The sequence below is a fragment of the Pogona vitticeps genome, chromosome 9, assembly GCF_051106095.1.
Source record: "Pogona vitticeps strain Pit_001003342236 chromosome 9, PviZW2.1, whole genome shotgun sequence".
NCBI classification, from domain to species: domain Eukaryota; kingdom Metazoa; phylum Chordata; class Lepidosauria; order Squamata; family Agamidae; genus Pogona; species Pogona vitticeps.
In genome coordinates this window covers 380458-445495 of record NC_135791.1, presented here as the reverse complement: position 1 = coordinate 445495, position 65038 = coordinate 380458, and the positions used below count along the sequence as shown (strand labels likewise).

At 57.5% G+C, this 65038-nt stretch overlaps 6 protein-coding genes and 1 long non-coding RNA gene across 14 annotated transcripts; 2 read left to right on the top strand and 5 right to left on the bottom strand.

Annotated features, from left to right (window-relative positions):
- Window positions 1-5035: 5035 nt before the first annotated feature.
- Window positions 5036-11343, bottom strand: LOC144584282 (uncharacterized). The gene is made up of 2 exons (XR_013538431.1): window positions 11053-11343; window positions 5036-8426 (listed from the first exon to the last, which is right to left on the bottom strand). It is a non-coding gene; the product is annotated as an uncharacterized LOC144584282 (long non-coding RNA).
- An 11909-nt stretch (window positions 11344-23252) lies between these two features.
- Window positions 23253-33974, top strand: ZC3H12A (zinc finger CCCH-type containing 12A). Its single transcript, XM_072979593.2, has 6 exons — window positions 23253-23669; window positions 24229-24818; window positions 30283-30422; window positions 30864-31098; window positions 31276-31382; window positions 31520-33974. The coding sequence occupies exons 2-6, from the start codon at window positions 24238-24240 to the stop codon at window positions 32515-32517; spliced, it is 2061 nt and encodes a 686-aa protein (XP_072835694.2). The 5' UTR covers window positions 23253-23669; window positions 24229-24237; the 3' UTR covers window positions 32518-33974.
- Window positions 33975-36198: 2224 nt separating this feature from the next.
- LOC110082782 (uncharacterized) lies at window positions 36199-40504 on the bottom strand. Of its 5 annotated transcripts, none has more exons than XM_072979623.2 (7): window positions 40436-40504; window positions 38979-39104; window positions 38404-38460; window positions 37758-37857; window positions 36938-37116; window positions 36570-36682; window positions 36199-36341 (listed from the first exon to the last, which is right to left on the bottom strand). In XM_072979623.2, exons 2-7 carry the CDS (start codon window positions 39090-39092, stop codon window positions 36242-36244), a joined length of 663 nt encoding a protein of 220 aa, XP_072835724.2. In that variant the 5' UTR covers window positions 39093-39104; window positions 40436-40504; the 3' UTR covers window positions 36199-36241. The 5 variants fall into 5 exon arrangements, with proteins under 5 accessions (XP_072835724.2, XP_072835725.2, XP_072835726.2 ...); XM_072979624.2 differs by lacking the exon at window positions 40436-40504 and adding an exon at window positions 39759-40411; XM_072979625.2 differs by lacking the exon at window positions 37758-37857.
- Window positions 40505-40510: 6 nt separating this feature from the next.
- On the bottom strand, window positions 40511-45548 carry MEAF6 (MYST/Esa1 associated factor 6). 4 transcript variants are annotated; one of them, XR_012080993.2, is made up of 9 exons: window positions 45166-45548; window positions 44895-45010; window positions 44321-44408; window positions 43759-43804; window positions 43355-43544; window positions 42207-42236; window positions 41995-42053; window positions 41427-41460; window positions 40511-40905 (listed from the first exon to the last, which is right to left on the bottom strand). XR_012080993.2 is itself a non-coding variant. In XM_072979627.2 (8 exons), the coding sequence occupies exons 1-8, from the start codon at window positions 45268-45270 to the stop codon at window positions 40897-40899; spliced, it is 618 nt and encodes a 205-aa protein (XP_072835728.2). In that variant the 5' UTR covers window positions 45271-45548; the 3' UTR covers window positions 40511-40896. The 4 variants fall into 4 exon arrangements, 2 of the variants coding, with proteins under 2 accessions (XP_072835728.2, XP_072835729.2); XR_012080994.2 differs by lacking the exon at window positions 42207-42236 and having other exon boundaries at window positions 45166-45547; XM_072979627.2 differs by lacking the exon at window positions 41995-42053.
- Window positions 45549-46468: 920 nt separating this feature from the next.
- SNIP1 (Smad nuclear interacting protein 1) lies at window positions 46469-49944 on the bottom strand. The gene is made up of 4 exons (XM_020800551.3): window positions 49781-49944; window positions 49175-49277; window positions 47954-48537; window positions 46469-47503 (listed from the first exon to the last, which is right to left on the bottom strand). The coding sequence occupies exons 1-4, from the start codon at window positions 49873-49875 to the stop codon at window positions 47245-47247; spliced, it is 1041 nt and encodes a 346-aa protein (XP_020656210.3). The 5' UTR covers window positions 49876-49944; the 3' UTR covers window positions 46469-47244.
- A 129-nt stretch (window positions 49945-50073) lies between these two features.
- On the top strand, window positions 50074-53384 carry DNALI1 (dynein axonemal light intermediate chain 1). Its single transcript, XM_072980298.2, has 6 exons — window positions 50074-50345; window positions 50532-50683; window positions 50770-50939; window positions 51583-51761; window positions 52143-52307; window positions 53025-53384. The coding sequence occupies exons 1-6, from the start codon at window positions 50265-50267 to the stop codon at window positions 53058-53060; spliced, it is 783 nt and encodes a 260-aa protein (XP_072836399.1). The 5' UTR covers window positions 50074-50264; the 3' UTR covers window positions 53061-53384.
- Window positions 53385-53796: 412 nt separating this feature from the next.
- Window positions 53797-64229, bottom strand: GNL2 (G protein nucleolar 2). Its single transcript, XM_072980297.2, has 16 exons — window positions 64072-64229; window positions 63804-63888; window positions 62713-62807; window positions 62384-62523; window positions 60591-60775; window positions 60321-60387; window positions 59656-59814; window positions 58982-59095; window positions 57972-58100; window positions 57664-57768; window positions 57259-57417; window positions 56927-57034; window positions 55693-56150; window positions 55198-55277; window positions 54743-54849; window positions 53797-54075 (listed from the first exon to the last, which is right to left on the bottom strand). The coding sequence occupies exons 1-16, from the start codon at window positions 64133-64135 to the stop codon at window positions 53923-53925; spliced, it is 2208 nt and encodes a 735-aa protein (XP_072836398.2). The 5' UTR covers window positions 64136-64229; the 3' UTR covers window positions 53797-53922.
- Window positions 64230-65038: the final 809 nt, after the last annotated feature.

Sequence of the window (65038 nt, the reverse complement as noted above, 5' to 3'; positions counted from 1 at the left end):
GTTATTGATTACAGATTTTCATAATAGCTTCTGATATGGGATTTGAGACACTATTAATTTTGTTCTTTCTGCTCTCTAATGAAGGCAGTTGCTGCGATGCCCTCTATAATCACTGCCCTCATATCTGAACCAGGCAGGCTTCATAGTCACAGCCAAGACTATCACCCTTTGCTTTTTGCTCTTTTTTTTTTTACAGTATACTTATGTATTTCTACTTGAATTGCCTTCATTATTTTTTCCTGCCTTTTTCTTTTCTTCTTTTTTCTGTATGAATAAAAAACCTGACCCATTCTTTTGCCAGTTTCTGACACTCAATTAAAAAAAATTGGGCTTAGAATATACATTTAGGAAAGTGTAAATCTCTTGATCAATAACCAAGAGTTTTAATTTCCATACATCTGCTGAACACAATTTTTTCTTCTCTTTCTATATATAAATGCTTACAATAGAATAAGCACTCTTTTACTGCAATTAATTTTCTTCCCAGAAAATATCTGTAGGTCTTGAATTACATGTGCAATCTTTGTCAATGGTTTTTAAATGAATGTCAGGGTATTTACTGAGCCCCGTGGGGGTTCCAGGAGGGGGAGGGTCAGTTGATGTGGCCTCTCTCCAACCCACTGAAAACTCCGGGGCCTGCCTTGAGGTCAGACAACATCCACAAGGTGCCAATTCTGCTTCTCAGCAACACGGTTCATGAAAAAATGGCACGTTGTTGTTGTCGTCAGTTTTGCCAGTACATAATCTTTTGGGACTATTTTTCTTTTAGCTTTTTTTTCACCTGTTTGGGAACAAAGCATAGATATAACTAGTGGCAGACACTTGGTTTCCTCTGCAAAACGACATGGGAGTTTCGGGTGTGGATTTTTCCTGAATAAATTATATCAGCGGAGGCAAAACAATATCTGAACACAGACATGGTAAGTGACTGAAATTTGATTTGTGTGTGTGTGTGTGTAATGGTGGCTGCTGTATGAATCCACTAAATGAATTAATATCATATATGCCTATTGGTTAGTAAGAAAGAAAGAAAGAAGAGATAAAGTCACCAGCCAGAGACTGATCTGGGGTTACTTTTTTAAAAGAATGGGTGCATGTTTATAGTTTTAGACAGATAACTTAGCTGTTCAGTTTATCTTCCAAGTACCCCCTTTCACTAGCATGACAATTAGTTGCAGATGTTTGTTCATTAGCTGTGAAGAATGTACTTGATCAGGGAATTTATGTCTGCAAATAATTACTACCCTAAATCATTGCTATTGCTTTATTACTCGGGGGGGGGAGGCTTGACCTCAGTTCTCTGGTGCAGAATCGGCTGGCCTTTCTGTTTCCAGCAGGATTGCAGAAAAGCAGGGGAAGGCGCCCATCACCTCTTCTTGTGCAAAGCTTGTTTTTCTTTTCAGCACAGATTTTTCTCTCTGTGTGTGCGTGGTTTTTTGTTTTGTTTTTGTTTTGTTTTTTTGGGTAAAGCTAATTGGGACTTAATACTCATTCAAGACCAAGCCACCAGAAAATATTTTCACACGCAAGGATGCAACTCAGAGTAATGCACGGTAGCTGTGAAGTTCCATTTCCCCCAGATGTTCTGAGGATGCAGAGAGACCACGGCAGCCAGTCGAGGGGGAGGGGGCTATTAGTTCACAGCACTGTGGCTGCTAATCAGAACGTGCCCGTCCTTTAGATGTGCAACCCCTGGATCCACTCCACCCCCTCATCGCAGAGTGCGTGCAGCATTTGCTCGAAAGCACGCCGTCCTGCTTGGCAGAAGCTGGAAGGAGGTGCCTGTGGGGGCTTCGGTTGCCTTTCCAGAAAAATGTCAAGCCCCACTTCCAAGGACGCTCACTCACTCATCCATCGTCTTCTAGCAGGTTCCATATGCTCACTCCCAGGGGTCCGTAAATAAGTGGGGGGGAGCGTCTTCAGACGCCCTCCATCACTAAAGAGGATCACCGAGAGGATCTCAGCAGAATGGAGAAAAGGGAAGGAGGCAGAAGGCCACAAGGCAGAAGAAAAGCTGCCGGGAGAGGGAAACGGTTTCCCCCAAAAAGGGTTCCCCCCCCCGTGCCCCGTGGCCCCAAAGGGGGATCCTTCCCTGTCCCTTCCTGGAGGGGGGGCCACTGGGAATCAAATTGGGATCCTCCAGCCTGAGGAGGCATCGCTGGGCCAGAGGGACAGAGCGTTTCCTGAGACTTTGCAACAAAAGGCAAAGGAACGCCTGAGCTGGCACCGCGCCTGAAGAAAGACAGAGTGAAAAACTCGGCTTCAGAGCAGTGCACTCCAATGCCTAATCCAATTGTGTTTGCCCTAATTTAATTTAAAAGAACTTTTATAACAGCTTTTGCAGTGTTGGGTGTGTGTGTGTGTTTTCCCTTCTTTCCTTCTACTCAAATCATGGCTCCCTTTATTCCCGTTCATTCTTTTTTTTTCTTTCTATTAATGCCTAAGTGCACGAAAGCCTCCTAAGGGGACCCCCCCCGCCACGCGCGCCCTCCAGAGCTTTCTGCAGCTCTTGGTCCTGCTACACGAAGCTCGGCCCAGAATATCTACTCCCAAGGGGGCTTCCTTTCAGGGTCTCTTTTTGAGTATGTCACTTACAAAAAAAGGGGGGAGAGAGAGGTATCAGGGGCCACTTTTTTCCCTTCTGTGATGAGCTGTCTTGCCAAAGCCATTTGTTCCTGAGTCACAGTAAGGTCTTGTTAGAAATGAACACGTGTCAATGGAGAGGGGGTTTCGGAGCAGAAGGAGATTCAGGTGACCCCAAAAAGCGAGCTGGTGCCCCTGCAGGGCAGGGCTCTATGAGAACCAACTGCGAAATGGGTATAGGTCCCAGGGGATTGACAGAACGGTGTTCTAACTAGGAAGTCCGTGGGTGGGAAAGGGCTCCCCATCCCGCCCCCTCCTTTCTGAAGGGGCCTGTTCAGTACCTGCTGGGTCAGGCAGGTGAAGAGCCCATCTACGGGGGATGTGCTTTGGATCTGGAATTTATCCAGAAAACAAAGCAAAAGAGGGATGTTTGGGCAGCCATTTGTGTTACAGAGGATCCGGGGGCGACAGACATCCTTGGAAGGTGCGCATCGCCTTGTCTTCCCTCTGGCCAACACATCCGGAGGTCCCTCCCCTGTTCTGCCCAGGAAGGGACCTTGTATGCCACCCTTTTAGCCACCTACTGTAGCAAGTAGGTGGCTAAAACACTGGAGGCATTCTAGAAAAACTTGGATAATCACCTGGCAGATATGTTTTGACATGGATTCCTGTGCTGAGCAGGGAGTTGGACTTGATGACCTTGCAGGCCCCTTCCAACTTCACTTTTCTATGATTTCTATGAATTGGACTGCAGCTCTCAAAACCTTCGGCCAAGCTCAAATTACTTTGCTGTCCTCCAGCCACCTCTCAAGGTCCCTAACCCACAGGGCCTTTGGGGGAAAGTGGCTAGACCACTGTTCCAGAATGCATGGGTCAATGTTTGAGGTACCAGCACTCCAAAATGAGTCAGGCTTACAAAACAGACATGAACAAAATGTATATCTTTGGGTAAATTATTCCAAAGGAAAAGCAATAGAATTCTTGCCCCAAACCCTTCTCCTGGAGTCAGCCTGGGGGGACTTCAGAGGCCAGACATCAACTCTCTTGGAAAGGCAGGATGGGGAGCAACTACCCGCTGGGGTTTCTTCTGCCATGTGAATGGCAGCACTGCCACCTGCCGGCCGCTTTCTGGAAGAGGCACCCTGGAAAGGAAGGGTTCCATGCTTTGATGATAACAGTTGGCAAGGATCTCAATGGCCAGCTGGGCCAGGGGCCTGTAGCTGCAGGACATCCACCCCTCGCTGTCCCAAGAGGGTGGCAGGGCAGCTCCTCTCTGCTTCACCCTCCCCTTGAAGGACAGCTTCAGCAGCACTTAGTCAAGGAGAGCCACCGGCTCTTCTACGGTCAGCTGGTGTCTTTCCATCAAGACATTTATCCTCACGATGACTCAAATGCTCTTTTCCTGTCATTCACCCTTTTGCCTTAGAGCAACCGAAAAGACATGTGCTCCGCCAGGTACCCATGCACTCTTCAATTATCTGACGAAGGCTGGCTCGTGAGTCACCTCTTTATTCTCCCTTCTAATGTTTATCTAGGACTCTGAGCTCTTGCAGCAGCTCAAGGAACCCTAAGAAGATGAATCTCTGCTGCCTCGACTAGACCTCAGCTGGAACACTGTGTCTTCCTTTGAGCATCACAGCTGAAGAAAGAGACCCAAAAGCAGGAACGTGTCCACACGGAAGCAGCCGGGGGGGGGGTCAAAGCAGTGGAGGGATCAGGGTGCATGTGTAGCCTGGAGAGAAGGAGAAGACTGGACCTTGCTATGATAACCATCTCAGCTCTGGGAAGGGCTGTCCCTTGGCTGATGGAGCAGGCTTGGGTTGTTTTGTGGGGGTTTTTTGGGGGGGGTATGTTTATGTTTTTTTTGTTTGTTTTTTGCTGCTCTAGGGGGTAGAACCCAAACTAATATACCCCTTTCCACAGCCAGCTGGCCTGAAGCAGTTTTGCCTCTGCTTCTAAGCATTTGGGACAACTTAAAGCAACGTGGTGGCACTGCGAGTTAAACTGCAGAAGCCTCTGTGCTGCAAGGTCAGAAGACCAGCCATCGTAAGATCGAATCCATGCAACCAAGTAAGCCCCCATCGCTTGTCCCAGCTCCTGACAACCTAGCCATTCGAAAGCATGCAAATGCAAGTAGATAAATAGGTGCCACCACAGTGGGAAGATCATGGCGTTCCATGTCTAGTTGCGCTGGCCATGTGACCACAGAAATGGTCTACGGACAAATGCTCGCTCTACGGCTTGGAAACGGGGATGAGCACTGCGCCCTAGAGTCGGACATGACTGGACAATTTGTCAAGGGGAACCTTTACCTTTACCTAAAGAGCCCACCTCATAATACCACATTTTCATCTCTTCTTTTTCAGTCCCCACCTCCACTCCAGTCCTCCTCCTGCTCCTTCACAAACTTCTGGTAAAGGGTGATCATTGTCATCCTTCTTCAGCCTACAAATGTGTGTGTGTGTGTGTGTGTGTGTGTGTGTGTGTGTGTGTGTGTGTGTGTGTGTGTGTGTGTTTGCACACACAGGCACAAATGCACACAATGATACTTGGAAAAGATATGCAAGCAGCCTAAAGTCTCTCCGGGGCGGGAGCCCTTTGGTTGGCTTTTCCTTGTGATCCGGAAGGGCCTTGTCTGACGTGGCACCTCACTCCTGGAGGAGCCCGGGACAAGGGTGGCACGCTAGTGTAAGATCCCTCTGGGTTAATTTGACACGTTCAGCATCCAAGAAGGTCAATAAGCTTATTCTTTTTTTAATAATAAAAACAGTGTTGAAGACCAATCTAGCAAATGTCTCTTTGCTAACTCGAGTGACTGAATCTAAATATCTCATTATCAGCAGTATAAATATACTATATGATGGGTTTTGCAATAATAATTAGCTAGACAATTAAGATAGAAGTGAGATGTTGCCGACTGTTTCCAGGCCCATTTTTAGTAGCAGAAATAGCCTTGGCACAAGGAATTCCAGGGCGTGTCTTCCCGAATGGGGAGGAGAGATTTGCTTTGAGCCTTAGTCTGTCCTGTGCGGGAGGGGCTCTCCTAGGCGCTGCTCCTCAGCCCCAAAATATGTTCAGCACCGTGGAAAGCTCCCGCAGGCTGTCCATGTGTGGCTTCATAGCCCCTTCTCTCCCCAAACCTCACCCAGCAGCCGCCACTGAGAGGGGGTCTAGAACCAAAATTTTCCCCATCCGTTAGATGGAATCCGTGCGGGTCACTTCTCCACCTCCCTTCGGGCTGTCGGGCCCCACTGCTTTGTCAATTTTTCTCATGGAGGAGGGAGTGACTACCTGGCCATGATGGCTATAGCCATCTTTCAGCAGTGGTGCCATGCTGTTCCTTTGAATGCCAGTTATTGGAGCAACAAGCAGTATGATCCTGGAGAGGTCAAGTCCCGCCTGTGGGATTCCTGGAGGCAGATGACCAGCAGCTTTTCTGGGAGACTGATCAGCCCAGCTTTTGGTCCTGGAGCATTCCTCTTTCCTTCTGCATCTGCATCTGCCACACGAGGGGTGCAGCCCCTGAACTACAAGGAGACTCTTTCAAAGGGGTGGCTGGCATTTGGACCTCCTTCCTCCAACGGCCCTTGGCAGCCGAACTCCCCTTCATTGGCAGATCCTCTGAGGGAGCAGCAGGAATTTCCCTGCCCCTGCATTTCACCTAAATGGCAGAAAGCATTTCACTTCCGAAGTCTCCAAACTACCTATTCATTTGAGCATCAGAAGAATTTTGAGACACCCCAGAGAGAGCCCTCCTGACAACCCAGATCATTAAAGGGACAGTGAGCAGCAGCAGGAGAACCAGGAAGGAAGGAAGGAAGGAAGGAAGGAAGGAAGGAAGGAAGGAAGGAAGGAAGGAAGGAAGGAAGGAAGGAAGGAAGGAAGGAAGGAAGGAAGGCAGGAAGGCAGGAAGGCAGGAAGGCAGGAAGGCAGGCAGGAAGGCAGGCAGGCAGGAAGGAAGGAAGGAAGGAAGGAAGGAAGAAGGAAGGAAGGAAGGAAGGAAGGAAGGAAGGAAGGAAGGAAGGAAGGAAGGAAGGAAGGAAGGAAGGAAGGAAGGAAGGAAGGAAGGAAGGAAGGAAGGAAGGAAGGAAGGCAGGCAGGCAGGCAGGCAGGCAGGCAGGAAGGCAGGAAGGCAGGAAGGCAGGAAGGCAGGAAGGCAGGCAGGCAGGCAGGCAGGCAGGCAGGCAGGAAGGAAGGAAGGAAGAAGGAAGGAAGGAAGGAAGGAAGGAAGGAAGGAAGGAAGGAAGGAAGGAAGGAAGGAAGGAAGGAAGGAAGGAAGGAAGGAAGGAAGGAAGGAAGGAAGGAAGGAAGGAAGGGCCATAGCCAGCGCTGCCTGAGGGATCCAGGCTGTGAGTGAACTTTTTCCTTTTCTTCCTTCCAAGGCAGCAACCCATCAGGGAACCAGATCTGCCCGGGTGGGGACAACCTGGGGGTTCCGGCTGCCCATGGTGCCACCTGCCCATGAGGTGAAGCTGGAAACCCTGGAGGAGCCACCCAGGATGAAGAAGAGGCTGTCAGCTCTATTACCGGCTGGCTGAGATTAAACCATTTCCCCCATTAAGGCACATTCTTTTAGATGGAATACGTGACGCCCTTGATCGCCCAGGCATTTTGCTCTCCAAAAGGCACACAGGCGCCATTCTGGAACTCGGCTGCCTTTATGACAAGCTGAATTTGCGAGATCTGTCTCAAGTCAATTTGGTTTAACAATGGAGTACAATTCTCCCTTTGATGAATGCCCGTTTCCCTTTAATCTATTACAAGCTGATGAGACTTAAAGGAAATGTTCATCTGTCAGAAAAGTGCTTTCTTCAGAAGCTGCTAAATTTTTGAATTCTTGGACCACTTACAGAATCATTTTCAGGGGATGATTGGGCAGCATCGCTGGCCCAAAGTGCTCTGAGCTGGCACATCTCTGCCAGGCTGTGTTGCGGCTGATCCCAATGGGTATTTTTTTCCAGATGGGGGGCCTTGCTTGTTCCTACAGTTTCCGTCGGGGGTTTCCAGCTTCCAGGGAGGAAGGGAGGTGCAAGCTGGCTGTTTGGATCCACTTGGAGTGACAGGCAAAGGGCCTCTCAGACCCACAATGGGTGCAACGGAGCAGGTCCTGCCCAGAGGTGTCACCTTCTGTCTCATGCCCGCGAAACTGTATTCCAAAGGCGCACAGCCTTTTGCCTGGGCTGGCTGCAAGCCAGGCAGCTCAGCGCAGGCACTCATTCCTGGCACTGGGCTGGGGAGACCCACCAGGATAGCTCAGGCCACCCATAGCTTGCCCAGGGGAGCACCAGAGGACAGGAGCATGCCCTGCCATCAGATGCTTGCTTCTCTCCGCTGGCTCGGTTGGGAGAGGCACCGGGGCAGGGCAGGTCAGCAGCATCCCAAACCTTGGGATTTCCACACAGACCTGGGAAGAAGGCTCAGATCCTTGCTGGATCCCAGAGATGGGCAGGTGAAAGTGGAGAAGTCGACACCACATGGCAGGGAGTGGCAGAGAGAAAGGTTTGTCCCTGCCCGGGACTGGAAGGGGCCGAGCCTTCAGACACAAACGCCGCACCCACCTGTTCTGCACACAAGTGTCAGGGAACGGTGGTGGGATCTGGATCTTGCCCGCTGGCTTCCTGAGTGTCCATAGGACCCTGGCAGTTCTCTCTAAATCCACCATTCATGCTGCTCTCCTTCCCTGTTGCTACACCATGAGGCCTGACCCAAGATAATGTCCGTCTCAGCTCAGGGAAGGTAAATGTGGAAGTCCTACATTCCCAGGTCCTCCTCAGTGGCCGTCCTTCACCGTCCTCTTTGAACCAAGAAGAATGTCGCCCGGGTCTTTGTACTACTTTTCTGCTCTAAGGAGAGAAAAGCAGCAGCTGAATGAATAGGAGGGAAGTCACGAAAGCCCTCCCACTCAGTGGAAAGATTACCATTACAAGCCATTAATTATGTCATTTAATTAGATAAGGAATATTCATATTTCATTAGTAGTTTCAGCAGATTTCAATTATGTTAGTTTCTAGCAGGCCTCTCTGGTACCTAATAAACAGCCACTTCGAATTTTGAGGAGTGGAAGAAATCTTTTGAAGTTAATTACCTTGAAATTAGCTTAATCACAATTAATTTGAACTTCTCTAAGGAATGGCAAAAGGATCACAGGGAATGCTGGACTGCAGCCTGCCCAGAACTCTGCTCCGTGCTGGTGGACATTGGGGGCCCACCCCTCCGCTGGTGTAACACCAGGGCACAGGGAAAGGTGTCACTTTTTCCATTTTCCTCCAGAGTGAGCCAGGATCCATCCCTTGGCACACCGTGAATCACGCCAGAGTGGCCTTTTCTACTGCCCAACCCACCACCAGCCGGGGCCTTCCTTAGATAGCCTAAAGCAAAAGATTTTAACGGAGATATCCTAAGGTGGAGGATGCCCGGGTGCAACAGGATCCCCCCACCCCCACCCTGCACCCCCAAACCCCGTCTCCTTGTTTGCTATCACAGAGTCCTGGCACCTGTTGGGAGAGGCTGAGCAGCTGCAGGAGCTTCTCAGATAAAAACACCCCCCCCACCCCCACCCCCCACCACCCCCCATTGCAGGAGACGCTCGCTCAGAGCTGTCAGCTGCCTCGCTGGAAGATTTCACTGTTGGGAAACAAGACTGCAAATGGAGTCCCCGGGGATGAGTTTCTGTTGGATAATTCTCTCCCCCCCCTCCCGCCTCCCGATTTCTGCTAAGATAGAAAGAGAAACAGGCAAATGCCTGTTTCAACCACTTTGCTTGAATCCGACTGCAAAGAAAATTGCTGTTGTGACAGATGCAAAGGCTCCCTTCTGTGTGCGATGTTGTTCATGTTGTTCGGGGCTGATGGCTTCTGCTCTTCCTTCTGCCAAATGCCAGCGATCAGGGCAAGGCAGGGGCTCACTGGGGGGGGGGGGTCTTCTTCCACTGAAGGCTTGCTGCTGCTGCCCAAGGCTGACTCTCCACCTGCCCCACCCCCTCCCTCGACTGTTTCCCGCAGGGGCCAAGACTCTAAAAGCATCCGACCTTCTTCCTCCCCGTTCGCCTGCCTCCTTGGCCCACCCAAGCAGGGGAGCGCAGGCCTGCTTCGACCTCATGCGCCGCCGCTGCTGCTGCTGCTGCTCCTACTGGGCCAAGACGGTCACAGAGCCATGCCAAGGGGGTGGGGAGGGAGGGACGGGGGGGGGAGAGGGAGAGCTTCCTTAACCCAAGTTAACCCACCCGCCCCTCTGGGTAAGGCTTGTGGCTGTGAGGAGCTCTCCAGCCCCTTCTGACGTTCCTTGGTGACCCCAAGAAGGGGCTTTTCCCCTGCTGGCAGCATCAAGGCGCTCTTGGACTGCCAGGCTGTGTGTGTGGGGAGGGGGGGAGGCTCTTTGTTCCATGGGAAGATTATCGCCACCCGCTAATTGTGAACCAAGGAGGAGCCCCAACGACAGCTAAGAGGCCCTTGACGGTGCCGCCACCAGCCGGCTGCCATCGTAAATAAGAGCAGAGGATGGAGGGAGGTGAAGGCAGGAGCCCTCCGAGAGCTCATTAGCAGGGAGATCTTGGCAGCGCTTCGCCTCCTGCTCTTTAAACTCAGCTCTCTTTGCAGCCCCCACTCCCACCCCCACCCCCACCCCCACACACTTCAAGCAGGCAAGGGGGGGGGGTGACGGTAAGGGATGCCGAATCACGATTTGGACCAAAATGGGGAATGGAGTAGAGCAGCCCCAGCTGAGGAAAGGAAATTTACATCTTGGGTTATGGGTGGGTGGGGGTGCGGGGGGGGGAGGAAGAAGCCCTTTCCCCACCACTTTCAGAGTAAGGGAGCAGAGTCTGCGAGAGGCCAGCAAGGTGTGGCTCCCTGTCAGCAGGTGGACTCAGCCCCGGGAAGGATAGCACCTCATGCCCGATGGGTGGCAGCTGGACCGCAGCGTGGAGGAGGAGGAGGAGGAGGCGTGAAGGCCTCGCCGTGGCATCGGCAACCCTCACCCAATCCGCAACCCAGGAAAGGAAAAGGAAAAAACCCTTCCCCCCCCCCCCGAGACAGCATAAGAAGGAAAAGGATGGGTGGAGGGGGGCTGGAAATCCCACCACCCGGGAGGAACAGACGCCATGACGCCTCAGGGAGCACCGGGCGCGTCCAGGGCACTGGCCGGGCCGGCCAAGCCGACCACGTCCCACGGCTTGTCAGGGAAAAGCTCCGCCAGGCCAGAGGAGAGGAGGTCTCCTTTCCTTCATCCTCGGGGTCCCGGAAAACGCTCCCCGGGCGTAAAGGGGGGCAGGGATGCCTTTGCTGAGGGAAAGGGGCTTGGTGGTGGTTGGCCTGGCTCTCAGGCCCTAGACCGCTCCCTGGACTTCCCCCGGCCTTCGCCCCCCACTGTGGCGCAGTGATGGACTAGGACTCTGGAGAGGTCTGGGTTCGAATCCCTGCTCAGCCATGGAAACTGTCTGGGAGCATGTGGAGCTGGGAACATCTCACTTACCTCAGAAGCCCTGTTAGGGTCGCTGTAAGTCAGTCCTAACTTGATGGGATCTGGAAAGAAAGAAAAAAAATCAAGATTATTCTCAGGGCAATGGCCAATGCCACCCTCGCAGGGAAGGCTGCTAGCCTCTCTCTCTCTCTTTCTCTCTCTCTCTCTCTCTCTCTCTCTCTCTCTCTCTCTCTCTCTCTCTCTCTCTCTCTCTCTCTCTCTCTCTCTCTCTGTGTGTGTGTGTGTGTGTGTGTGTGTGTGTGTGTGTGTGTGTGTGTGTGTGTGTGTGTGGTGTGTGTGTGTGTGTGGTGTGTGTGTGTGTGTGTGTGTGTGTGTGTGTGTGTGTGTGTTTGTCATCATCGGGCTTTCAAGTCTTCTCGGCCTCATCCAGGTTTTGCTTCTTTCCCGGCGCTTCCTGCTTTTCTGCACTGGGGCGTTTGATGGCTTTGAACTCTTCCAAGTAGAGAAGCACAAAACTTTCATTGCTATTGTTCTGGCATATGTTGCTCTGATGGCTGGGATCCAGCGCCGGAGGAACCATATGGCTGGGATTGGGCTGTGCTGCCTGCGTGCGTGCGTGTCTCTCAGAGAGAGCACGCACACAAATAAAGAGCAGCAGGAGCGAGCCGGGGAAAAAAAAATATGGTCCCTAATTAAATGCTCCCATTGCCGCTAAGAGCACTGAATTGCTAAGCCAGCAAGAGCTCATTGCCTTGGCGAGAGGGCTATTTATGTCTGTCTCTTGGAGAGAAAAGTGCGCAGCAGCCCTGCCCTGTTCTGGCACAAGGGCTGCTTCTCCCCTCTCACCCATCGTGCAGAGGTGCTATTATTGCTAATGGAAGATCCACGCTGCACGCAGAGAAGGACAAATAGCCCCTATAATAGCCTGCGAATCTCTCCTGTGATGGGAAACGAGTGGGTGAGCCTGCAGGGAGCCCCGGCTGCTCCGCGCTGGCTGGCTGGCTGGAAGTAATTTGTTCAGGCATCGAAGGCAGGAGTTGGACATGGCCCGTGGTGGTGGTGGTGGGTGGGGTGGGGGTTCTGCTGATTCCCCAGCAGAATGTGGCTCATTCTGGGGTGGTAGGGGCGAAGACCCAAAGCAGCCTCCCCACTCCTTCTGCTTTGCATGATTAACGACAGGGCCGCTAAACGAAGGAGCCCCTTGGGTTCTCTGAGGAGGAGCAGGTGGGCGAGGTGGAGGGGGGGCGCAGGGGCAGTTCCCATCTCCCTCTACCCTGCTGGGTCTCAAGTTGCCCATCATGTGAGTGGAGGGGGTCCGGTTTGTGTGTGTTGGGAACAGCCTTTGTTTCGGCTTCCACGGCAAGAGGCGCTCTGTGGGGGGGCCTTGACCCCAACACCTGGCACAGAATGGCCTCTGCTGCCGGGCTTGAAAGGGAAGGGGGGGGTTCCACTGGGGAAGCTGGCACCCTTCAGTAGGTCCCCAGGTAGGCAGGAGAAATAGCTGGAGGTCCAGGGAGATACTTGGCTTTGGCTGAAGAAGATGCACGTCTTGGCTGTGGGAGGCAGGAGACGATCGAGGGAAGGGCCCTCCTCGGTCATTCTTCCTTGACTCCCAATCTCTTCCGTCCTTTGCTCAACCTGGACGGATATTCTGCTAACCTCACCTCTTCCCTTCCCACGTTTGTTCTTCCTTTGTGACCCTGGCTGGGAGGACGAAGGGGAGGCACCTCTCCTTCCTTCCTTCCTTCCTTCCTTCCTTCCTTTCCTTCCTTCCTTCCTTCCTTCCTTCCTTCCTTCCTCCTACCCACCCATCCATCACCAACTCCTTCCTTCCTTCTTCCTTCCTTCCTTCCTTCCTTCCTTCCTTCCTTCCTTCCTTCCTTCCTTCCTTCCTTCCCTTCATTATCAACTCCCTTCCTGCCTTCCTGCCTTCCTGCCTTCCTGCCTTCCTTCCTTCCTTCCTTCCTTCCTTCCTTCCTTCCTTCCTTCCTTCCTTCCTTCCTTCATTATCAACTCCCTTCCTGCCTTCCTGCCTTCCTGCCTTCCTGCCTTCCTTCCCTTCATTATCAACTCCCTTCCTTCCTTCCTTCCTTCCTTCCTTCCTTCCTTCCTTCCTTCCTTCCTTCCTTCCTTCCTTCCTTCCTTCCTTCCTTCCTTCCTTCCTTCCTTCCTTCCTTCCTTCCTTCCTTCCTTCCTTCCCTTCATTATCAACTCCCTTCCTGCCTTCCTGCCTTCCTGCCTTCCTGCCTTCCTGCCTTCCTTCCCTTCATTATCAACTCCCTTCCTTTCCTTCCTTCCTTCCTTCCTTCCTTCCTTCCTTCCTTCCTTCCTTCCTTCCTTCCTTCCTTCCTTCCTTCCTTCCTTCCTTCCTTCCTTCCTTCCTTCCTTCCTTCCCTTCCCTTCCTTCCTTCCTTCCTTCCTTCCTCCCTCCCTCCCTTCCTTCCTTCCTTCCTTCCTTCCTTCCTTCCTTCCTTCCTTCCTCCCTCCCTCCCTCCCACCCTCCCTCCCTCCCTTCCTTCCTTCCTCCCTCCCTCTCTTCCTTCCTTCCTTCCTTCCTTCCTTCCTTCCTTCCTTCCTTCCTTCCTTCCTTCCTTCCTTCCTTCCTTCCTTCCTTCCTTCCTTCCTTCCTTCCTTCCCTTCATTATCAACTCCCTTCCTGCCTTCCTGCCTTCCTGCCTTCCTGCCTTCCTGCCTTCCTTCCCTTCATTATCACTCCCTTCCTTCCTTCCTTCCTTCCTTCCTTCCTTCCTTCCTTCCTTCCTTCCTTCCTTCCTTCCTTCCTTCCTCCTTCCTTCCTTCCTTCCTTCCTTCCTTCCTTCCTTCCTTCCTTCCTTCCTTCCTTCCTTCCTCCCTCCCTCCCTCCCTTCCTTCCTTCCTTCTTCCTTCCTTCCTTCCTTCCTTCCTTCCTTCCTCCTCCTCCCTCCCTCCCTCCCTCCCTCCCACCCTCCCTCCCTCCCTTCCTTCCTTCCTCCCTCCCTCTCTTCCTTCCTTCCTTCCTTCCTTCCTTCCTTCCTTCCTTCCTTCCTTCCTTCCTTCCTTCCTTCCTCCCTCCCTCCCTCCCTCCCTTCCTTCCTGAGAGGTGAGGGGAATCTCCGCCTTAACCAGGTTGAGGTCTTTCCCGTCTTGCCCAGCAATTTCTGAAATGGTCCTGAGTGAGAAGCTAGACCATCCCCCACCCCTACCCGCCCCCACCCCAAGTCCATTTTTGGCAGGAAAGGGGAAGAGATTCAAAACCTGAAACCAATCCGTTTAGGAAAACAGGAGGAGGGAAGCATCCTGGCTCGTCTGGGTCAGGGACTGGGCTCTTCCAATTGTGGACATTAGGAAGCCCCAATTGTGGACATTAGGAAGTGCCTAGCACCGGAGGAGTTTGCATGTCCTCAAACCGGGTTTCTATGGAGTTGGGATCAGCTTGTTGATTACATATAACAAGCACTAAACTGTTAAGGTTCGCTGTGCCTTGAGAAAAGCGACCAGATCCTCCTCCACCACCACCACCACCACCCCCACCCCCATGCTTTTAAAGCAAATGCCTCTGGAAACACATTGACTGACCTCCTTGGGCACGAATCGGTGCTTCCTTCTCCTCTCTGGGGAGCATCTCGATCAGGAGACCTGACGAGATACTATGCAGAGCCTCCCAGGCAGCTGCCCCCTGTGATCTCTCCTCGTCGTTGTCCTCGTCGTCTTCTATGAGGGGGAGTTCATTTGAGTTCATTTCTCTTTGGCTCTCGGGGGCTGGGGTGCCTTGTGCAAAAACCCGTCCGACCAGGAAGACAGGCAGAGAGGCAGGTCGGAGGCCAGCTCACCGTGAGGGCTGCAAATATCCGCTTGGCCTAGATGGAGGTGGGGGGGGTCAGTCCTCCACTGGTTTGAGTGCATGCACCGTCAGGGGGATCGGGGCCCTCCTGTCTCCTCCGTTTTTGTGTTGCACATATTGCCAGTGTTGTAAGCTACCCAGGGTGAGTCTGGGTCAAAAGGGTGGCATAGAAACCAAATAAGCCAACCAAGCAATGGGGCTCCTTTGGGTGGCCCCCTGCCTGGGTCATATGAAAGGCATGTGCTTCTGCCCTTGGGGCCCATGCAGTGGCCACCTCGGAGCCTGAAGCAGGTGGGTATCCTGAGCTGCAAGGTCTTGAGCCTGTCTGGACCACGAGAGAAGAACCCATTGATGGAGCACCCCAATGGCGGCAGAAGGTCTGGAGCCAAGAGGTCCAGATTTGGCCTCTTACAGGCCCCTAATCCCACTGCCTATAGCCAAAGATGATAGCTTAACCCCCAGCTGCAAAACGGCAATGCTAATCCTCATCTCCCAGGACATGGTCAGGCAGACGGTGCGTGGCTGAGAGGCATCCCAGTAATCCTTTCGGAGCCTCCATTTCCCCAAGAGCTTGGCCGCCAAACCCAGGAAGCCAGCATGCGTTGCCAACCCAGATTCAGCAGTGGCTTCTCTGCACTGGGGTACGCTTTTCCCTCGTTCTCTCGATGGGGACGGCTTCCTACCACTGGGCTACCTACCTTGGCATGGCCTGGCACCTACTCAGCCTGCATGAAACTCCTTGGCCTTCAAGGCACCTCACCACTATTTGCTGCTTTGTCTGCAACAGATAATAGGGCTGCCCCCTTGAAATGCCTCCATTTTTCCTGATTGCCGAGAACCAGCTAAGGAGGAAAAAGGCAGATTAGTTGCCCAAAGCTTTCCAGCCTCCTCACATGGAAACACTCTTAAAATCTCAGTCTGGTTAATCATTCAGCCCTGAGTGCCAGGAGGGCAAAATGGATGGAGTGCCAGAAAGGAGACTCAGAGTCAAATCCCCACTCTGCCATGGAAACTTAGTGTGTGTGGAGGGTGGCGATGGTCAGCTGCTCGGTGAACATCTCATCCCCTCCAAGCCCTTCCAAGGACATCAGAAGAAACTGGACAGCAGCTCAGGGCCATGGCCAGAGGGACCGTCCCCGGGGACACAAAGAGATGTGCCTGAACAGGGCCTCCTCAGAGGCCAGGCAGAGACCCACCCTCGCCTCCTTCCCTTCCTCTGCCCCATGGCAACTTCTCTCCCTGGAGAGGGCTGGTCTGATCCAGCTGCAAAGAATCCCATCTGGGGGAGAGGGAGGAGGCCTTTCCTCCTGAAACATGAGAGCAGAAGAGAAAAGGACGGCCACCAGCACGGTGGCCTTCTGACCTCCAAGCAGGGATCTCCTCTGCCCACCCCCCACCCCCACCCCCGCTGGCTTGGAGTCCCGTGGCTTTCACGCAGGTAAGCTGACCCCAGAGTCAGGGGCTGGAATATTGTACTTCCCAGTGCGTTGCTGTGATGTGCCGTCAAATCAGGACCCACTTACGGCGGCCCTAAGAGGGCTTTCAAAGTAAACTAAGTGAGATCTTGAAGGGGTGCCTTTCCCAGTTCTGCACCCCAGAGGGCTTGCACGGCCGAGCAGGGATTTGAACCCAGACCCCTCCTGAGTGCCAGTCTACCCGCTATTAACTACACCGTCCTGGGTATTCCTTGTTTTCAGTTTAGGAGTGCCTTCTAGTTCCCTGGTGGGAAATGGTTTCCCTTTCAGTGACCACAAAAGTTTAGCCACAGGGCAGGGTGGGAGGGCAAGCTCTTAGCCCCCCACCCATCCACACACACACACCCCTTGCCCCCCCGGCACCTCCTCCCTTTCCTTCTGTGAGATACACACACGGCTCTCTTCCCAAGTGCCCACTGCTGCTTGGTGCCCCTTCTGGCCTTGCAGGATGAAATCCTGGCACACTGGCATGTCCTCTCCACCCCACCCCCCCGCACGCACAAGGCCCCCTCCTGGCTTATTGCACAGCCTTTCCCTCCACTCACCCTGGCAAGGCCATTGGTATTCTGCACACAGTTAGGGACTCCAAAGATAAAATATGAGGGGGCAGGAGGAAGAGAAGTGGCTTAAAAGAGAGGCCTTCAATAAAGTGTTTTTAGATGTGCAAATAGAATGAGCTTATTTCTTTCTCTCTTTTTCCCCACAAAGTGGGAGGGGGGATGGCAAGGATGCCCCCCACCCCCCTCTGCTTCTCTCCCTGTCCCAGATGGATGTCCCTGACCTTCAGCAATGCCCTTTGGAGGAGTGGGGGGGGGAATATCTCCCTCCTTCCCTCTCTCTCCCCTTTTCGTCATCCATTCACTGGGCTGCCAAATGTCCAAAGCGATGTGATGGCACAGGGAGGACCATGGCCCTGCCAGGAGGGTTTCCCTGAGAGACCCTGGAGAAGAAAAGGGTGGCCAAAAAGGGCAGGTGGGCTGTGCCATCCGTCCTACAGCCATGCCACAGGGCAGGGCGGTGCCTCCAGGTGGACAGGCACCAAGCACTTGGCTTGGGGAACTATAGCAGCCTGGGGATTATGAGCATTGTAGTGCCCAACAAGAAACATCCCTACTCAGGGGGCACCTTTCCAGGCTGCTCAGGGAGCACAGGGTCCTCAGCACTCCTGAACCCTTGAAATAAGGGCACTTTGCTAATTTCTACAAACCACCCTCCCCCTTCCTCCTTTCACCGGCTTAGACCACAAGCCCTGCCTGCGAAACCGGCACAGGCATGATTGGCCGGGCTGGGGGGGGGGGGCGGCTCGCTTTGTAAAGCCAGCACTGCAAGGGATGCCTCCACGTCCCCCCCTCCCATCCCGTCCCCTCCTCCTCTCCACCCCATCTCCCACCCACCCACTTTCTCTCCAGGCCTCCTTGTGTTTATATTTTGCTAGACACTGAATGTCAGCTCCTGCTAAATGCTTTTTTCCTCATCTTTGTGCCTTCCATGAAACCTTTAAAAAAGGGAAAGGGACACACATTCTATTTTAATTTTAAAAGGCTACTTGTTTGCTTTATATTGAAATTACCCCGTCTGCTTTGGCCCACGGAAGCAGCTGCAGTCCGGCTTCAGTATTCTTTTTTCTTTTTAAGAAAAACGTCTTTGTGGTGATAAAAAGCTGTGGTAGATAAAGAATTCAAGGGGACAGGAAAAAGTCCCTTCCGTAAAAAGGAGAAGCCATGTGTGTCAAGGAAAAGGTGGGGAAGGAAAAGAGAACCACCCAAGTTTTGCCTGTTATTATTTCAAACTTGGGTTTTCAGAGCCAGCCTGAGAGTGGGGATCATGTTTCAGAAAAGGACTCGGGAGGTCTCGGTCCAGATCCCTATTCAGCCACTTCAGAAACCCACTGGGGCAGAGGCAAGGGTTAGAAAGAAAGAAAGGGGGGGGGAGAGAGACGCCAGTCCTTTAATAGCTCAAATATCTCAAAATCCTGTTAATGCTAGCATTAGCTGGAAAAGAAACAGACTGCAAATGGCTGCAGAGAGTTTATTTCCAAACTGGCGTCAAAGGGGCAGGTGGGATTCAGCACAAGAAAAGGAAAGTAGGGAAACCTATGTAGGTCCCTGTTGCAAATCGTGTCCTTTTTTCCCAAAAGTTAGAATTCTCTTCTTCAAGGGGGTGGGGGACTCTGACCGTCCACTGGTCCGGATGGCGGTAGATCATGTCCAGTTGGGCAAGAATGGCAGTGGGGCACTTTGGCCCTGACATGCCATTGGCAGGCTTCCCATGAGGGCATTCAGCTGGCCATGATGCCAAGCAAATGCAGGATTAGGCCCTCTCCTGCGTGCCTGTCACCCCCCCTCTCCCCCCCCCTTCTTCCTAGCTATCGCTTGTAGATCCATTTCAGTGGAGTTTCAACACTATCCTGAAGCCGGTTGAGAGATTACTTAGCTTTGCTGGGGTTCTCCTCTCCCGCGCTCATTTTAAAAAGCCATTTGATTCTTGCTACAGAAAGAATCCCCCTTCACGGATTGCTGCCTTGTCGTGGCGAAGGGGCTTGAGTAACTCAGAGAAGCTATGGGCTATGCCGCGCAGGGACACCCAAGACGGACAGGACATAGTGGAGACTTGCGACTAAACACAATCCACCTGGAGTAGGAATTGGCAGTGCCACTCCAGTATCTTTGCCAAGAATGCCCCATGATCAGAAGCAAAAGGCTAAAAGATATGATGCTGGAAGATGGGCCCCTCAGGTCGGAAGGCGTCCAATATACTACTGAGGAAGAGCAGAGGACAAGCACAAGTAGCTCCAGAGCTAATGAAGTGGTTGGGTCAAAGCCGAAAGGACGCTCAGCTGTGGATGCGCCTGGGAGTGAAAGGAAAGTCCGATGCTGCAAAGAAAAATACTAAGATGGTTGGACAGTGTCATCGAAGCAACCAACATGAATTTGACACAGCTCCGGGAGGCAGTGGAAGATAGGAGGGCCTGGCATGCTCTGGTCCATGGGGTCACGAAGAGTCGGACACGACAAAAAGACTAAACGACAACGACAGAAAGAATCAAAAAGACTCAACATGGCCCCGAAGTCCTGAGGATGGATTAGGGTTTTGGTCTGCTTGTTTTTCCAAAGTACGTGAAATCCACAGCTCCTGGACTGTTTTGCTCCCAGAGAGTTTCATGAGGGGCCATTCACTTCATTCTGGTTCTGAAGGGGGTCTTTTTGGCAAAGGGGTGCCCAAGGGCCAAACCCCAAGCAGGCACTTGATGGTTCTGAGTTTTAGCTAGGAAGTGGAGGCGCCTCTTTCTATCCCTGGAGGGAGTGAAGGGCTGGTGGGAGCTCCTCTTTGTCCTGCTTTGCTGGCGAGTGTGTGTCGGGGAGCAGAAGGGGTGTTTGGGGGGAGAAGGGGTGCTCCTGCAGTGGTGGTGGCGAAAGATGAAAGAGTTGGGGGGGAACAAAGCAGAAATGGCCTCCCCGCTGCTCCCTTGCCCTTGACCTCCCCCCAACTCATAACCCTCCCCAGCCTCCCTTCTCCCTCCAAAGCTTCCCCCCCTCCTTTGGGCCCACCCAGTCCTGGTCCCCAGCTCCTCCTTTCGAGATCCAGGCTTCTCCTGCCTCCCCGTCCTCTTGCCCCCTGACTTTGGGAAAGGGACGGTCCAGCCAATGGCTGCAATCTTGCTGTGACCTCTGGGCAATTCAGCCAACCTCTGGTTGACACCATGCCCTTGAAGATCTGTTGCAAGGTAGACAGCGAGAAAAGCATCCAGCTGTTGAAACCCCTGGCTTGCTAGCTTTGGCAGCATCAGCAGGGGAAAGCAGAAAAAGGAAGCGTGGCCAGGCAGAGCCGCCTTCTGGCTCTTCTCATCACTGCATGAAGACAGGAGGAAAAACAAGCACCACCGTCATGCTGCTCCTTTGGGGGGAATCGAACAGATTGATTTGTAGATTATAATGCACCTTTTCAGACAATTGCAGAGAAATATTCAGCTACAGATTTATACAAACTGTGTACAGTATTTAGTGTGGACTTTTACATACAGACATCCATTCACTTCACTGCAAGCCCTTCCACATGAACCCAAGTGACACCGTCCTAAAAACAAGACAAAATCTTGTCTATGAAAAACAAGGGCTGTGTTAGCTTTTAATGATTGCTGTCCCTTAGACATATATTTTTCCCCAGGGAGATCTGTTTTCTCTTCCTGCCTTTTGTGCAACCCATTTGATCAGTGTGCAGAAACAGATTTCTGATTTCATTTCTGATGCCCTGTCTCATTCAACCCAAACTGGCAACGAGACCCAGCCTGCTATTCAAAATTCCCCTTTGGCTGTTTGTGCACCTCTGTACAAGTCACAAGCAGTCCTGCATTTGGTATTCCAGTGCAAAGTCCCAGTTGGGCATATTGTGTGTGCCCCTTCTGAATGAAAGCCTTCTGGGTGGTGAGATGCCTAAGATGGCTTGCCAGCGTGGTACGCCCCGACGAACATCCATGAGGGAGAGAGATCTACATCCCGTGCTTCCGAAAGGCAGCTGTCTCAAAAGAGGGATGAAGTGCAGACCTGTAACTTCATCCTGGCTTGGAAATTGCAAGCCTATGTCCTGGTCAGGAAGCCTGGCACCTAATGACTGGAAGTGGCACTGAAAGGGGTTCAAACACACTGGCAGAGTTGCATTAATTTAAAAACTCACCCATGCATTTAAACACAAACACACTCCATGGACATACACCCCTAAGGCTTCCTGAGTATGCCTACCAAGTTTAGGTTTCCTGTTCTTGGAGCCATGGCTCTGAAAGACACACACTTTCATTATTATTATTATTATTATTTAAACGTTCTGCATATGCTTCCTCCACTCTAGCGCAACATTACCCAAACCACAACACTGGCTTTGAGTCATGAAGGGAAAGGGAGGGGAGGCGACAGCTCTGAGCAAGATCTGGGTCTTGAGGGCCGGACTAGGGAGGCCCAGGACCTCTCCCATGCCCACAGCCTTAGGCCCATGACCCCCCTCCTCCCCAAAAGCTGCCCTGGTTTTCCCTGTGCCCTGAATTGTTCCCTCCCTGGGTCCACGTCCTCATCATTGTCAACCGTGTGGTTTGCTCCTTGGTTCCCTCCCACACACAACAACAGCTGAGAGGGGATTTCCACACTGCCTTGTTGAGCAGACTTGCCATGAGAGGCAAGCACAAAGGGGAAAGGAGAGGCCACCCTTGGTCGGCCGCTGCTGAGCCTGACAAGGCGCTCTCTCTCAGGAAAGGAAAGAGAGCCTTCCTCTGCCCCTCTGCCTCTGCCAGTCACTGAGAGGATGCCCGTAGTTCCCACATCCTTCTCTCCCCTCTCCTAAGGGTGAAAGGGCAGTCATGGAGCTTGGGATGGCTTGGGAAGGCAGGGCCCTGATCCAGGGAATCCGCCTTGCCTCTGCATGAAGCCCAAAGCACACTCCCAGAGTGCCAGGAGAAATCCAGGCCGAGGAGAACCAAGAGGCAGCTGCGCCTCCTCTCCCCAGCGACAGCATCAGGGTCGGAAGCCAAGCAGGGCGGAAGGAGGGAGACCAAAGGGGCGGCAGCGGGGGGGGGGGGAGAGGGGAGCCTGGCCTTTGGGGAAACCAGGAAGGAGAGGCAGCTCTCCGCCCAGCGCCAGTTCCTTTCAGACGCTTTCAGGTAAATCTTCCTCGTTGCACAAGCTGATTTGCCTACCGGCCAGGTGTTCCCGGAGCACGCTTGCTGCCCCACATCCAGGCCATCTCGCTCAGCTGCCCTCTTGCAGCAACCCTTCACCCCCCCCCCCGTCCAGGTGCCAAAGGGGCTGGCCTGGCAAGGGAGCCGCTGGGACTCTGGTCACCCCTGGAGACCTCCTGGGCAAGGGAGAGAGGAAAAGCACGGCTGGGGCTGGGGATACAGAGAGCCCACCGCCTGCAGGCTGGAATTGTAAAGCAAAACACACACAAACACACAAGCCTGCCTGACTCCCTCCCGGGCAGGACTTCCCTCTGCTCCAGCCCTCCTCGTCTGTCTCCCAGGATGGCAAACCTGCCCCTGCAGGTGCCACCTCGCACAGGTGAAAGCCAGGTGCCCAAGGCAAGGCAGCCAGAGAGCCGCCCACAGCTCTTGGGGACCCATTTGAGAGGCTCCGGAGGGGCAAAAGGTATTCAAACACTGGGGGGGGGCTTGTGTTTGAGCGGCCGGAGCATCGTCCAGCGAACTCCCAAGGTTCCCCCCAAAACACCAGGAGGCACCAAGGAGGAGGCTAGGAGGTGGCAAGCCAGAGACAGCAGGTGAGCCCCCCACCCCCAACCCCACGGGCCTCTCCCACTCTGGGCTTATGCCTGCAGGCCGTCCCCCCCACCTGCACCCAGCCCTCTGGATGGTGGCTTTTGCCCTGGCATTCTACCCTCGACCCCCCCCCTTCAAGATGTGACTTTCATCCCCCAAGAATTTCAGAACGTTTGTATTAAAAACCTGAACAATAAAAAGCCCAGCAACCTTAACCAAGGACAGCAAAATGAACTGGCATAAAGACACGTCCCAGGGACTTCCAATTATTTGGCGTTAAGGCCTTTCCCAGGCTGGTTAAGTGGGAAGGATGGATACCCGCAACAGTCTTGGGTTCATCCCCGCAGAAGCCGCAGGGAGCTGACCTGCCCCTATTTTGGGGCCTGAAGTCCAAGACTGGGCAGCTTTCAGGGTAAATGTCGCTCTGGGGGAATTGACACGGCTTCCTATTCTGCAATTCAGCCGCAGCCCAGAATTGCTCCTGGCCTGTGGAACTCCCTTCCACCAGAGGCAAAGTTGCGCGCCCCCCCCTCCTTGCTCTCTTCCGCCTTGTGAGCAACTGAACAGGCTGCAGAGAGAGGCGCTTTCGACCGGGAGCGGGGGGGGGGGCAGAGAGAGAGAGAGAGAGGTGACGCCCCTCCCCGGTTAACAGCCGCTTTGAAGGGTTTCGGGCAGTTACTGTATCCCCGCCTGGTTTCACATTGTAACCGGCAACACGCCGGGCCTTGTCCCCGGCAGGGCGCGGGCAGCGGGCGGCGGCTCGAAGCGCCCCGGCCCCCGCGCTCCGCCAGGCGCGGCTGCCCGGCCCGGTTCCCCTCGCGCGACCTGGCCCTGCGGACGCGGACGGCCCGGTCGGAGGGGAGCCGGAGCGCCGCCGCGAGGCCTCGGGAAAGGCGCGGCGCTGGCGGGCGGGCCAGCCTTCCGGGGGCGGCCCCGGCTCGGCTCCGCCCCGGGCGGCCGGGCTTTTCCGCCTCCTCCTCCTCCTCGGGTGCCGGCGGCGGCGGCGGCGGCGGTGGCGGCCCCTCGGCGACGCCCTATAAAGAACCCGCCGCCGCCTCGCCCGGCCCGGCCCGGCCCGGCATGGAGGAGACGCGCGCTTCGGAGCCGGCAGCGCCCGGTAAGCGGAGGCGGGCGGGGATCCCCCGGGAGGAGGAGGGGGAGGAGGAGGGGGGAGGGGGACACCGACACGGCCCCCCCCCCGGGCTGGCTGGCTGGCTGGCTGGCTGGCTCCGGTCCCGGCCCAGGCGCTCCGGGTCGGCAGAAGCGCTTCCGCCGGGGCTCGGCTGGCGCCCCTTCGGGCAGCCCCGAGCCCACGGAGCGGCTCACCGGGTGCTGGGCCGGGCCGGGCCGTGAGGGCTCGGGTGTCCGGCGGCCGGGGAGGCCGGGGGCCGCAGCCTTCCGGGGCCGGGGCCTGGCGCAGTGATGGGGAGGCCGCCCCCGGGGGCTCGAGGTGGAAGGGGCCCTCGCGGCCATCTAGTCCCGCCCGCTCCCGAGGCCCCGATCCACGGAAGGCCACCCTCCGGTCTTCCTCCGGGAGTCTGAAGCCCTGGGTTCAGGGCCTCCTCCTTGGGGGGGGGGGGGCAGGAGGAGCAGGTCCTCCTCGGGCGAAGGCCCCCCTCCTCTTCCCCTCCCCTGGCAGGCCCCGTTCAAAAGGGCTGCTCTGCTCTTGCTTGTAGGGGCTGGGCATGAATGAGGCACCCCCCGGTTGCTGCCACCGCTGCCCGCCGGGCCCCCAGGAGACCATGAACTTGGACAGCCTCCCTGCAGGGGGGTCGGTGCCCCCCAAGGGGTTTCCAGGCTGGCAGGAGCCACCGCCCTTCGCCCAGTGCCCCAGTGAGCAGGAGGAGGCCGGTGCCAGCGACACCTTCGAGAGCGGCTACCTCAGCCTGAAGGGCCCCGAGGAGGGCGAGGAAGGCGCGGAGGGCGAGCCGGAGCCTCGGCGCGCTTGGGAGCAGGACCACCCGGAGGCGCAGATGAAAGTGGACTTTTTCCGTAAGCTGGGCTATTCGCCCAAGGAGATCCTGGCGGTCCTCCAGAAGCACGGCACCGGGGCCGATACCAACACCATCCTCGGGGAGCTGGTCCGGCACGGCGTGGCGGCCGGGGAGAAGGAGCCCGCCGACGGCCCCCTGGAGACCTCGGAGGCCCCGCTGCTTCCCCGGGGAGGGATGGCCAAGCGGGGCCCCTCGGGCAGCCTGCCTGCAGAGGGGAAGGAGGCCGGGAATTTGCGGCCCATCGTCATCGATGGAAGCAACGTGGCCATGAGGTAGGGTGCGTCCATGGCTCCTCTCTTCGTGTGCGCCTTGGGGGCAGGGGCGGGGAGAGCATGTTTTAAGCGGAAGGTGGCCTCTGGCCCGTGTCTTAGGCTCCATGGGAGCAGCTGCCTTTTGTGGGCGTCCTCAGCGGTGACCGGACACGCTTCTCTCCCGAGGCGGTTCATGGCTGGCATGAGCTGGAGAGGGTTTTGTGGCACCTTAAAGGCTAACACCGTTCATGCGGTGGGAGGTTGGGTGGCCTGCAGCCCCCGCGGGCCCTCCGTTGGCTGAAAGGTGGCTGAGAGGTGGCTGGCAAGGACCTCTGAGGCCCAGATGATCCGGCTGAGGGAGGGATTCCTGGGGAATCGTGGTGGCCCGGTCAAAGCCCCCTCGGAGATGGGTATGAACCTCACAGGAGCTCTGGGGGAAACTGGAGACCGACCGGGTGAAGACAGGGTGAAGGGCGATGCCAGGATTGCTTGTGGGGCGGCCCTAAGAGAAACAGGCTGTGGGGTGGCCGTAGGGACACCCCTGTGCCAGGGAGCTTTCGTCTCCTGGATCCAGCCTGGGCAGGAATTCTTGTCCGGCTCTTTCCTCTGGGAAGTTAGTTGCCTGCTAGGGGGTGGCAACCCTGAGGTTGCAGACAGAGGGGGGCCCGTCGGATACTCCCAGAACACCAGCCGACCGACCGGCATGCCTCGGGACGGGACATGTCCTGCTGCTGCCAGACGCCCGTCTCAGCCCCGGGGGAAGAGGCTTGGTTTCTTGAGCGCTGGGCCATTCCTCTGCGCCGCGGTTGTGCAACACGCAGAGGCCTCGGCTTGTGTGGAGGTGCAAGCTGGGGGCCTCCTTGCCGTGGACTTGGTCTCTGCCAGTTGCCGAGGCCTGCTGCCTGACGGGGTCAGACCCTCTTTCAGCCTCGGGGGGGGGGTCGATGGGGTTGGCATTTGACACCAGCTGCTCAAGGGCAGGCTGGTGAACCCTCCAAGGTTGGCCTGACTTTTCCCGCAAGCCTCTCACCCCGTGTGAGAGTCTGGATTCCCCAGGCTTTCTGTCTGCCCTGGAGGGCCCCTGCTGGACGCCCAACCCTGCTCAGAGGACCCCGGGAGAGGTGGGGGACACGGGGGGGGGACGGGGCCAGGGGCGAGTTGTGCTGAGCAAAGGGCTGCTGCCTTGCTTTGGGCCGGAAAGGGGCTGGCAGGTGAGGTCCCCACAGAGGGCTGGTTCTCCATTCTGGGGTGTGTGTCCCCCCTCTCTCTCTCCTGGGGCAGGGCACAGGAAGCTGCCAGTGAGCTCTGGAGCCACCCGAGGGCAGAGGTGCCATCCTTCTGTGGGTGGCAGGCGACCTAATGGGCGCACGTGCGCACACGCCTCAGGAAGCCGCTTGACAGGTCCTTTTGAACATGGGGGCGGCTCTACGTTAGTTGCTCTGCCTGCTTTCAGGTGCTGCCCAGTGTTTGTGAACACGAGGAACGTTATGCACCCATGGGTATAAGAGCCTCTCGGCGTGCAGGGCACTCCTTGTTGACACGCCTGGAAGCTCTTTCTGTCTCCTTTTTACTTATTTAGGCAGTTTGTAGAAATACATCTTTTTCCCCTTCTAAGAAACCCAAAGTAAGGGATGTGAGCTGGGAGTGGCTGTCTCGAGAATTCGCCCGCCCGCCCGCCCGCCTTCTGCCATTAGCAGCTTGTGGGGGTGATCGGAGGGCAGGCGTTTTTCTGTGGGTGTTTCTCCTGCCCCCGTCCTAACTTGTCCAAACACACTGGATTTTGTAAAACATCCTAAACAACTAACCCATAAAAGCAGCAACAGCAGCAGCAGCAGCAGCAGCACCTCGTAGAGGGAGCAGAAGGGGGTCCCTGCCCTCCCCCAGAGCGTTGAACCAGCCTGCTGGTGCCACCACTGCCACCCCCCAAAGGGCAAAGCCCCCCCCCATTCCCCTCTGTTCTCTCTCTCTCTCTCAGTGAAGGGCAACCCCAGCCCCCCCCCCCACACACTCCCCCTGGGGTTGCCAGAAGGAGATCTCCACCAGGCCCCTTTGAGGATCTGCGGGAGGGAGGGAGGGAGGGAGACGGCTGGCTCTGCCTTTCCCCCCTTTCCCTCCCAAAGCGTGGCCAGGAGGGGTTTTTCTTGGGCCGTTTCCGGCATAGGTGGAGTGGCGAAGGAGGCGCTCCTTCCTCCTCCTCGCCTGGATGCGACGCGCAAGCCGCCCGCCCGCCCGCCCGTATGCAAATCTGGCCCGGGGTGTGGGGAGCCGACTTGGCCGCCACTTCCTTCTAAGGGAAATTTTCGCAGGGGTTGCCTCATCCCCGGCCCTTTCCTCACAAGCTGCGGGGACTCCACCGGCAGAGGGTGGCTGCGGGGAACAGCATGCAAATTCCCTCCATCCAGCCACCCGGCGGCTGCCCCCCCCCCCCACGGCCTCTCTGTCTGGTGGGAGAGAGCCAGCCCAGGAGGAGGAGGAGGAGGAAGGCCGGAGGAAGTCAGGGTTTCGACACTTGCCTTGCGGCACTTGCCAGGGATTGTCTCCCGGCTGAGTTCGGCAGCACCGGGCCGGGGCGGGGGGGGGGGGTTCAGGTGTGCATGCTTTACCCTCCCCACCTTTCCACCCTCAGCTTTCAGGAAGCTTTGTTTCAGGGGGGTTTTGCGGAGGGAGAAGTTAGGCGGCTCCCACGCGCCTCCGCTGTGTAGAAAATAAGTCCTAGTTTGCCTTGGACCTGGGGAGAGTGGGGCAGAGGCCTCCGTCTGGGTGCAGAGTGGAAGCCAGGCCAGTGCAGGATCCGGCCTCGGGAGGTGAGCCAGGAGGAGGCCATCCCCTGTTTCTCTCTGCGCTTGCAAGGCCCCATTTCAAGGAGGCCTCCTTATAAGGCGGAGGAGCTGTTGGGGGGGGGGCGGGAGAGAGAGAACCTCCCTGGTGCCCTGCCTGTCGGGCAACCAACAGCTCTCTTAGGAGAACCCCTAACCCTTCCCTTCCTGCCATTGGGAGGGCTGGTCCCCCCCCTCCTCCTCCCCCCCTCCTCCATTAAACCTTTTAGGAAGGACAGGGAATCTGTCCTGTGTTCAGAGGGCTTGAATTGGGTCTCCATAGCAAAGGTCTTGTGAGGTTACTTGTAAAAAAAAAAAAAAAAAAAAAAGGCTAAATACAGTAACGTAGTTCCCACTAGAGTAGACCCATTGGTCCAGTTGAGGAAAGATGGGTCAGTACTTTTTAAAAATTGGATGGGTTCCGGGATCGGTACACTTTAACCAAGATGGGCAGGACGACTCTTCGACTGATGCCTGGAAGGGAGTTTTAGCGACTTTGAGAGGGCACTTGGAGAACCATTTCGACAGGATCTTTTGGGGATTTCACAGAATCCTAGAGCTGTAGGGTTGGCAGGGCCCCCCCGAGGGTCGTCTGCTGTAGCCCCCTTCTGCCAAAGGAGGAAACCCATGCCCGGAGCCTCCCCAACCGGTAGCCAGGCCGGGGGGGGGGCAGTCCGCCCTGAGGCCACGGCTCGTCCCACTGACAAACAGCAGTTTGCCCATCAGGAAGCCCCCCTCGTGCTTGGGGCCTCCCACGGCTTCCCTCCTAAGAGTTTTCCTTAAAGGGGGGGGGGAATGGAAAGCTGCAAAGGAGCAAGCAAACCGAGGGGGGTGGGATGCGGGAAGTTGCTTTCTCTTGCACAGTAGTGAGACCAGGTCAGTGAACGGTGTTCCGGGGCCTGGGCAGGGCTGACTGGAGCGGATGGCCTCCCAGGGCAGCGTGAGCAAGCTGTGCTGCCCCAGCATTGGAGTGGGTGGCTGGGGGGGAGGTGAGGAGCCGGCTCTCTGCAAGGGCCCCCCTCCCAGCAGCAGGGTGGGGGTGGGGGTGGGACACACATCCTGGCCCGTGTGTCCCCGTGGAAGCGGAGGGAGCATCTCAGGGACAGGCCAACGGATTTCACTGCCTAAGGGAACTCCAAGGGGAGCGTAGATTTGCCGGCCCCTGGTCAGATCCAGCACTGTGGGAGAGCCAGGGGGGTGGTGTTGGGGGGGTGCACGGGAGTTATTCCCACCCAGAGGAAAGAGAGGGCACCCTGCGTGTGGACAGGAGGAATCCGCTCTTCACCTTTCCCAAGGCTGAAGCCCTCCTTCGGAGTCAAACCAGTTTCTTTTGTGTAAATAGGATTGGGAAACCGGGCTCCTCCTCCTCCGTGGGAACACCCATCACCTTGAGCCCCAGGGAGAAAGGTCTCGGTGGGGTGTGGCGGATTCCTTCCCTGTGATGCAGGCAGGAACAGAGCAGCACCACCTGGAAAGGGAAGTTTCTCGGCAGGCAGAGCCTGCCCTGAGTTGCCAGGGGAAGTCCCCTTCCCCCCCCCCCCCCCCGTGACAGCAGATCCGCGCTGGGTTTCATCAGGCGCCCTCCTGATGTTATTCCACCAAACAGGGCAGGTTATCAAGGCTGGGGTTGCATATTAACTCACAGCCCCGTTGGCGAGGAGGAGAGGAGGTGATTTCGTGCAGGAAGAGAAGAGCAGGCCAAGCGGTGGGTGGGTGGAGGAGGGGAGGGGAGCAGGAGCTGGAGCAGGAGAGGATCCCTGTGGGGCGGGAAGTGGGGAGGAGGAGGAGGAGGAGGAGGGCCGGGAGAAGGTCTCCCTCCAGGCTGGCTCCTCACTCGGGAGCCTTGTCTTCAGGAAGGCTCGCTGGTTTTGCATTTATTCAACAGCCACATTTTCGCCCCTCTCTCCGGAGCCATCCCGGTTCCTGCCTCTTGTCCTGAGGGTCGCTGAGGAAAAGAGGCCGGTAACGCAGGCCAGTCCCAGATGTTTCTGAGCTGGAAGGCCTGGAGACAAAGCAGGCCGAGGCCGGCTGGTTTCTGCCTCTCCGTTCTGGACGTCGTTCTCTCATGGGACATTCCCTGTTCCTGGGCTTCTCCACCATTGCCTCCAGGCACCGGAACGGCCCTGCCAGAGGATCCCAGCCCCTTGCCCCCCCTCTCTTACTTCCACCCCCACCCCCACCCCCAACCCCATCCTTCCTTCTGCCCAGGAAGGGGTTCCAGTCCTGAAAGGTGGGCAAAGCTTTCTGTAGCTTGAGTGGGAGTTCAGGCAACTGACAAACGCTGTTCGTAATTTCTGGCTCATTTGAATAAGCGTCCTGGTGACCCGCCACGACCCCCTGAGGTGTTCAAGCCACCGTTTCTGCTTGTGAGAGAAGGACTCTTTTGGCTGAAGCCGAAGGCGGCCCATTGCGTCTTGTTGTGCCCTCGGAATAATCGTTTTTGTTACTCGCAGTCGGGCAGCCGCGCAGACCAGCCTGCCTGGTGTGTCTCGTGAGAGAAGAGGCCAGTTAGCGTGTCTTTGTAGCGACCCCTCCTGGTTTGGGGTTGGAGGCAAAGTCTCTCCTTGAAGGTCGCACAGCATCCTTGGGGGCTGAGGCGGCACCTTCCGTGGCGCTGCCTCGTGGCACACCCAGCCTGCTGAACCCGGGGGTCCTTCTGCCTTTTGCAGCCATGGCGACCGAGACGTCTTCTCTTGCCGGGGGATCCTGCTGGCGGTGAACTGGTTTCTGGACCGAGGGCACACGGACATCACAGTCTTCGTGCCGTCCTGGAGGAAAGAACAGCCCAGGCCGGATTTTCCCATCACAGGTAAAGGGTTGAGCCTCTGCTGGCCTGGCCGGCGGGTGTAGCCGGTGGGTGCCTTTCAGCCGCTGCGTCGGGGCACCCTCCTCTAGAATGATCTTCCTTCCACCCTGAATCCCCTCCAGCTTTCGTACTTCAGTGTTGGTGGGAATACGGGGGGGGGGGGATGTTGGGGAGCAAGAAGGAGGGTCATGGGGTGCGGGCGGTTAAATTTGGAACGACTGCCAGAAGCCTCCCCCCCCACACTATTTCCGTCGCGATTGTTCTGAGACATGGTGTCCCGTGTTGCTCCCTGGAAGGAAAGATGGGGGCGGCCCGTCTCAGTCTGCTGCCGTGTCTCTTGGTCTCCCCACCACCCAAGCACCCCACCCAGCCCCAGCCCCAGCGAGGCCCCTTTGCCATCAGTCTCTTAAAACCTCGGGTGGCCTTGGCGCCTCTTCCCGACAGACCAGCACATTCTCCGGGACCTTGAGAAGCGGAAGATCGTTGTGTTCACACCCTCTCGGAGGGTGGGGGGCAAGAGGGTGGTCTGCTACGACGACCGCTTCATCGTGAAGTTGGCCTGTGAGTCCGACGGCATTGTCGTCTCCAACGACACCTACCGGGACCTGCAGTCCGAGCGGCCCGAGTGGAAGAAGTTCATCGAAGAGCGCTTGCTGATGTATTCGTTCGTTAACGACAAGTACGTCGGTTCTGGCTTTCCCAAACGGGAGCCGGAGGTGGCGGGGGGGGGCTGCACAGACCCTGGGCCTCCTTGTGGCTCTGCGGTGTCTGTGGGGAAGGGGGTGTCTGTTGGAGGGGGTGGGATCCGGGAGGACCAGGTGGCGTCCTGATGGTCCCCGGGGCCCGTTTCCTTCAGGTTCATGCCTCCCGATGACCCCCTCGGGCGCCATGGGCCCAGCTTGGACAACTTCCTCCGAAAGAAGCCGCTGGCTCCTGAGCACAAGGCGCAGCACTGCCCCTACGGTGAGCCGGGCTTCCCCGTTCCCCGTTCCCCCCCCCCCCCGGGGGAGGGAATCACCAAGTGGCGAGGTGATAAACCCCCCCTCCCCTCCTCTCCTCTCGTGGACTTGCTTTTTTTCTCTCCCCCCCCCCCCCTGCAGGCAAGAAATGCACCTACGGGCTCAAGTGCAAGTACTACCACCCGGAGCGGCTCCACCAGCACCAGCAGCGCTCGGTGGCCGACGAGCTCCGGGCCAGCGCCAGGCTCTCGCCCACCCGGGGCGCCCCGGTCCCCAAAGAGGAGCGGTCCGGCCGGCGGCCTTCCCAGGGGGAATTCCTGGGCTGTGTGGCCCCCGAGGGGGAGAAGCTTCCCCTCCACAAGGCCTTGGCTGAGAAGAAAAGCCCTGGCCCTAAAGCCAAAGGGGCCGGCCACGCTCCCGGCGCCCAGGGCAAGAAGAGCGCCGGCCACCCGCCGAGCGAATGGTACCAGCCGCCGCCGCCGCCGCCGCTGGCCCCCGTTTCTCTCTACGCGGACTCCCTGGCTTGCAGCTCTCAGGAGCAGCTCGACTCCGGCCTCGGCTCCCTCGAGAGCCAGCTGGTGGAGATGTGGCCCAGCCACGGACGGCACCCGCACCCGGAGCCCCTGGGCAGGGGGGGCAGCCCAGGCCTGGCCTACCCGATGCCCCCCGGCCTGGATTCCAAGGGCTACCTTCGGTTCCCACCGCAGGGGTACCCCAAGCCCCCCTCGGCCTCTGGCCTTGGCTTCCCGGCATATAGTCCAGACCTGCCCCCGGCCAGAGCGGCTCCTCGCTCCTTCCCAGGCTACGGCCTCCCAGCCGACGCTCGCCTGGACCCCGGGCAGAAGTTCTGGTCCGAGCCCTACCACGCTGGGCCTGCGCCAGGGCCGCCCAGGGACCTGCCGAGAGCCCCACAGCCGCCTTACGACGCCTCCCCCTCCTCCTCCTCATCCCCCTCGTCCTGCCACTGGTCCAAGCCGGACCGCTTTGCCGAGGAGCGCGCCAACGTCCGCGTCCGCCTGTGTGGGATCTTCCACCCGAATCTGGTGGATGCCGTCATGAACCGCTTCCCTCAGCTCTTGGATCCGCAGCAGCTGGCAGCCGAAATCCTGGCCTACAAGTCCCAGAACCCACGGGTGTGAAGCGGAGAGAGACTTGGCGGCCGATGGTGCCGGAGGCGAGACCTCCCCTCGCCCTCGCCGGACCACTCCTTCCCTGAGGCTCCTGCTGAAGTCTGGCGTGTGCAGGCGGGCACCTGCCGGGGGCTTGCGTGTCGTTTGGGCAGGCGGGTGCCTGAAGGGTCTGGGGCTGTCTCTCCTGTGGCCCCCTGCCCATGTGCAGAGCAGCCTGGCCTTCTGTGCCAACCCTGATGGTACCAAGGTTGTGTGAAGGCTTTTTAGCCAGAGGCGGCACAAGTCAACCCTGTGTTGCTGGTCCCTGCCTCTTGCCCTGATGGGCATCCATCCTCGTGAGTTCCCTGAGAGGAGGAAGGGGGGAGGGAGTCTGTCATCAAGAGCAGCCCCCACTCCAAAAGACACACACACACACACACTTGCCATACCTGTTTCCCAGAATTGGACGAGGGCCCCGGCCACTGCCAAGCTTGGGGGTGTCCCATTGTTTTGCTCCCATCTTGTGACCTTTCTAGGGGTCTGTGCTGCTGCTTGAGAGTCTTGGGGGTGGAAAATTGGCACTTGCCCCCTTTCCCAAAGTGGCACATGTGGGCTTCAATCCTTGCCCCGCCACTGCCTGAAGGTGTGTCTCTCCGGCGGGGGGGTGGGGGTGGGAGAGATGGCATGTCATTTATGCTCTGTCTCTGATGGCTCAGTCTTGATGACTGGTAAGTCCAGCCTTTAACAGCCTTTAACTTTCGGTAATGAATCTGTTGCAACTGAGACTGGATCCTGCCCTTCCCAAAGGAAGCGTGTGATTCACTTGCGGGCCAGACGCAGTTGATCGGTTGATGCATATTGTATCGTGCTGTATACGCTACGTATTCTCTTAAGAAGTCCATCCCGTGGTTGAAGCCGAGAAGGTCCAGGGCAGATGGCCAAGGCAGGAGCAGGGCGTGTGGGTCCCCTACTCCTAACCCCTTGGCGCTCTTGGGCTCCCTTCCCCACCTCACCCCCACCCCACGCCCTGCCCCGCCCCAGCTGCCAGGAACCTGACCGGCCGAGCCAGCACCATGTGCTGCAAGGACCATGCGGACCAAGAAAACCTTGTATGCCTAGTTAACGAGGATACATCACAGAACCGTGATGTTTCATGGTAGTAAGCAAAATGCTTCTTTTAATGAGTGTTTAATCTTATAACTTTGCACATTTCGTAATTTAGAGGAAATAATGGTTTTTAATAGAAAGCTTCTGTTTTTAATAGAAGCACTCCTATGGTGATGTTGCTTTTTTAAAAATAATAATAATAATTTTCTATCCTGGCCCGAGTTGCAGTCCTTTAATTTGGAGGCTGACTTTTAAAAAAAGAAAGCTGGGACAATAAATCCCTGAACACTTTCCTTTTCCTTTCTTTTTCTTTTTCAAGAGAAAACTCTTGCTAAAGCAATAATGATTCTTTTGCACCAATAAAAAGCTCCTGTTGCTGCTCCTCTTGTCCTCGTCCTCGTCTTCTTCGGGTCCTTCCAGGGTTGGGGCTCGGCTGCCGCTGCAGAGGAAAGCCTGGCCAGGTGGGGGGAGGAGGGGCAGGAAGGCACCTCCCCTCTGCCCGAGACCCCCCCGCCCCCCCCGGTGGGCACCCAGAGTGGCCCGTGGACCCGGTGGGCTGAGGGACCGCCTCCCTCGCCAGGTGGGAGCATCGCCCGCCTGGCCTTTCCGTGCTTTGAAGACCAAGAAAGGGGGGGGCAAGGACCCAAGAGGGGAAGGGCAGGTCTTCTGTCAGCGGACGTGGCTCCCGCCAGGCGAAGGAGAACGGCGGCCAGAGCGCTCAAGGGTTGAGGTCTCGGGTTGTGGCGCCAGAGGTTGGGAGTTCGGTTCCCCGGATGCACCTCCTTGATGCCAGGATCCCTTGAGGGTCCCTTCAGGCCTTTCCGTTCTAAGAGGATTGTTATGTGAGATGACACAGAAGACCAGAGAAGCTGTGGGAAAGGGTGGCAGGGGGTCCCGTGGGCGATGCCACGCTTCCTGTCCAGAAGGCCCACCCTCTTGAGACGGAGCAGGGGTGGGGACCCGCCTGGCCGGGGGCTTTTCCAGCAGAGATCCGGTCAGAGATTTTTTAGAAAACCTCCCGTGCCCTTTGCAAGTGTGGCTGTCTGAGGAGGGAAGAGAGGAATAAGGGGGGGGGGGGTGTTTGCAGTTGTGCAGCATGGAAGCAGCACCCGGAGAGGGGGAGCCACCTCTTCCACCCCCATCACTGTCTCCCCCCCCAGCATTTCTGCCATTGGGGCAGAGAAGAGGAGGCAGGAACGCTGCCCCATTGCCAGCCCCCCCTTCCCCCTCCCCCGCAGATCAGGTGGGTCTGACGGCGCCCGCCCTTCCCAGGGCCTCTCCGCTGGCGCTGAACTTTCCCTTGAACCCAGCCGGGTCCTTCTAGGGGTTTTCCCCGGCACCAGCGTCACCTGGCCCAGATCCGCTTCCTTCCTTCCTGCAGGCGGGCGTGTGGTGGGTGAGCAGCAGGGCGTGCCTGCTTGCAGGCAAAGGCAGGAGCCAGCGAGCAAAGCACAACAGCCCCCCCCCGACAGAATGCCTGCCGCTCTGGCGAGGCTGGCCGTCTGGCGGGTGCCTGCAGAAGGGCGAGGGACGGCACCCCTTCACCCCAGAATCCGCCTTTCGGAAAGACGCGTCGGGCGCGCCTGCAGGGAGGGATGTGCCGTCTCCCTCTCTCCTAGGCAAATTCTCTGAACCACTCCCCACCCACCCCAATGGAAAAATCCCAGTTGAACCTCGCTAATTATGGGATGGAGGCCTTTAGCTTTTCAGAGGCGTCAAGTGGAAAGGCATCGCAGGGCAAAGAAATAGGGTGTCCTTGGCTGTGGTTCGGAGGGGAAGGGGGAAGATGTAAGCAGAGGAGTATTCTCAAAGCAGCTGGAGGCGGGGGGGGGGAGGACAGGTGCCCCCTCCCAGGGCAGCTGAGGGTGCATATATGAGAGAGAGAGAGAGAGAGAGAGAGAGAGGTGCCTCCTCCTGGCAGGCTGGGCTGGGCCAGAAGGGGACAAGATGCATCCATGAAACACAGGCAGGCCTGAGTGGGGCTGGGGTGTGTGTGGGGGGGAGGTGATGGCCCCCCCTTCCCTGCAATTCAGCAAAACAACTTTGCTTTCTGCTGCCCTTTGGAAGCCTGGCCGTACCCACCTTACCCCCCACCCACCCCCCGCCATTCGGGGAGGCCTCACCCAGCCAGCAGGGGAATCCCCAGGGCCAGACTAAAGGTTAACGGAGCCGGAGCTGTTCCTGCTGCTGCGTCTGAGCACTGGGGGCTGGGGGGGGGAGAGAGAGAGAGCTGGAAAGAAGGACCTGGGGCCCTGGAGTGGCTGACCAGTGGTTGGGGAGGGGGGGTGTCTTATGGTTGCCCACAGCAGGGGAGGTTGTTGGCACCCAGCCCGGGCATGCGGCCGTCTTGGGGTGCTTTAAACGTTTTCTTTGCCATAAACGTCTGAAGCCTGTAGGCCACTTACTCCATTTGGAGGGGCGGGGGGGTGGGTGGCTCTGCCTGGGAGGAAAATGGGTGGCCCCCAGTCGGAGAGCGATGGCTCCATCCATCCCCCCCCCCCCCGGTTTCCACCTCTTGTCTCCTGGGGGTTCAACATTGCCTGCTCTGGTTTGGGGAAAAGCTGTGCAGGGTTTATGTCTTCATTAATTCAGTCACTCACTCGGTTCCATCAAGAGACCTCTTTAATCCATTGGCTCACCACGGATTTCAAGTTGGGGGAAGCCGGCTCCAGGCTCCCTGTTGGCCGGGGACATCCCTGTGTCGTCTCGGGCCGGCTGCGCCCTCTTCGCCTGTCTGCGTCCCCACTCTGTCGGAGCGCAACCGCCGTGAGCAAGGGCGCCTCTGGCCGACGGTGTCAGCCAAAAGCAGGGCCAGCCAAGGCGGTGGGCCAAAGAGACGGCCTTCCCCCTCGGCTGCCACCCCCCTTCCCAGCCGGTCAGCTGTGAGGCTCCCAGGCCACCCCACCTCACAATCCCAGCCCTCTGGCCACCGGCCGAGGAGCGGGTGCTTGGCTCTCACTCCTCGGTCCACTCACCCCCTGGCTGTGGAGCCAGGATCGCTGGGGCCACGGGGCCCATCTGGAGGCCCCCAAGCATCGGTCTGCCCTTCGAGGTCCTGCAGCCACAGAGTCTGGTCCTGTCCCTGCAACTACATGGAAGGGGGAATAATCGGTTGGCCCAGCAGCAGCCTCTCGGCGGGAGCGCCCACCCTCAGGACTGGGTGAGGGCAGGGCAAGGGGTCCAACAGGGCAAAGAGGGCAGAACCGGGGCTGTGGGCCATGCCTTGCCACCCCTGGGCCAGCTGTGGGCTGCAAGAACCTAGAGGGGAGGGAGGAGGAGAGGTCTATCAGGGAACGCATAGGCACAGCAGGAAGGGGGTTTGGCCACTGGACGCTCGGCCCACCTGTGCCAGGAGCCCCTGCTGCTCCCTCAGCAGCTCCAGGTAGCGGCTGCTCCACAGCAGCTTCTCAGCGCGCAGCTCCTGGCTCAGGTACTGCACCTCCGCCTCCAGCCTCGACAGCCTGGACAGGAGCCCTCCGTGGCCAGAGGCCGGCCGGTTGGGCACCTCCTGCTCCTCAGCACCTACCGAGGCCAAGAGAAAGGACACTGGCTGGCCGCCCCTCTTCTCCTGCTGCCTGCCAGCCTCCACCAGCCACCTCCACCTTCGGCTGGGGCCCTGGGCATCTCTGAGTTCCCCCGCTTCTCTGCCAGCCCTCGGCCCCGCCCGACCCGGCCCCGCCCAGCGAGAGGAAGAGGCTGGCAGGGCGGGCACCCTTCTTCCCTTCTGCAAGACTGCACGGGCCTTTCTTGGATCAAGAGCACACTCAGGAGGAGGAATAAAGGCCAGGAAATGGCGACACTCACATAAGAGGCGTGAATGAGCCAAAAGTCTTGGGTCCCATATAAAGAGCAAGGAGATGAGCAGCTTGCTACAGCTGATCATCCAACGTAAAACTACGTAGGGGGGTCAAACACAGAGGCGGGAGGAGGACCGCCTGTTTTGGATGAATCACAACATGTGCGCCTACAGCTGCAGCGTCCAAAATCAGGATGACCTCTGAACCTTTGCAGGGGTGATGTGGAGTGGGGGGAGGGGAGGGAGAAGGGCATCGCCCAAGGACCCTCTTGGGATCCGGCAGGTGGGCCAAACCACGGGGGCTTGTTTCTCCTCCCTCCTCTCCTTCCCCCCCCCCCCAGCAGAGGCGCTGCCCTTCCAGACCCACCTGCTTCTTTGGGGCCGGGACTTGCAGGAGCAGAGAGGGGGGCTCCCCCCGGGGGGGTCTCCCCGAAGTCCTCCAGCCACAGAGTCATTGAGCAGCAAGCCTAGGGGAGCCCCAGCAGCGGCGGCAGCGGCAGCAGAGGGCAAAGGACAGGAGGGTGAAGGAGAAGCCACGCATATGTGTGTGTGTGTGTATGTGTTTGTGTGTGTTGTGGGGGTGGGGTTCGGAGAGAGACGGGGCAGCCAGGTCCGAGAGGCCCGACCCAATGAGCCGCACTGGGCCCCGTCTCCTGGAACAGCTTCCCACCCACCCACCCCTGGTCCAGACCCAGAGAAGGGGCTGCGAGACACCCCCCCAGGCCATCTGCAGAGAGCGCCGAGGCTGAGCCCCGCTGCCCAGCCCAGCGACCTGCTTTGTGGGCCCCACAGCCGTCTTGGGATTGTCTCCTTGTCCCCCCACCCCCACCATTTGTCCACCGGACCCCCAGCGTGGGCTTTCATTGCTCCCCTGACTCGGCCCAGCCCTCTTCCCCAACCCAGCCTGGGGTCTCTCTCTTGGGGTCCCTCTTGGTTTCCAGGAGGAAGCGGGGAGCCAGGCTTGTTGGACTGGGTTGCCCCCTCCCGGCGGCATCCGGAGTCGGGACCCTTACCTGCTGCGCCAGGTGGAAGAGGGCTTCCCAGCAGAGCTTGTAGCAGAAGAGGGCCACCTGGAGGCAGGGGAGGGAACGGCACCTTCAGCAAGCCTGCCAGGGAAGCCTCCCCTACCTGCCAGGTCCCCCACCACCAGCTACCCCAGAGCGAGGGGCCCTCCGTCCCCCACAAGTCCTGGATCTTGCCACACCAGGGAAAGAAAGACAAAGTCCCAGGACAGGAGAAGGAGGCCTCTCTGTTTTGGAACTCCATGTTTGGGGCTTTGGGGGGGGTGTGATTTTTGTGGTTGCTGCCCTTCTCTGCCAGTTCAACTCTCCCTCGAGGATTTCGGCAGTTAAGACGTTTGGCCCGAAAAGCAGCATCTCATTGAGAGTCGCCCGCAGGGGCCGCTCGGTTTGCTGGGACCAGGGAGGCACTGCCCACATCAGGCTGGCCCCTGCCGCCTCATCCCGTGCGAAGGTTTGGGTGCCAGCCTGTGTCGGGCACTGCGTATGGAGGGCCACTTCCTCCCCTATCTACGCCCAGCGCTGGTATCTTTCACCCCATCTGGGGGGCTCAGGATGTGACCACTAACCCACATGGTCTGCCAGAAGAAGAGGAGCACATCCAGGACTTTTGGTGCCAGGGCTCTGGGGCGAAGCAGCTTCAGGAAGGAGCGCAGCGTGCGAGCTGGCCGCCTTCTGCACATGGGCAGGCGCCTCTGGAGCAGAAAGAGCACAGCATGAAGGCAGGAGCCGATGGCCGGCGGGGGGGTGGAGAGTCGGGGGGACAAGGAAGGAAATACAGGGCCTTCCCTCCCCCCAAGGGGGTCAGATCCCTTCTGCTCGGCATCAGGCTGCCATGCTTTGCAGAACTGATGCGCTCCTCAAGAGGAGGAGAAAGAGGGGTGGTGGTGACCAAGGCTGCTTGAAAGCCTGGGGCCGCACCTCCCCTCGTTCCAGATGGCAGCCCAGCAGCCCAACCTCTTCCGTGACCTTCCAACCCGCATGAATCAGTGCAAGGAAAGACATGGAAGCTCTCGCTCCAGAGACCTGGGCAAATGGCTTTCTCCCTCTCTCTCTCTCATGCCTCCTTTGCAGGGTTGTGGTGTAAATGTCTGCCATCGGTCCATGAGCGCCACCCTGAGCTCTCTGGGGGAGGAGCAGGATGCACCTAGGAGCAGGGGCCCCTCCCTGCTTCCCCTCCCCCTCACTTGGAGAGTGAGCATCACAACAGGCCCCAAGTGCCGGGTGGGGGTGGGGGTGGGTGTGCACGGGCACACATGTGGAGGGGGGCTTCCAACCCTTCCTGGGCGGCCCCCCCCAGCACCCACCCCCACCCCAACGACCCTGCTCGGCACAGGAGGCCCCATCACCTGCTCTCGGCTCTTGCAAGCCTTTGGGCGGACAGCGGCACTCCTTCGGGAGGGAGGAATGGCTGCCTCAGCCGACCGAGAGGATCAAGACCAGCAGGGCAGGGAAGGCGATTGGCAAGCCTTAATCCCCTCCTGGCCATCATCAGCAAGCACAGAGGCTGGGAACCTTCCTTGTTGCAAGGACACCTCCCAGAAGGCAAGGCGGGGTGGGAGCTCGGAGCCCTGCTTCAGGACCGGTCACAGGGATTAGCAGCCGCACCGGCTCCAGCCTCTTCTTTGCCTCCTTTCCTGCCACCCCAACCCCTGGCAGTAGCACACTGCCCTCCGCTCTCTTTGCACTGTTGCTTTTCTTTCTGCCCCCCTCCGAGGGGCCCCAAAGGGCGAGATCTAGAACGGGCCCCCACCCAGCGCCAACCCCCCAAAACGCAGAGGGACGCCCTTGGACCTTCCCGCAGAAGCAAGGTTCGGGGGGGGGGACGACAAAGACTTTGTATGGTTCTATTTACAGTCACCATGGCTGTGAAAAGAGTCCCTGCCGCCCGAGACCGCCACCCTGGCCCCGCCTGGAGCGCCCGCCCGCCTGCACGCGGGGCCGTCTCCTCCTCGGAGTGCCTGTAAAAGCTTCAGGGAACTAAGCTCAAGGCACCTTTTTTTCCCCCTCTGCCAAAGCGGCTCACCAACAATCATCCTGTTCAGGCTCCAGAGAAGAGGATTCAGGTCATCTCAGCAACTACTCTCACAGACTGAAGAAGTGGGAAATTAAACACCAAGGTTTATTTTTAGAAAATTTCACACGCACAAGGCAAAAACAACTCCACCAGAGGCAGCAGAAGGAGCAGGGAAAGATCAGCAGAAGCACAACGCGATGGTTTCTGGAAGGGCTGCACAAAGACTCGTCCGGAGGAGAAGGTCCGGGTCTGTTCCTGTTCAGCACGGATGCAAAGCTTCGTGCCGGCTCCGGCCCACGCCAGCCCTGAGCGGCAAGCCCGGGAGGCATGTCGGCCCGGAGGGAGCGTGGCGCTCGTTTAGTCTTTCGGTGTGGACAGCAGTGCGGCGAGGGTGGTGGCACTGTGGGGGGGGGGAGGGGGGAGGGGGCGGAGGGCCGGAGAGCACCTGGAAGATTCGGCTCAGAGAAGCCTTAGTAGTCCTGGAGGCAGGGAGAGAGGGAGCGCATCAGGAGGGTGGACTCTACCGCCTCTGTTCTCTGCAGGCGAAGAAAGGGAAGGGCAGGACCCTAGCCCCTGTGTCGTGGTCGTCCCTCTCCCCCCCCCCATTTCCAGGGCAACCCATTCCACCACCACCCCCCATTGCCAGGATCCTTCCCTTTGCCCGGCACTCTTCCAAACTAAGGCTTCACCCAAAGGAGAGAGGGCTTCCTTTTCTCCTCAGGACCAGAGGGTGAGCAGAGATGGCTGAATTGCCCCCTCCGGGTCCCTTTGGCACCAGCTATGGGGCCCAGGTTGCATGAAGCCACACGCCAGCCATCCCTGGAGGGCCTCTGTTTGCCTCCCCACTTTCCACCACCCCCCCCGCTGGGACTTTAAGGCTGCCCTACCCAGCTGTCCCCTGGAACCCCACGGCTACCCTGAGTGGGGCCTCTGCGAACCGAGGAGGAGGAGGAGGAGGGCATGGGGAGAAGAATCCAGGAGGGCAGCCGCCCATACTTACAGCTCGGGGTTTCTTGTTCAACTTCAAATCAATCCTGTAACAAAAGATGGAAAGACAGCCCTGAGCAGAGACCGGGCGGTTCAGGGCACCGTCCACGGCAGCAGCTGCCACGAAGGATAAGTGGGGCAAAGGTGGCTCCCTCCCCACCCCCCAACCCTGGCCCCCAAGGCAGAGTCCCTCCACCCTGGCCCCGTCAGAAGGAGGAACGGATTAGAGGGTTAGGGAGCATCCTAAGAATATAATGCATGGTGTGAGCAGGATGAAAAGAGCGGCTCTGGAGGAGGAGGAGGAGGAGACAGAAGAGGTCCTGAGAGCTCAGCTAAGAAAACCAGCCTTGCGGGGGGGGGGGGGGGAAGATCCACTGGGTGATCACCAGGCAAGGCCTTCTGGGCTTTGCAGAGGGTGGGAGACCAAAGGCAAGGGCAACCAGCTTTACAAAGCAAAGCGAGAAGTTTATCTGCTTTTTAAAGTGGTGGGAAGCAGCAGGAAAGAGAAGCCGATTGATTGGTTTCAACTTCAGGTGTGTTTGTTTTTCAATTTTTGCCAAAGTTATTAAATAAAACATTACCTCTGTTGTGCTTTTGTCTGTATTTTAAAAAACTTGCCAGCCTAACCTAATATACATACCTACAATTAAACAGATAAACTATAAGTTAGAACGGTTTGGAGGCGGCTTGACAGGGAGGGGCTGGGGGGGAGGCAGCAGGCGGGAAGGAGCGAACCCTCGTCTACGCACTAGAGTTACCCCACCAGCACTGAGTCGAGTCAAGTCACACTTACTCAAAGTCATAATCAAACATGCCAGACGGGCTGCGGGGCAGCGTTGGAAAGGAAGAAAGCAACAGAAATTAATACACTAAGGAATTAAATCAATTAGTTGATTAGCCACCCTAGCAAGATTACTCAGAAGTTAAAAAATGAATAAATAAAAGAAAGAGAGAGAGACACTGACGCCCAATTCTAGCCTGATTGACAAAGGCACCCACCAAAGTCCTCCTCCTCCCACCACCCCCCCCCCCATCTGGCATCCTAGAGAGACTGCTATGGGTGTTAAGGCAGAAAAGCGGCAGGCATGACCCCTGGAAGCGACCCATGGGCCCCCCACCCCAGGGAAGACCCACTGGCCCCTCGGGACCTTGTGTGCATTTAAGAGACAGAGGAAGGAGGAAGGATGCAGGCCTTGTGTGACTCACAAGGGCAAAAACGGAGGCAGGAAGAAGCACCAGAATTGATTCTACCCCAACCCCACCCCACATTCCACCCCCAGCCCCACGGCCCCCACCCACGGGCCCCTCATAGGCTTTCACTAGAGAGAAAACTGACACAGAATTTATTTATTTATTTGATTTATACCCCGCCCATCTGGTCTAAAAGAATGGTTATCTCCTGCATAGAGAGAGAGAGAGAGAGAGAGAGAGAGAGAGAGAGACTTCTGCCTGCACTCTTGCACCCAGAAAAAATTTATGGGGTGGGTAAGGACACCCCATCCCCGCCCCAAATTATAATAATAAAAGAACTCTCCAGTTTCAGGGGAAATCTTGCAGAATTTGCCCCAGAAAGCCCAGCCTGACTCGGCCCAAGCGAGACTCTTCCTTCTCCGAGGCCTCAGGCCGACCCGGGACCCCCGGGCCTGCAGGGCTTGCTCTGCTTGATTACTTAAGAGGGGCAACCCACCCACCCACCCGTGCAATTCCTGCACCCCTTTGCGTGCCTCTCCTCTGCTCCCCCTTCCTGCTGCTGTTTTCCACTCAGCCCGACTCAGCAGGAGGCAAAAAGACCTCTGCCAGTCGTACACAGAGAGAAAAGTCTCTGTGTGTGTGTGTGTGCGTGTGTGTGTGTGTGTGTGTGAGAGAGAGAGAGAACCCCAAGCGACCGACCAACCGACCGACCGACCGACCGACCGCCCGTCCGGCCTCCGCCTGGCCCACCTGTGCCGGTTCTTGTTCTTCCTCTTTTTGTGGCTGCCGTGGTGGGTGCCCGAGGTGGAGGAGGCGGCTTTCTGGGGCTTCACCCCCTGGACGGAGCCCACCAGCTCGTCCGCCTCCTCCTGGCTGGGCTCGTTCTCCTGGTTGTGGAAGTCAGGGGAGGTGTCGCTCTCCGTCCCGCTGCCGGGCTCCCCTGGAAGGCAGACAGAACCAGAATCACACCCATACGTTCCCCCCCCCCGCGCCCAAAAAAGCTCCCCACCCATGCAGGAGAAAGGGTGGAGGCATCCAATCGCTTCTGCCCAGGAGCCAGGCGGCCACCGGGGAGGGGAGGGGGCCAGGGAGCAGAGCCGGCGCCCCGAGCAGCGGTTTGGACAGCGACTCGCCAGGAGCGCGCTGCAACTTACGTTTCTCAATGAGCTGGTCCTGAACCCCAGCCAACGCGCTGACGGCCTACGAGAGAGGAGAGACCCGAATGAGGACAGCTGGGGGGGGGTGTCGGTGGGCGTGAGGCGAGGAGGGCAGGGGAGGGGGGCACCAGGCCCCTCCTCCTGTTGCCAGGGGGCTGCCCCCTCCCCACGGGGCCCTCGCCCCTGCGGGCCGGAAGCCGCTCGCCTCCCAGCTGCCACCCAAGGGAGTCCAAAGCCAGCCCAGTCAATCGGGGTGACTCGGAGACAGGAGAGAAATCCAGGCCCGGACGCGCAGGAGCCAGGCGGTGAGGGGCCAGAGATCCAAGCAGGCGCACTGAGCTGCGGTTTGGGCCCCCGGCTGCAGAGCCAGAGGCTGGGGGTTCGATTCCCGCCCCCACTTGCGCCTCCTCTTCGACCGGGGCTGGATCCCTTCTCGCCCCCTGCCGTTCCAAGGGGGGGGTGATTCTGCGTTGCGCTCTTATGAAGCGGGCCGGCGGCTTCTCCATCATCCCCCACGCCGCCCCCCACCCCCACCGGGGCCTCCGAGGGCTGGACTCACGGCGGCCGACGTGACCGAGGACTTGCTGAAGAGCCGCTCGGCTTCCTTGAACTTGCGGTTCCGGCGATCGTTCTTGCTGTTAGAGTTTCTGGCTCAAGAGAGGAAGGGCCGTGAGGGACGGCTTCGACACACACACACACACACACACACACACACACACACCCCTGTCCCATTGGGGAACCCCACCTGGGAAGGGGAGGGAGAGCACCAGGGAGGGGGGCTGAGAGGAGGGCTTCCCCCCCCCCCCGGGAAGTGCCCCAGGAGCCCACCTCTTTCCTGCTGGGGAGGGGGGTCCTCTGCCCGCCCCGCCTCTGCCCCGCCTTGGGGGGGGGCTCTGGGTCCTCCGCGAATGGATCTGCCACCCCCTGCCTCCCCCCTCCCCATTCCACCCCCCCCCCCGAATGACCGGCAAGTTCCACCCCTCGACCCCCAAAGCCCCCTTTCCTCAGAGGGGCGGCCGGGAGGGGGCAGACTGGGTGGACCGGCCGACTGCTGGGGGGGAAGGACCCCACCCCCCGGGGTGCCGCCGCCCCGCCGCCCTCCCCTCCCCTCCCCGTCTGGCGGGGGGGCTCACTTCTGGTTGGTGAGGTAGCGGTCCCATCCGCGGATGATGTTCCCGTACATCTGGGTGTCCTCCAGGTAGCTGCCTTCGAAGGCGTAGATCTGCCGCTCCAGGTTGGCCAGCGTCTCCTGCGGGGAAGGGGAGAGCTTTTGGGGGGACCGGCCGGGGGTGCGGGGGTGGGGATGGGGGGAGGCCCGCCGGGAAAGCAGCCCCCGCCCGGTCCCTCCCCTCCCCTTTCCCGCCCCCCGCCCTCTGCCCCCCCCTCCACCGCCGCCGCCTTTACCGCCAGCTCTTGCTTGCGCTTGACCAGCTCGGCCAGCTCGCGGCGCGTGTCCGGGATCTGCGGCGGGGCGCCCGCCTTGGGGCCCGCCCCGTGCAGCGCCGCCATGGCCGGGCCCGAGACCCGCCCCGACGCCGAGGAGACGCCCGGCCTAGGTCGGTGGGTGGGTCGGTCGGTGGGTCGGTGGGTGGGTGGTCGCGCCGCCGCCGCCGCCGCCGCCTCCGCCTCCTCCTCCTTCGCTCGCCCGCCGGCCCAGCCCCGGCAGCCCCGGCGGCAGAAGCGGCGGCGCAGGAGCAGGAGATGCAGGACGCGCGGGCGGGCGGGCGGGCGGTCTTGCGCGCAACGGCGGGCGGAGCCAACGGGGCGGGGGCGGCTCTCCCCTGCCTGCCTGCCTGCCTGCCCGCCCAGACGGCGCAGGAAGGAAGGAAGGAGCGAGCCAGCCAGCCAGCCAACGGGGCGGGGCGGGGCTTCGTCGGCCACCCGCCCCCCCCCCCCCGCCCGCCGGCCCCGCGCCCGAGAGGCCTCCTCCCGTGCCGGCTCCTGCTGGCGGAGGGGGGCGGTTGGCGCCGGGCCCGGGGGCGCGATCCCTCCCTCCCTCCCGGGCGGACCGGGAAGGGGGGGCACTTCTCGGCCTTCCCTGCCCCCCCCCGAGCGGAGGCGGCCAGGCGGGACACAGGCCGCTCTTTTCTGATACTTTTATCGGTTCTGCTGTTCCAGAGGGGTTAAGGCAGATCCCCTGCTTGGTAAGGGGGGGGGGGGGGGACCGAAATAAAGGCATGCCTTCAAGCAAAACTTACAAACTTGTTTTTTATTATTTTAAAAGCAAAAGGGCCTCTGGTCAAGGAGATCCTGCCGTCTGAACAGGTTCCCCTAAGGTCTGCTTGCACAACCGGCCTTCATTCACGTGGGAACCCAGAGCAGGGTGTGCCGTTCCTGTTCCAGACTTATGTGCGCCCCATGGTTGGTGTGTGCGCTCCCAGGTGGAGGGTGGGGTTAAGGGGCACCCGCTGGGCCGGGGGGGGGGGAAGCCTTGGCCCTGTCAGGCCTTTGGGGCCGCCAGCTCCAGTCCGTCACTGCCAGGGCGGGTGGTAAAGGACGGCGGGAGCCGCCACCACCCTCCCCCATTACCCGCAGCCCCTCCAACAGCCAGCCCGAAGCCCAAAGCTTCCCGCCTCTCTTTTGTTGCAAGGGCGTCGCGCTCAGAACTCCAGAAGAAAGGATTAGGATGGGGAAAGCGCTTAAGCTTCTCTTGATCATGGTACGTTGTGTGCTCCGTATTACCAACAGAAAACATATTTCAGCAAAGTAGACTAGACCTCTTTTAATGTTCCAATGGAAATTGTGTCCATCAAACAAAAGTAAAAATACATCCCTGGGGAAAGGTAGGTGCCTGAGAAACAAAGGCAGTCTCCTCACTCCACTGGTAAGGAAGCCAGAAAGAGAGAGAGAGAGAGAGAGACACCACATCTTCCATTTCACTTCAGACCCCACTGCTTGCGATCTGCTTGAAAACATATTCTGATGCCTATATGCACCACCAAAATCCATAGAAAGCTTTACAACTACTTTCATCTTAGCAATGAATAAAAACAGGTAGAGACATTACAGAACACTCACCAGACTTATTTTATCTCAACATTCTATTTAAAAAAATAAGTAGTATCTGGTTTTCAACTATTTGCAGAGAAATGGGAGAGGAGATTGCAAAACATGGGCATATGTTGGTCTGCTTAGGTCTGTTGCTTCAGGACATTTAAAAAAAACAGAAACATGAACCGAGGAACTTCAGCACCGCATGGGTTGTGCCATGTTGGCATCCCAGACACTCTCACATCCTTGTGCCTTTTAGCTGACAAGAACCCCCTGCAAAGCAACCGCTCTGGCTTTGCCAGCCAGGGCCCACAACCCTCAACACCCCGAGTGTGTGAGAGGTGCTCCCCAAACAAGCAGTAACACGTCCAGCAAAAGACAGCAGATTTTAAGGCAGTGAGAGACATCGGTGCAGCAAAGCTGCCATGTCCGTGCTAAAGGTTGGAGCTGAGCTGCAGAAAAAAGAGCCAGTCCCCTCCCTGCAAGGTGCCCTCAAGTGGATTCTTCCTCCTCCTCCTCCTCCTCCTCTGTTTTCTGATCCACCTCAGTGGTATCCGATGACTCATGAAGGAGGACGTACTCCCTGCTGCTGAAGCCAAACTTCAGCACGTCCTTCTCCTTCAGTTCGTAATAACGCTGGGGCTCAATCTGCTTGTTGTTCAGAAATGTGCCATTGCCCGAGCCAAGGTCAATGATGTAGGGCTTGACCTTCCGGCCCATGGTGCCATCCGGACGTGTGTATTCCACAAGCCTGGCAAGAAACAGAAATTCAGGATGACCGACAACTGCTGCCACCACACCCCCACCCCCGGGGCACAGCTTTGCCTCAATTCTGCCTCCAAACAGGAGTCTCTCCAGGTCCCGACAACCCCAAGAACCACCACCACCACCACCCTTTCTAGATCTCTAGATTCTTGGGACATGTTGCCACTCTCCTTCCATGCCTTTTTGTGACTCTGGCTAGCTCTGGCTTCCTCTCTTGGCACGCCACTAGAAGTGGTCTTTAAATGACTGACAATAATATTTTCAATGAAGAATTCAAAGGTTTTCCCTCCTGTTGTCTGCTGGTTTCCTTCCTACACGACTCACTATTATTTCAGTGTTTCCCAAGAAGGGTATGTTTACTCTTTATTTTCTCTCCCTATCCACTGAGTCAGATTCCCTCGCCGCCACCCCCAGCCTCTAAAGGGCCCAGGCTTACCGGTACTGAAACACTGCATGCTGTTTGGAGCACGAGGGGTGGTCAATGGGAATGTCAGCAATACGTCGGTGCCTGCCCAGCAGATAGGCACTCTGCCTGTGAATGTACATCACCGGAAGAACCTCATCATTCTTAAAAGGGTACAGACGCCATCGCTTTTTGGGGATGCGTGCCTCCGGGGGCTCTGTGTACTTGATCACAACCCCTCGGAAAGTGTTGGTGTCCTCCAAAAGTGCGCCAGACAGTTCAAAGCTTGGCTTCTCCTTATTACCAGGATCCTTCTCTGCACTCTTGATGTGGGGTCCCTGCGTCTCCCTATCCTTCCCATCAAGGCTTGCCTCGGCCTGCGGACGATGCTCCCGGCGCCGCTCGTTGTAGTATTCCCTCTGTGCCTGCTGCTCCTGGAGGTGATGAGCGTCCTGGTCCCTCTCGTGACCCCCAGGCTGATCTCGGTGGGACTTCCTTCGGCCTGAATGGTCCCGATGCTTGTCTCGGTCCCCACTTCTCTCCCGCCTGTGCTCCAGCTCCAAGCGGTCTCGATTCTGCCGTTCCTCGTGGCCCCTCCGGGACCGATCCTCTCGTTCCTGTAACCATGGAAAAACATGGGTTTCAGGTTTTTAAATTGCAAGATATAACCCATTAATTAGTGTCATGCCATCGTGATAAGCAAAAAACAAGAAGCACAATATTTAATCCTCTGTAATTGTAGTTTTAGATGAGGCAGACATGTTAGCCTGTGCTAGTGTATCAGGTGGAAAATAAAAATACAGAAGATGAACATTTTGTTGCACTTTAAAAATTGAATGCTAGATTTATTTATTTATTTTATATGCCGCCCACACTACCCAAGAGTCTAATATTTGAATGTTGTGAGAATCACTTTTGTGGGAAAGTCTACAGAAATGAAAGCTCACATTCAAATACCACAGCCTGTCTTTAAGGTGTCATGATACTTTTGTCTTCTTTATCTTTCTTTGGCTTTTGGCCTAATAATTAACCTTATGAAGAGAGAAAGTAATCCACTGCTCTATAAAATAACACACAGGATAGGAAATGAGATCCACCACGTTCAGCAATTCACGGCTAACCAAAAACAATTAAAGTGGCAGCTCTAATGCCCCTTAAACCAGCCATGTGTCTGTTTTGTTTTACTCCAAAAGCTTGCCAGACGCTCTGCTTGACCAAGAAACTTCCTTGGCAGGATCCAGAACTTCATTTTACCTGCTTCACATTAGTGATCATGAAATTGGGACTCCGGCTTGTTTTCTCTCGAGGAGACCGGCTCCTTTTGTCAGAAGATTTGTTCTTCCTTTTTGACTGGGACCTTTTGAAAACACGAAACCCGAATGAAGGAGGCAGATTGAAAAAAGCACACGCACCCAAGGACAACCGAGCAGGAAGGCCCTACAGAATCCCCTGGTGGGATCCCCACGGCGGGCAAACCAGGCCAGAGAAGGAGGGGCGGCCACCGGGTGGATCCTGAGCCCCCTCGGGAGGGGCCCCGGTCAGGTCAGGGCCGGGCAGCCCCTACAGTCCGGACCCCAAAGGGCTGCTGCCGCCGCCTCCCGCCCCCTAAATGCTCGCTTCCTCGGGGGTGGGGGCTGGACCGACCAAGGAGCTGCTCTGGCAGAGCACCAGGGTCGAGACCTCGGCCGTCTCTCGGCGCGGAACGAGGGAAGGAAGACAGGACGGGGGGGGAGGGAGCCCCAACCACCCCCATTCACCACCTCCCAGGATCCCGGTCCCCGAGGTGGAGGAGGAGGAGGAGGAAGAGCCCGGGTCAGCGCCGGGGCTCCACGGCCGTCCCAGCGGCTGCGCGGGAGTCACCTGTGGACTCTCGACTCCCCCGGCGAAGAAGGGCTTCCGCGGGTGCTCCGCCTCTTGTGCCGGTGGTGGCGACGCCGTCGCTCGGGCTCCTCCATAGCAGCTCCGGCCCCGTTTTCCGCCGCCTCGCTTCCGCTTCCGGAAAGACCCGGAAGCGCTCCTCTCCTCTACCTCCCCCCCCCCCGCCGCCCTGACTTGCCCCGCGCCCTCTCTATGGCACCGCAAGCGCAGTCCGCCCACAGAGCGGAGCGCCTCAGGCCATGTGACTCACGGAAGCGGAAGTGGGGGAGGACTTGCCTGCCTTCCTACAGCGCATGCGCTGCCTCTCTCGCGCTTTCGGGTGAGCCCCAGAGTGGGAGCTCCAGCGGCGCGTGTCAGCTGACCGGCGGAGCGTCCCCGTCGCCATGGCAACCGGAACTCGACAGGCTCCGGGGCGAAGTCCCGGCCCAGCTCCGCCGCCGCCGCCGCCGCCGCCGCCTCGGGCACCATGATTCCTCCGGCGGACTCTCTGCTCCGCTACGAGACGCCAGTGCTGGTGAGCCGCAACACCGAGAAGCGTTCGCCCAAGGTAGGCCTTCCGGCCGGGAGGGAGCGAGGGAGGGGGGGGAGGGGGGGAGGGGGGGAGGGGGGGGAGGGGGCGGGGGTGGACGGGGTTGGGGAGGGTCGTTCTTCTTCCCCCCTCCCTCCCCCGCGTGGCCCCCCCCGCCCTCCCCCCGCCGGTTCTCTCAGCAGCGCCGCCATCCTCGCCCCGCAGGCCCGGCCGCTGAAGGCGACCCCGCCGGTCCCGACGACGCCGCCCGCTCTCGGCGGCCCGGTCCCGACCCCGAAGGGCAAAGCCCCGGCGCCGCCCTCGGTGGACTCCAGCAAGCAGGCCGAGGAGATCCTGAACGCCATCCTGCCGCCCAGGTGAGCGACCCGGCCGGGAGGGGAGCGGGAGCGGGAGGCGCTTGGGGGGAAAGGCTGGCCGACCACCTCCGCTTGCTCTGCCGCAGGGAATGGACGGAAGACAACCAGCTGTGGGTCCAGCAGGTGTCCAGCACTCCCAGCACCCGCATGGATGTGGTGCACCTGCAGGAGGAGCTGGACCTCAAGCTCCAGCAGCGCCAGGCCCGCGAGACGGGCATCTGCCCCGTCCGCCGAGAGCTCTACTCCCAGTGCTTCGGTGAGTGCGGGACGCCGGGCCTTTGCTCCTGCCTCGCCCCCCGTTTCCACCCCATCCCCGCCCCCCCAGGACCTGCTGCCTTTCTCTGACCAGCGGCCGCCGGAGCCGCTAAAGGGGCACCACTCAGGGGTCAGACAGCAGCCTCAGCCACTGCCCTTAAGGCTGCCACGAGATCTCACAAAGGACTGGGCCTCAAGCGCTAGTCCTTGATCCCAGGGGCGCCAGTCACTGTTTAGCAGGTGTCAATGGATCAAGGGGACATGGTGGCGGGTTAAACCGCAGAAGCCCCTGTGCTGCAAGGTCAGAAGACCAGCAGTCGTAAGATCGAATCCACGGGATGGAGTGACACCCCCCCCCCCGTCGCTTGTCCCAGCTCTTCCCAACCTAGCCGTTCAAAAGCATGTAAAAATTCGAGTCGATGAATAGGTACCACCACAGTGGGAAGGTAAACGGCGTGGAAGGTAAACGGTGCTGGCCACATGACCACAGAAACTGTCTATGGACAAACACTGGCTCTACGGCCTGGAAACGGGGATGAACACCACGCCCTAGAGTCAGGCATGACTGGACATCTGTCAAGGGGAACCTTTACTGGATCAACTGTCCCTCACAACACTGCCTCCCCAATCACTCTAATTTACAGATGAGCTGATCCGGGAAGTGACCATCAACTGTGCGGAACGGGGGCTGCTGTTGCTGCGCGTGCGGGATGAAATCCGCATGACGATTGCAGCGTATCAGACTCTGTACGAGAGCAGTGTTGCCTTTGGCATGCGGAAGGCATTGCAGGCTGAGCAGGGAAAGTCCGACATGGAGAAGAGGGTGAGTGGAGACCTGTAAGCTGCTGCCTTACCTTAGTATATATGTGTGTTGTGGGCCGGGGGTAGGGGACGAATAAGTCAGAAGAGAAAGGAGAGCTTTTTTAGAGGGACAAGAAGCTGAACAGGTCCTGGAGGGTTTGCACTGCTACCTAGTCCACCAACCAAAATGGGAGAGAGGTCACTACTCCCAACCTGGCACTTCCCCAGTTTGCTATTTCAAGCCTCCCTCTTCCATGGCCTTTTCCTCCTGCATTGGTCAAGATAGGACTCTTGCCCAAGATTAAGCTGTCCAAACGTGATCAAAGAATGATCATGAAATGGGCTTTGCGCCACTGGTTTCCATCAGGCATTAGCTCTGACAAACACACCTTGCTCTCCCAAGATTGCAGACCTAGAGGATGAAAAACGTGACTTGGAGAGGCAGGTCAACGAGCAGAAGGCAAAATGCGAAGCCATTGAAAAGAGGGAGCTTGAGAGACGGCAGGTAGAAGAGAAGAAGCACACAGAGGAAGTCCAATTCCTGAAACGGACCAACCAGCAACTCAAGGTGGGTAGAGCTTTGCATGGGAATGGACCGAGGGGCCTAGAAGCTTCTTCTCAGGTGTTTTTTTTCCTGTTCTCAGTTCTCACATGACTCAAGGCCAACCCCAGCAGAGATTCACTGCTGATTTCACAAAGCTTTTTCTGCCTTCCCTGCAAGGGGCCAGCTCAGCCATTAGAACCCACTGACGCTGGGCTGGGCTCCGGGCAGGCAAGGCTGACTACATAGTGGAGCTGGGCGGTCACTGCAAACCACCTCTAGGCCTGCAGCCCTTTGAAGCCTTACGAAGAGCTGGAGAACTGAGAATTGTTGAGCAGATGGGTTCTGCAGCATGCTTTAAAATAAACTGTTATCATCAAAGGCCATACGGGTGCATTCATCTGAGCTGGCAACCCCAAGATGGGTAGTCCGTGGTTCAAGTCTTCTGCATATCCAATTGCCCAAGACATAGTTTACACAGCGACAGAGAGATAGAGAAATAATGAAATGAAAGTTCTGGACAGGAGGCAGTACCAGGTCTCCAGTATTCATTATGCAACTGTTCTGCATGCCAACAATAAGAGAAGCTTATGTACAAATCATGGAATAAGGAATGTGAAAAAAAGCAGCCACCTACCCACCAAAGCTTATCCCCATCCCTGGTATTGCAACACCTTTCGGGGGGGGGGGGGTGCCTTTTGGGTGAAGAGACATGCTGACTCCTTATCTGGTTTTTCCTTTTAGGCACAGCTTGAAGGCATCATTGCACCAAAGAAGTAGACCTTCAAAAAGGAGGCAAGATGGGCTTCCCAAGCGGCAAAGCAGTATGTTTTCAGACCATTCTTTAATAATTTACAGCGTCAGCCCATTCCCAAACTGCTCCCTTTTGCCCCAACTAACTCCAGATACACATCCAAATTGAATTCTAATCATTTCTCAGCTGGTTTGGGATTTGCCTCAGCCTTTCCTACCCCCTGGAGACTTCCGACAAGATTTTTTTTAATGCAGAAATTGTGTAATCTATTAGTACTGGACAGGTCTCAACCTCACAACAAGCAAGAAGCCTGGGCAAAGGCACATTAAAGTAAGTGAGGATTCTCAAAATCTGGCATCTTTAATTAGCGTTTCCCCATCAACCAGCTCTTCCTGCACTAGAGCTTGGTTGGGGTATCAGCAGTTTGTTCTCCAACCAGGCTTCCATTTCTCTGTTTCATTGCCTTACGTTCCCACCAACTGCAGAGGAAAACTTGCAAGTATTCCCAGCTGCCCACCAAACAGCAGCTAATCAGCCTCTCACCCTCTTATGACCAGATTACGTAAAATCGCTCCAGGCTGCAGGCTTCCCTGTCTGGTAAAACCATGAGGCTCGTAGTTGACATGTTCATCACGAACAGAAAGATGTTTTTTTCTAGAACAACTACACACATTTGCACGTGCATACAGCCTCAGTTCCCAGTGTTAATCATGTGAATTCATCACAGGCACCTTGAAAACAATAGTATTTGGCAACAAGAACTTGCAGCACCTGTTTATTTTTCTCCTCTGTGACATGTGGAATTTAAAGATTTCCTCCAGCTACTCAGAGCAGTGCAGGAAGGAAGAAAGCTGCCAGAGCCAAAGACCCATGTCTATTTCTCTTTCTTTATTTTCGCTTATGTTTATTTCTCTTTGTTTTTGGCCTCTGCTCCCCAACGTCCTGTTTCTTCTTGTTCTTGTTTTTATTCTTGACGTTATGAGTATCATAGTATCGGACACCAACTTTCTTTGTCTGTTGCTGCCGCTCCGCTCTCCTCCGCTGTGAAAACAGAACCAAAACAGCAGATTCAAATGGGACACATGCACCCATAAATCAACGTACAGGAGCCAAGGATGTTTGCTCACAGTACGGGGGGGGGGGGGGGAATCGCCAAATAGCTCTTTCCCAACCCACTTTGAAAACCAGGCAAAAGAGGTAAGTTTACATTACTGCTGAATTTTAAAAATTTGTAGCCTGAGGTGGTATGTTCTGCTCCTCTCTGCAAGCAGCAGCACATAGACCTTCCCGGCACGGGTGTTCTCCTAGACTGATGGCCACACTGAAAAAACTCTGCCCTCTGCCCGCACCCCCATTACCGCCCCCCCAAGGCAGCAGGGATATCAATATTAAGCTGTGTGCGAGAGGGATGACACAAGCGTGGGCAAAACTACAAAGGCCATTCTGCCAGGACGTCACCTCAACTCACACATCCAGCCTCTGCACCAACACCCTATGTCAGTAACACCAAGCACCAGAAGTGCAACAAGTCACAGGGTTGGCATTAGTCAGAGGAATTTGTTCTCGTGAGAAGCAGGGACTTGCTTTTCTTGAGATACCAAAGTTGCGCTTACACAGAAAGCAGGTTCTGTGCCAAGTTAACAGACACTGGGCAAGGAACTGTGCTCACAATCCAGGGGAGCTACAAAGGCTGCCTGCGGATACCCACCTCCTTCGAGCTTTGCTTTTTGTGGGGCTTCATCCCCAGACCATCGTCTGTGTCCTGCTCTTCTTCCTCTTCCCTTCTCCTTTTCTCCGCTTTCCTCAGATCTTTTCCTGAAAAGCAACATTTCAAGAAAGGTGGAAGGCCCAACTCAGCTTTGCTCAGGAAGGCGGCCCAATTCTTTTGGAAGGGCCACACCTGGCAAAGTGAGGGTGGCTGTGGTTGACTAATGCCAGAGACTCTGCGTTAGGATAGCTCGGCCTTCTTCTAGCTGCTCGGCCCCCAGGACAGGCTCAACCCATCCAGGAGCACAAGGGTGGATTCTCACCAGCAACTTTACACGCCCCACCCTGGGTAGCCTCAAAAGGCAGGATGCATCACAGAGGGCTCCCCTGCAGAAGCAAGATGGCCAGGGACAGCCTTCCATGGAGCATGGGAAGGCTGTAAGAGTGCCCTCTTACCTCCTGCTGCCTCCGTTGCAAGAGCCATAGAGTCCACGTGTGATTTTGCAAAGACTTTTTCACTGAGTCCTTTGGGGATCCTATGAGGCAGGAAAGAAAAGATTTAGAATCTTGCATCATCATCTTCTCTCTGTGATGTAGCAAGGGCTCCTGCCTCCCTCCTCATTGCCTCAGAGGATTTAGTGGCCATGTTGCAGTGGCACTGCCGAGCGAGAGCACGGCCACGCACACCAGAAAAACAGTAAATAACACTGGCCTCGTTGCCACAGGAAGAAGTAGTAGCCAAGCTGTGCTCAGAGCCGGAGGCCTTCCCTAAAACTGCCAGAGGCAAAGAGCCCACTGGGCCCAGTTCCTGGTGGGCTGCGGGGTGGAGAGCCTTGGCTGAAGCAAGCCTGGAGGCAGCAAATGGCTGGACAGTTCTTCTGTTGCCACCGAAGGCAGGCCTTGCTTAGCCTTTGGGGCCCCTTTCCCTGCACAGCCGGTAAGGGCTCCTACCTGACAGCCGAGAAGCGTTTGGCTTGGGCCTTTTCCAAGAACTTCTTGCACTTGGCAATCTTTTCCTCCAGGGACTGCAGCACTGCCTTGGAGTCTGGCCGGGGGCCTGCTTTGCAGGAGGACAGGCGGGCTGCTTCTCCCCGGGGGCAAGGGTGCTGCTGCTGCTCCCCTGCCGCCGCTGCCTCCTCCTCCTCCTCCAGATCACTCTCGGTCTCATCAGCATCCAAGACATCCACGGGGACCAGGTCTTCTTGTAAGAATTGAGGGGCCACGCTGATCTTCCCAAAGTTCTGCCGCACATGAGCCAAGGGCCATTTTGCTGCTCCATCGGGGTGGTTGCTGCTGCTGCTGCTGCTGCTGCTGGCCTGTTCGGTCTGCATCTCTGCTGGCTCAGAGGTCTCTCCAGCTCTCTCGCTCGGACAGGTCGCTGCGGGCCCTGATGGGGTCGCTACTGGAGGCTGAAAGAGGCAGCAATGAAACCTCATCCGCAAACCCTGGTTACCAACACATACACACACAAGATCCATCGTGTCGGTTCTACCCAAGATGATTTTGGCACCTCCTTCCACTGGCAAACCTCTGAGCAAGGCTCTTGGGAAGTGAGCAGAATACCGATTCCTCTGGTAGGATAATCAAGGAGCACCTCCAAAATCTGTACGAAATGCATCATCATTATCACCATTGCCATGTAACAGAACACCCTACCTGCCCCCAATAGCTCTCTAAACATGAATCCTCAAACGGTTCCTGTTCCGACCGTAAGACCTTGTCTTCCCAAGGGTGACGTGATCACCTTTTGAACATGATGATCGCATCTCCAGGCCCTGGCAAGTTTGGGAAAGACCCTGTCCAAACCCTGGGGAGCCACTTGATGCCACAGGGACAAGTGATAGCTGTGTGCCCAGTGGGCCAAAAGAAAGGCAGCTTCCTCAGAGGGAAGCAGCTCTGACTTGAAACAAAGAACCAAAGGGTTGCAATCCAGAAGCAGAGAAGAGCAAACCCCTTAGAAGCAACCATCTCGGAAGATGAGGGAGCCCGCTGCCAGATGTTAGGACCACCTGGTTCTCTGCCACGGCTCCCAAGGGAAGGGCCTCGTCCGACAGTCCCAGCGTTTGCAATTGCAGCGATCCCACAGAACAGCTGCCGCCTCCTATTCAGACGGAATTCCTTCCTTCCTGAAGAAGACTGGTAACGTTCTGTCTCAAAAGGAAAACAGTGCTCACGCAGATCTTACCTGAGGCTCTTGCTCCATAGTTGGGGGCTTCACAAAGAAGGGGATGCGGCCCCTCTGCCAGTCATTCAGCACCATCTTGCTAACTGTGCGCACATCCGGCTCTCCTCCCTGGAATCATGGGCGGGCACTTTCAGACCCCATGGCCAGCAAAAAGGGCAGAGGGAAGAGCTACACGCCTCCTCCTCTTCCAGTGGCTTCACTTCCCAAATCCAGACCCTGCTAGGCAGGCATTCAGCGCTCCGGCCAACCCTCTCGCCCCCTCCCAGGGGCTTGCCTCTCCTCCTCACCAGCCCTGCCTCTTCCCCTGTGGAAGAAAAGGCAGCTTCCTTCACCTTGAGCAGCTTCCCAGTCTGGAAGGCCAGTTTCTCAAGGAAATCCTCCGCATCCTGCCAGGAGTCTATTTTGTACGTCTTGCTAATATATTCTGACTTGGCTCTCTCCAGCACTGCAGCAATGTGGTCTTCTGGAGTCTTGATCTTCTCTACTTGAACCTGGAAGGCACCAGAAGAATCAGCCTCGCACACCAGAAGAAAAAAAATCGGCTGTACTTGAGCCCAACTGGAGTGGCAAGAAGGAAAAGGGGCGGCTCTGAAGGGTGAAGCCCACAGGACACCAGCCACCGAGGATGTCCGTCCGAAGGCGGTTTAAGCCCCTGAACCTGATCCTCACTTTGGCAACGAAGTGCGAAGGCCAGGCCTGTTTGGGCCAAAAACACACGCATGTGCGTGCACACCCACCACTCCTTTCAGCACGATGTCCGTTTCCGTGTCTCCAGAGGGGTACACGACTCCTGGGCAGTCAATGAGGAAGATGCGGCGCATCAAAGTGATGTACTGCCACACCTGTGGATGTAAACGTGGGATCAGACGTGCCAGCACTCTTGGGGCTGCCAAGCAACAAGCAAGAGCAACCCCTGGAAGGCCCTGATCCGCCTCTGTCCCCCAGCGCTGATGGCCAGGCGCCCAAGGGCCTCCCCTCTGCGCCAGCATCGCCTTTGTGTCTGTCTGTCCTGCCAGAGGACACCCCCAGCGGTCGGGGCACTTGCCTTCGTCTCACCGGCGATGGGAGCCACGTTGCAGACCTTCTTGGAGCGGAGTGTGTTGATCACCGAGCTCTTCCCTACATTAGGGTAGCCAATGAAGCCCACGCTGATCTGTTTCTTGTCGACATGCAACTGTGGGCGGAGGGGAGAGGCGTGTAATTCCTATCCATATCCCAGAAAAACTGGGAGAGAAGCAGGTACTCCCCATCCCTCCACTGGGAACATTTCAGGTTGAAAGTGCACCTGCTGCTTGTAAATGTGGCCGATGCCAGGGGCGCCATTCCCTGGGCCCTTTTCAGCCACCTCATTCTAGGAGACAAGTCAGGCCTGGGGAAGGGGTTTGGTTTCTTGAGTCAGCTACACAAGGCAAGGTCTTTCTCCGAGGGCCACCCACCAAATGGCTCTGGGCTTCTTCCAGAACCAAGGAAGGCAGGAGGTGCTTCCTTCACTGCTGCTTTGGCCACCCAAACACCTCTTCCCCCCCCCCCCAGTGACCAGGACTTTGCCTGCTCTCAGAGGTGCTGCTGCTGCTGCTTCCCTGCTCTCTGAAAAGTGCAGAAACCATGAGAAGTCCTGTGGGGCCAGAAGCCTCTTGATTTGTGGGGGCTGATTCTCAACCAGGAAGGAAAAGGAGGTGCATACTTGCATTTGCGTGCACGCACCTACTTAAAAGACCACTGCCACCCTCACCCAGCAGACTCCAGCTACAGAGCTTGGTGCCAGGGAACACTCTTAGCAAGCTCTAACAGAGCCCCAGGTCTGCCCCCCAATGCCAGCAAGTGGCCCACAACTGGGCACCTGAACTACCTGGACAAACCACCTGGAGAGTCTATCCTCCCTCCTGCTTTCCCAGTGAGAGATGCAGGGCAGAAGAGCCAGACCTGAATTTCCTTTGAAACGGGGCTTCCTCGCCCTGCTCATCCCCACCCACAAACAGAGGCACAAGCTCAGCATCCCCTGTATTCCCGGAGGATTCCTAGACACTGAATCGCTAAAATAAAAGCACGGCATACCTTTCCAAATTGCCTCAAGAGTTGGATGAAGGCTCCTTTTCCAAAAGGGTTGGTGAGGCTGGCGTGGAAAGCCAGCGTTGGGTACTCTTGGGAGAGAACGGCCACCCAGCGTTTCTAGAAAGAGAGAAACAACCGCGGTCACTCTCCCCGCCTTGCGCAGCACCGCTGCCTGAGCACCAAGGCGCTCACAAAATCTCCTCGGGGCCAACCTGTGATGCTTCCTCTCTGGCGCGGCCGTCTCCCAGATGCTGTGGCCTGAAAGGACCCCTTGCGCCCTCTAGCCCTGCTCTCCCCCCCCCCAGCCTCTCTGTGCCACTTCCAGAAGCGCCCACCCCCACCCCATTCTGGGCCAAGAAGCACAACTGGCCGTCACCTCCATGGATAAAGAAATGGGATGAGCGTGTCGGGGGGGGGGGTTGGATGGCAGACCATACAAGGTCCAGGAGGCGGACCCTTGAAGAAGCGGTTCTTCTGCTCTAAAACAGCCCAATGCCCTTTCAAAAGGTGTTTCCTGGCTGGCTCAAAGCATCCTCTCGGGCGACTGGGATTCAGGCCAAAGCCGGACATCCCTTGAAAAAGAGGCCCTTCGGACCAAGGACTGGGCAGCTGTTCTTGGGACCCTACGAGAGCATTTGCATGCCGAGTGCCCAACCATCCGCCTCCGAGGGACTCACCGTGGCCCATGTAGGCACAAGGTCACATTTATTCAGGACGAAAATGAGGTGTTTCCAAGGCTTTTCTTTCTTCAGGTAGGCCTCCACGTGGGGGGAGCGGGTCCCCAGGGGGTCTCTGGCATCCAGCACTTGCACAACAACATCGGACGAGTCAATCACCTGTCCGTTCGGGGGGGGGGGGTAGGAGAAGGCAGGAGAGCTGTCCAGCTGGGCAAAAGCATCGACTCAGATGCTCGGCGCCCCACGTGACCCAGCCCAGATCCCCCAGGCCCAATCCTGACCCTCCTCACAGGCTTTCGACTCTGCCCTTCCAAGCCGCAAAAGCAAGGGCCGTGGCTTCTCATGCCAGCAAGCCTGGCACAACATTGTGGGGGCCAAGCCCCGAGCCCTCTTCCGCCCCATCTGGCAGGAACGCCAGCTCTGAAGCGCCGCAGTCTGGACTCCGAGGCGGAGGAAGCGGACGGAACCCTTCTCCAGTGGCTCCATCTGCTTTAGAACTCCTAATCCAAGAGGCCTGGCGCCAGCCTCGGCCCGAGGCCTTCCAGGAGCCACTCTCAGGGTTCCTAGGAAGAGAGCAGCACCGGCATTGCTCCACTGGGTGAGAAGTCAGGTGGGGGCCCAGAACCAGCCCCCCATCTCTTCTCTCTCACACACACACACCGTACCTTGTAAAGCTCTCCCCAGATCCGCTTGGACTGCCCCTTCTTGTAGATTTCCTCTTGTGCTTCATCCCTGTGAGAGATGGCCGGAACTGTCACAGCAGCCTGGACCTTCTTCTACAAGGTCGGGCGGGGAGGGGAGAGCTACCTACTACCCACATCCACTGTCCTTTGAGGGAAACCTGGCCTTTTGCTGCCTCAGGCAATGAGGGGGCAGGAGGGGCAGCAGAGGACTCCTGCGTCCCCAGCAAAGCAGAAAGACAGCAACTGACTGACCGCACGCCAGTATCTTCAGTCATCAGATCCCGGTCCTTGTCTTGGTCGTAGCTGCTGGCCTCCGCCATGGCGTTTTCCACCAGTGACTGCACATCACTCACAGAGAGGTTCGGCCGCTTCCTTTGCGATTTGGGGCCAAATGTTGTTTCAAACGTTTCCGTGTCAAGAATGTGGACTTTGGAATTCTGAAGAGAGAAAAGGAGACGTCATGCTAGCCGTGCCTTTGTTCACAAAAAGAGCCTTGCTTGTCGGACAAGCCGCAGAGAAGACCGAAGACCGAGCTTCCCTCGGAGAAGGGCTTCAGCGCTGAAGCCGCCGTACACAGCAAACCGTAACCCACGCCACAAGGATGAAAACGATACAAAGCAGAGATAACATTTCATCTCTGCTTTGTTTCACTGACAAGGTTTCAGGCCCTGCCAAACCTGAGCTTGACAAGGATAATCTGCCTCATGTTTTGACTTCTCCTTTTAAAAACCAGCTCCAGAGGCCAGGCCCTTTCTCGGAACAGAGTCTCCTCGAGCTAGCAAGAATTGCTCCTCTAGTGATGCGCGCCTGAGCTGCACCGAGTCCTTTTCTTAATTTGGGATGTTTTTTGTTGTTTTATTAGACACACATGGAAACCCCCTGAGGACACAAAATCATTCAACAAAAGAGAAACCAGGCTAGCAGGTCACATCAGAGGGGGAATTCTTGACTGGAGATGAAAGCATGGCCCAGGGGAGGGATCCTTCAATCCAGGGGAGACACAATGCCAAACAGGCACGGCCCTCCACCACCACCCCACGCTCCCCACCAACATCAGGCTAGGAGGCCACAAGAGCTCATTATTGCTTCCTACAGGGAACGCTAAAAACCCCAAACAACTGCGTAGGACTGTCCCTGGATGGGGGTGGCGGGAGAAGCATCTCCTGAACAAGAAAGCAGCTGCACTCAAATCCAGGGAGAGTAATCACGTTGCCGCTCTCAGACGGCCATTCGCAGCATGAGCCACATGGCCTCCCGGCGGGCCCTGGCACCTTTGAAGGGGGCGCAGACTGGAAACAATTATTCAAACATCACCTTATAAGGTTTGTTCTGCAGCTTGTACAGCCCGGATTCTTTCCTTTTGTGTTTATGGCCATAGGACCCCCCCGACCCTCCCCCCCAAAAAAAAGGCTGCGAAGGGCTGCTCTAAGGGCCTGAGAGCCCACGTCCTGCTGGGCTTCTCTGACTCCACCCAAGCACTGCAGGCAAGGAGGAGCAAGGGCGCTTCACACACCAAGCTGGCTCCTCCCTGGGTTCCAGTGAAAAGCAGAACCTCCTCCAGGCAGCCGGCCTGGCGCTCCCTCGGAGAGCAAAGAGCTCCGTGCGGCAGGTGGGGGCCTGCTTGGAAACAGCTGGGCCTACGACACTTGGGGGTCCGTTCTGCATTGTGCACACCCAGGTGAAGCACCTCCACTAGCTGTTCCTGCCCTCATCTGAGGTCAGTGCTTCCCAACCTTGGTTCACCCAGGTGTTCTTGAACTGCTACTCCCAGAAACCTCAGCCAGCACAGCTGGTAGTGAAGACTTCTGGGAACTGCAGTCTAAGCACATGGGAACCAGTGCCCTAGGTCAACTGCAATTGGAAGAGTAGGGTCTATTTGTGTGTATGGAAGAGAGAATGCTTCCTGGGCAGCTCACCACCTACACATGCATGCCTGTGTGTATATACACAGTCACACACCAACAGAGGAACAAACTCAGTTCCGCAGCTGCTTGGCAGGAGACGAGAAGCGCCCCTCCCAAAAACGATTCAGAAGCCGGACTCACGTGAGGCTTAATGCGGTCGTGGAGGAGAGAAAGGGGCAGTTTGCTTTGCCTCATGACCACTCTGTAGGGGTCCTTCATCACCGTCTCCATCTCCTCCTGGAACCTCTGCAGGGACGACTGCTTGATCACACGGGTGTTCCCTGTGCGGGGAGAACACATCAGGGCCCCAGTGGTGCCCAAGATCCCTGGGCTAGGAGCAAAAGGGTGCTTCCGGAGCACCCAGGAGACAGTCCCTTGGTTCCGCACCGACACAAGGGGGACTCTCGGGAAACCTTTCTCCACCCAAGAAGCGCCTCCCAAAAAATGCTGCCCTGAGAAGGCAGGCTTACCAAACCATTTGATGTTGGGCTCCACTCTTGCGACCGTCCCTGGGGCCACCGTGGACTGGAACTGCAGGGGCCGGATCACCTTCCCACGGTTGTTCCTGCAATGAAAGGGACCTGCTGAGAGCCTTCTCTTGCAGCACTCATCCAGCTCCTGAGCTCTATAGGAATACAGAGGCTTCCCAGGGAATGGGGGAAAGGGAGCAACTGGCCCAGGGGAGCTGCAGAAAGGCCCTGGCCCCTCTCCCCCAGAACTGGCAGGGTCTCCTCAGCGGCATCTGGCCTCCTGGTTGGGAAGAGAGGATGCAGGCACAGGGACCTCAAGGTCAACAGCAACAGGAGAGGGTTGGGGAGAGCCTGGCTCTTTGAGACCAACCCACTCCCCCCACCACCGCCGCCATCCCTGCCAATCCGTGCCGACAATCCTGTCATCCGAGCAGCAACTTCCTACACACTTGGAAAAGGAATTCAGCTAAAACTGGAAAGCTTTCCCAGAGTGGGGAGAGTAAATGCAGTATGATTAGCAGAAGCAAAACTTAATCATTGGAACTTGTGCGGGGAAAAGGGGAAACAGGAAAACCCACCCCTCAGAGATGCTACATTTCGCACTTGGCCTCTTTTACAGAGGCAGGGGTCTTGCCTGTTTCTGTTTAGCACCTGCTTGTGGGTACAGGGGCCAGGAGGGCCATAAACTGGCCAGGAACAGGGCTCTTTTTGCAGAACAGATGGATGCAGGCCTTCGGAGGAGGGAAACCTTTCCTGGCCTCCCACCTTCTATAATCTGGGGATGAACTGTAGCTGAATTGCAGAAGGCCCGGGCAGAGCAGCGACTCTTGAGAACCGTCCTTTTATTTGGAAAAGGGGGGGGGGGCTCTTGTGGGGGTCCTGCTCTACGGAGGGTCAGTTAGGACGTTTGTGGGCTTTGGACGAAATTGGGCGGAGGGGGGGGGATTCAGGGCGGTTGTGGCTGCTGCTGCTGCTGCTTTCCCAAAACTGCGCCCCCCCACCCCCGCCCCGCCAGCGGGGACGAAGGGGGAAGAACCGGCTCCCTCCTGCCCGCTCCTCCGCCGCCGCCGCCGGCGCTCGCCCGCCCTCACCGGCGCTCCTTCTGCCGGTACATGTTCAGGCGCCGGATGGTCGCCCGGTCCCGCATGTTGTGGCCCCCGGCCCCGGAGGGACGATCTGCGGAGAGAAGCCAGCCAGCGGTCGGTCAGTCGGTCCCCGGAGGGCCGGAGGGACCCCCATCCATCCCGCCCGCCCGCCCGCCCGGCCATAACCCGGGTCCGAGGGCCTCCGGCCCGGAGCCGGGTCCACACGTGCGCCGTGCACGTGTACGCGGGAAGGGCTTGACCCGCGTGTCCCTACCGGGGTTGGTGCTGGCCCGCGAGGGGTTGACGCTGGCGCGCCCCTTGAACGCCGCCTTCACCATCTTGGCAGGAGGAGGAAAGGGGCTCCGCGGACACGCCGGGAAAGACTTCCTCGAGGCGTCGTGACGCACTTCCGCCCGCTCCCGGCTCCCAGGCGATCCGCCGCCTACCTTCGCGGCGCAGCCGGGTGGCGTCACCACGGGCCGCCCTTTGACCGGAGGGAGGGAGAAAGGAGGCCCCGCCCCCCGGCAGCTTCCTCGGTGCTGGTTGGAGGCGTGCTCCCCCTCGTGGCCGAAGGCGGCCCTGCAGGCCTCGTTCCTCTCCCCTTCCCCGCCCCCCCGGGGAGGAAGTTAATTCGGGGCCAGAAAAGGATAGCAGTGGGTTGTGGGTCGAATCCGGCTGGAAACCCCCGACCGCCAGAAGCAGAAGGGACCCTACGGGGCCTGCCGCCTTTGGCGAGAAGACCACCCACCCCCTTGGAAGGGGCAGCGAGGCTCGAGAAAGGCTGGGGGTGGTGGTGGGGTGGGGGGGGAAGCAGGGAAAGAGGAAGAATCTGAACACTCGAGGGCTGCACTCAGGAAAGGAAGGAAGGGACACCCCCCTCCCCCGGGCCTGGCGTTGACGAGGCTTGGTCGAGCAGGGCGTCCTCAGCAGGGGGGCTCCGGAGGTGGCCGTAGGACCTCTTGACTGCAGCTGGGCAACAGTCCCGGTAAAAGTGGAGCCGCCCCCCCCCAGGGGCACACCTCGGGGGTCCCGTCCGTTCCCGCCCCCCGGGGGGGGTGTCTGCAGGCCAGCCCCCGGGCACCCCTGCTGCACCCACGTCGTTATCGCAGGTTAGCTTTTCCACCAAAGGCTTCTTCCTTTAGGGGGGGGGCTTTGCCCCCAAAGGCCACGGATAAGTATTTCAAGGAAGCAGGCAAATCCTAAAAGATTCCTGGCCAGAGGGCGAGGCCGTTGCCAGAGGG

Excerpts from the sequence above, each read along its gene's own strand:
- ZC3H12A (XM_072979593.2), top strand. The coding sequence starts at position 24,238 with ATGAATGAGGCACCCCCCGGTTGCTGCCACCGCTGCCCGCCGGGCCCC. Across the intron at positions 30,423-30,863 it reads GCCGGATTTTCCCATCACAG|ACCAGCACATTCTCCGGGAC; the intron begins GTAAAGGGTTGA and ends TCTTCCCGACAG. Across the intron at positions 31,099-31,275 it reads TATTCGTTCGTTAACGACAA|GTTCATGCCTCCCGATGACC; the intron begins GTACGTCGGTTC and ends CGTTTCCTTCAG.
- LOC110082782 (XM_078379960.1), bottom strand. The coding sequence starts at position 37,477 with ATGATCAGCTGTAGCAAGCTGCTCATCTCCTTGCTCTTTATATGGGAC. Across the intron at positions 36,683-36,937 it reads AGCAGGGGCTCCTGGCACAG|TTGCAGGGACAGGACCAGAC; the intron begins GTGGGCCGAGCG and ends CCTTCCATGTAG. Across the intron at positions 36,342-36,569 it reads CCTGGCTCCACAGCCAGGGG|AGTGGGGACGCAGACAGGCG; the intron begins GTGAGTGGACCG and ends GCGCTCCGACAG.
- MEAF6 (XM_072979627.2), bottom strand. The coding sequence starts at position 45,270 with ATGGCGGCGCTGCACGGGGCGGGCCCCAAGGCGGGCGCCCCGCCGCAG. Across the intron at positions 44,409-44,894 it reads CGCTACCTCACCAACCAGAA|AAACTCTAACAGCAAGAACG; the intron begins GTGAGCCCCCCC and ends CTCTTGAGCCAG. Across the intron at positions 42,237-43,354 it reads AAGAACAAGAACCGGCACAG|CCCGTCTGGCATGTTTGATT; the intron begins GTGGGCCAGGCG and ends GCTGCCCCGCAG.
- SNIP1 (XM_020800551.3), bottom strand. The coding sequence starts at position 49,875 with ATGGAGGAGCCCGAGCGACGGCGTCGCCACCACCGGCACAAGAGGCGG. Across the intron at positions 49,278-49,780 it reads GGGGAGTCGAGAGTCCACAG|GTCCCAGTCAAAAAGGAAGA; the intron begins GTGACTCCCGCG and ends TGTTTTCAAAAG. Across the intron at positions 48,538-49,174 it reads TGATCACTAATGTGAAGCAG|GAACGAGAGGATCGGTCCCG; the intron begins GTAAAATGAAGT and ends CCATGGTTACAG.
- DNALI1 (XM_072980298.2), top strand. The coding sequence starts at position 50,265 with ATGATTCCTCCGGCGGACTCTCTGCTCCGCTACGAGACGCCAGTGCTG. Across the intron at positions 50,346-50,531 it reads CCGAGAAGCGTTCGCCCAAG|GCCCGGCCGCTGAAGGCGAC; the intron begins GTAGGCCTTCCG and ends CTCGCCCCGCAG. Across the intron at positions 52,308-53,024 it reads GGACCAACCAGCAACTCAAG|GCACAGCTTGAAGGCATCAT; the intron begins GTGGGTAGAGCT and ends TTTTCCTTTTAG.
- GNL2 (XM_072980297.2), bottom strand. The coding sequence starts at position 64,135 with ATGGTGAAGGCGGCGTTCAAGGGGCGCGCCAGCGTCAACCCCTCGCGG. Across the intron at positions 59,815-60,320 it reads TCTGGGGAGAGCTTTACAAG|GTGATTGACTCGTCCGATGT; the intron begins GTACGGTGTGTG and ends CCGAACGGACAG. Across the intron at positions 56,151-56,926 it reads CTATGGAGCAAGAGCCTCAG|CCTCCAGTAGCGACCCCATC; the intron begins GTAAGATCTGCG and ends TGCCTCTTTCAG.